General features: G+C 40.0%; 5 protein-coding genes and 1 long non-coding RNA gene across 9 annotated transcripts in view; 3 read left to right on the top strand and 3 right to left on the bottom strand.

The window, feature by feature from the left end:
• The window catches only part of LOC113019541 (class I histocompatibility antigen, F10 alpha chain-like), a 7,477-nt gene extending 6,612 nt beyond the window's left edge, over positions 1 to 865 (bottom strand). For 2 of the 3 annotated variants that reach the window (XR_013906379.1, XR_003272042.2), the window contains exon 1: positions 681 to 865. Coding sequence is in view for 1 of the 3 variants with exons in the window: in XM_026163295.2 (XP_026019080.2) it covers positions 681 to 735 (55 nt within the window). In the remaining 2 variants the exon portion in view is untranslated. The remainder of the gene's footprint in view (positions 1 to 680) is intronic. The other variant, XM_026163295.2, reaches the window with a different exon arrangement.
• Positions 866 to 7,289: 6,424 nt separating this feature from the next.
• Positions 7,290 to 11,921, top strand: LOC145422555 (Fc receptor-like protein 5). Its single transcript, XM_080294044.1, has 5 exons — positions 7,290 to 7,816; positions 8,856 to 8,891; positions 9,441 to 9,704; positions 9,784 to 10,029; positions 10,105 to 11,921. Exons 1-5 carry the CDS (start codon positions 7,786 to 7,788, stop codon positions 10,347 to 10,349), a joined length of 822 nt encoding a protein of 273 aa, XP_080150170.1. The 5' UTR covers positions 7,290 to 7,785; the 3' UTR covers positions 10,350 to 11,921.
• Positions 11,922 to 14,582: 2,661 nt separating this feature from the next.
• Positions 14,583 to 17,517, top strand: LOC113019543 (low affinity immunoglobulin gamma Fc region receptor II-like). Its single transcript, XM_080298893.1, has 4 exons — positions 14,583 to 14,868; positions 14,948 to 15,193; positions 15,269 to 15,433; positions 15,822 to 17,517. The coding sequence occupies exons 1-4, from the start codon at positions 14,589 to 14,591 to the stop codon at positions 15,929 to 15,931; spliced, it is 801 nt and encodes a 266-aa protein (XP_080155019.1). The 5' UTR covers positions 14,583 to 14,588; the 3' UTR covers positions 15,932 to 17,517.
• A 6,655-nt stretch (positions 17,518 to 24,172) lies between these two features.
• Positions 24,173 to 28,035, bottom strand: LOC113014808 (uncharacterized). The gene is made up of 2 exons (XR_013906380.1): positions 26,788 to 28,035; positions 24,173 to 25,080 (listed from the first exon to the last, which is right to left on the bottom strand). It is a non-coding gene; the product is annotated as an uncharacterized LOC113014808 (long non-coding RNA).
• A 6,101-nt stretch (positions 28,036 to 34,136) lies between these two features.
• Positions 34,137 to 37,868, bottom strand: LOC113019558 (chymotrypsin-like protease CTRL-1). Its single transcript, XM_026163315.2, has 6 exons — positions 37,711 to 37,868; positions 37,387 to 37,407; positions 36,889 to 37,042; positions 35,246 to 35,502; positions 35,040 to 35,161; positions 34,137 to 34,572 (listed from the first exon to the last, which is right to left on the bottom strand). The coding sequence occupies exons 1-6, from the start codon at positions 37,766 to 37,768 to the stop codon at positions 34,228 to 34,230; spliced, it is 957 nt and encodes a 318-aa protein (XP_026019100.2). The 5' UTR covers positions 37,769 to 37,868; the 3' UTR covers positions 34,137 to 34,227.
• A 7,977-nt stretch (positions 37,869 to 45,845) lies between these two features.
• LOC113014815 (uncharacterized) lies at positions 45,846 to 57,401 on the top strand. Of its 2 annotated transcripts, none has more exons than XM_080298894.1 (5): positions 45,846 to 45,923; positions 53,670 to 53,717; positions 56,484 to 56,539; positions 56,632 to 57,011; positions 57,115 to 57,401. In XM_080298894.1, the coding sequence occupies exons 2-5, from the start codon at positions 53,686 to 53,688 to the stop codon at positions 57,250 to 57,252; spliced, it is 606 nt and encodes a 201-aa protein (XP_080155020.1). In that variant the 5' UTR covers positions 45,846 to 45,923; positions 53,670 to 53,685; the 3' UTR covers positions 57,253 to 57,401. The 2 variants fall into 2 exon arrangements, with proteins under 2 accessions (XP_080155020.1, XP_080155021.1); XM_080298895.1 differs by lacking the exon at positions 45,846 to 45,923 and adding an exon at positions 47,254 to 47,264.
• Positions 57,402 to 59,955: the final 2,554 nt, after the last annotated feature.

The raw sequence follows: 59,955 nt of genomic DNA on the forward strand, positions 1-59,955 counted from the left end.
CCACCTTTAAAAAGCAGTCAGAGCTCTTCAGCAGCACAGATGTGATCTGTGTTCGTCATTTAGTGGGAAATCTTGAGGACAGAGCACGGTGCTGTCCTATAAACAGATCTCCTTAACCCTGCAGAGAGCTGTGATCAGGGATCCTGCATCATTTTAAAACATCCGCTATAAACTTCTTAAATCCTCTGTCTGACACATAACAGCCACATTAAACCGGTAGTAACACTGAAACTAATGAATAACCTGCAAAAGTTGATTCTGTTCATCTGGATAATTAAGATTAAGGAACTGACCTCCCAATTGCCAACAGCCCATTGTTCCATCGGTGGGCTGGTTTCAGTCATTATGCAAATGTGCTGTTTATAAGATCGGGGAAACCTGCCGTCAGCTGAGACTGAAGAAGTTACTTGGATGAGTGACGAAACGTTTCTCCCACAAAACGCTACGTCCAGATGAACAGAATCAACTTTTGGAGATTTACTTACCTGGATGACTGAACATGCATCAGAATGAATAACCTCAACATTTAAACAAAACATAACTAAAAGTAAGCTTAGCTGAAAATAAATACAATAAAACTTTATAAAAGTTAAACTCGTCTGACATGTTCTTAACGAGGCCACATGTTTCTTTCGGTTTGAACCCGTCTCATCAACGTGTGCAAAAACACTAAAACTCACCGCTGTTTACCGTCACTCCTGTCCCCACAAGGACCAAAACTGAGATCACGAACATTTTAATCCAAATATTGGATTAAAAGTTCTTATCCGGAATAAACTCCGATTTATTCCCCTCTGTTGGACCAGCTTCACCTCTCCATCTCTGCCCCTCGCTGCTTCCTTCCTCTGTGATCTGAGTGATGCATTCAGGAGCCGCGGGTAAACTACTGATGCATTCAGGCCCACCCGTCTCCGTTTTTTTGTTTTTTTAAAAATAGACTTTACTTTTACTATATATATATATATATATATATATATATATATATATATATATATATATATATATATGCAGCCTCCTCCCTCACACCTCTCACGTGGACTCTTTTTTCTCCTTCCATCTGGCAGACGCTATCGCAGCATCTGGGCCGATCCTCCAGACTGCAAAATGCCCCCCCAAAAAGACACATCAGAGCACTTGGGGAAATATTGTATGGGAGAAGAAATGCATCAGTGATCGTGTTTATAATCACGTGAATAAAGTCTGTTGTTAGTCTGAAAGAGCTCCAGGTCAGCATTGTATGTAGCAGAGGTGTGGACTCGAGTCACATGACTTGGACTCGAGTCAGACTCGAGTCATTAATTTTATGACTTTAGACTTGACTTGAAAAAATGTTCTAAGACTTGTGACTTGACTTGGACTTTTACACCAATGACTTGGGACTTGAATTGGACTTGAACCTGTTTACTTGAAAAGACTTGATATTTTACCCCAAATATAAAATTTAACATGCATATTATATAGAGATTGAAAATGTGACGTCATTCACGGGTAGAACCGCAAAGGATTCTGGGAACTCGTGGCAAGAGGTACTAGCGCACACAGACTTTCAATTGAAATCAGTTATACAGCGATAAAAAGAAACACAAAAATGTCAAGAAGCTGTTGTATTATTAACTGCAATAGCCGGTCGCATGACAGCCACGGGAAGCCGACGGGTAAAGAGATCGGTTGTTATCGGATTACGTCGTTGAAGAGAAATTGTTCGAGCCATGTTTCCGAAGTAACAAAGACGCGACGGATGGCCTGGATTGCAGCCATTCAAAGACCAAATATAACGTCCCAGAACCCTCCAGCTCACAGGTTAGTCTGCTCCAAGCATTTACACGAAGGTCAGTGTTTTTTAGTAGTTAATACGTCATTTTCATAACATAATTGGTGATATAGGTTACAAGCAAGTCTGGCACTGAACAGAAATTGTCGCGCTATGCTCCTTTGTTTATTGTGCATAAATAGTGAATTGTCCTGACACAATATTGCGTTTCGCTTCTGTTATTATGGTACATTGACAAAAACATACTTTTATTCACAGGATAAAACGGGTTTTTTTGTATCACTAATTGCCCAGTATGATTACAGCATACAATATTATTGTCACTGCTACATTTCTGTGATGGGTACCAGAAATTATTTCCACTACTAATTAATTATCGTTGAGCTCAAAGGTCCTATTAATAAACGGTTAAGGAATGTGTATTTATGACGACAGTTTGTGAGACTGGTAAACTTATGATACGTACGATGGTCTTTCGTTCTACACGGTGCATTTCAAGGTCCTGCACCCATCCGTCGGTAAACTGTACCTGGGCTTGTTGCAGTGACCTGAAGTTACTAAACTTCATGAGTGTATGCACTCACTCCAAGAACCGTATGATTATAAATATGCATATAAATATGCTAAGATGAGATAGCTGACTTCATCTAACTAGCAAATGTTTTCCAGGCTACGTTGGTGATGCAGTTTTTTTTAATGTGTATGATATTTTTGTCATGCGATTTTAAAGCCGGTCCTACAACCGCATCCAAGAATAACATGCAGCTTATCTCAGAACTGTCGGTGAAAATTATTCTTGGAGCTAGGTTTAATTGAGCTGCATTTTAAAGAGGTGCAATTTCACAATTTGTGTATATTTTCTACGTTCACTATTTTGTCATGTGTTGAGAAAAACACAGATTTAAAAATTACATGGTCTAATATTTACATTTAGCATATAACTGCAACATGCTTTTTTTCGTTTTTTTAAAGACTCGAAAGGACTTGAAATTCAAAGTTTCAGACTTGTGACTTGACTCGGACTTTTACACCAGTGACTTGAGACTCGACTCTGACTTGCCTGACATTACTTGAGACTTGACTTGAGACTTGAGGATAAAGACTTGAGACTTACTTGAGACTTGCAAAACAATGACTTGGTCCCACCTCTGGTATGTAGGTAAAGTCACCAGCTTGCAACGTTCTGTCTGCTGTGTCGACCATAGTCTCGTGCTGCCATCTACTGACACTTAAGTGCAACAACAGGCTCTCCAACTCCAATCTTCCACCACTGAATGTGGAGCAGCTGTTTTGTATCTGATATGGAGGGAAATTCACACAAACATACTTTAAAAAATGCCTGGCTTCACTGGAGCAGTACCCCATACCCAGAATGGGGGACTTGTTTGCCACACTGTCCGGGGGTAAGCAGTTCTCAAAATTAGACATGAGCCACGCTTACCAGCAAATCCTCTTGGATGACGAATCGAAAAAGTCCGTGACAGTAAACACATCTCGGGGGCTGTTCACGTATAATAGATTGCCTTTTGGAGTGGCCTCTGCTCCAGCAATATTCCAGAGGACCATGGAAAGTCTTTTGAAGGGGATACCTCATGTAGCAGTGTATTTAGATGACATCTTAGTGACTGGAGTGGATGAAGTAAGCCATCTACAGAACCTGGATGAGGTGTTGACCCGGTTGGAGGAAGCTGGGTTGAGGTTAAAGAGGTGCAAGTGTGCCTTCATGCAAGAGAAAATGGAGTACTTGGGGCACATAGTGGACGCCCAGGGGCTCCACCCAGTGGAAAACAAAGTTAAAGCAATCATGGACGCAGCTGCCCCCACAAATGTCACTGAACTGAAAGCATACTTAGGTTTGCTAAATTACTACAACAAATTCCTTCCAAACCTGGCAACCCTGTTGGCACCCTTACATGAACTTTTGAGACACGAGGTACAGTGGACATGGCAAAAGAGACAAGAGGAAGCATTCCAGAAATCTAAGAACCTGTTGAACTCAGCAGAGGTGTTAGTTCATTATTCTGCTGACCGTGAGTTGGTTCTCTCATGTGATGCATCCCCATACGGCGTAGGCGCCGTATTGTCACATAAGATGGAGGATGGAAGCGAGAGACCTTTGGGGTTCATGTCACGCACACTCTCTCCTGCTGAGAAAAAGTATTCTCAGCTTGACAAAGAAGGTCTAGCTGTGATATTTGGCATCACGAAATTTCACAAATACTTGAATGGCCGAGTTTTCATGATTTACACAGATCATAAACCCCTAATCTCACTGTTCAATGAAAAGAAGCCTATACCTCAGATGGGCTCACCAAGAGTACAAAGATGGGCCGTGACATTGAGTGCTTACGAGTACAACATCAGGTACAAGCCAGGAAAACATCATGAAAACGTGGATGCGCTCAGCCGGTTGCCGGTACCAGACTCAGCACCTGAGCAAGAGATGGCTGAGCAGGTTTTGATGATGGATGTACTGGATGACACATTAGTGGACACTGCACAGATCAAACGATGGACAGCTAAGGATGTCTTGTTGTCGCAAGTCCACGAGTACACCTTAAAAGGCTGGCCAACTGAGACCGATGCCTGTTTAAAGCCGTATCGACAGAGAAAGCTGGAACTGAGTGTGAGGGATGGTTGCGTGCTCTGGGGAGCCCGAGTAATTATTCCCACCAAAGGCCGAGACAAAATATTGAAACTCCTGCACCAGACTCATACAGGCATGTCGAAGATGAAAGGCTTGGCAAGGTCGTATGTATGGTGGCCAGGGATGGATGAGAACATTGAAAGAGAAGTGCAGGCATGTGAGGAGTGTCAGAAACACTCCAAGTCACCACCTACTGCACCATTACACCCTTGGGAGTGGCCGGAGTCACCATGGTCCAGAATCCATGTGGACTATGCAGGGCCTTTCCTCGGGGAGATGTTTCTAATCATTGTGGATGCTCATTCCAAGTGGATGGACATTTACCCTGTGAAATCCTCTACATCACAGGTAACTATAGAGAAACTGCGCCAGAGTTTCAGTGTGTTTGGACTACCTAAAATGTTAGTTTCAGACAACGGAACATGTTTCACAAGTGCTGAATTTGAGTCATTCATGAAGCAGAATGGAATTGACCATGTAAGATCAGCACCTTTCCACCCTTCTTCAAATGGGCTGGCTGAGAGGGCGGTCCAGACCTTTAAGGAGGGGATGAAGAAAGTCAAAGGTGATACCTTGCAAACCAGACTGTCCCGATTTCTGTTCAGTTATTGCATCACACCGCATGCCACTACTGGTTTATCACCTGCAGAGTTGATGATGTCACAGAGACTCAGATCAGTTTTGGACTTGCTCATGCCTGATGTGAAAACAAAAGTGCAGCACAAACAATTGAAACAGAAAGAAAATCATGACACCAAGAAAAGACTGAGAAGTTTCACACCAGGAGACAAGGTCTTCATCAGAAACTACTCCTATGGCCCGAAGTGGATTCCCGCAGTCATTGTGAGAGCATCGGGTCCAGTGTCTTACATTGTTACCATTGGATCAGGTCAAACTGTGAAGCGGCATGTGGATCAGGTGAGAGCAAGAGTGGCTGACACTGTTCCCAGTACACCAGACAGGGAGGTGGAGCCATTGCTTGACAAAGAATCAGTGCCTGAGTGCTGCTTGCCATTGGAGTTGGACACATCGCCACAACCTCCGGCAATGGAGTTGCCTTATGCTCCGGAGACTCCAGCTCCCGGAGACTCCTCAGTGACACCCGTGTTGCGACGTTCCCAGAGAGAGAGATGTCCACCAGAGACTTTAAAGGACTTTGTTAGGTAGTGTGAGATCTTCCAGAAATAGAGCAACAATGTGCTCTGATCTCACAGGAAGGACGTACCTTCCTAGTTAGAAAAAAAAAAAAGAGAAACATGGAAACCTATGTACAGTTGTATGGTTGTATGGTTACCTTAATTACATGTTGATTGCTTGTTAAGCATTCTTTAGATAAACAGTTATTTTGTAAGTCAAGGGAGTTGTTGACTTAAGGGGGGAGGAGATGTGGTATCGCAAGAAATAAGTGGTTATATAAATATATGAGTATACATAATAGTTATTATTCATAGATACCTACCTCCTAAGTTCCTGTTATTCTTCTGAAAGAAACAGAATGAGTGTGTTGTTACAATGGTAATGTCAGGAGAGGCAGTATTAGTTCTGTGTTACATTAATGTGTAAGGAAGTGGAAGAAGTGTGTGTCCTGTAGGAGGCAGTAGAAAATGGATGCTCATGTTCTGTACATGCCCTGAAAGAAAGGTTCAGTAAACCAGTGCAACGATACTCCGGTGTAAGGCTCAGTTATTGTATTTTTATTTTTTGAAGATGCAACAGGACCGTAAAAAAGGCGCAAATAGGACCCTGGAAACAAAGCTCCCCACAGGAGTTTCCGCACCGGAAGTAGCATATGCTAACGTGCACATAGTCATTTAAACGAACAGAAGAAGAAGAAAACCCCTGCACATGCGCGGTACGGATCGGGTAGACCCGATTTGGTCCGACTTTGCACATGCGCAGTAAGGATCGGGAGTCCTGATCCGTAACTGTCTTTTTATTTTTCGTTTTTGTATAAATTATATTGAAACATTTTAAGAGATACTTGTTATTCTTAACATCTTAACAGATACTCTGACCCGTAACTACCATAAAACGCTTCGACCGGAAGTAGACACCTTTCGCGCATGCGGGGTACCGATCGGGTTTCCGGTACGGATCAGGTAGTGACAGGCCGCTCTGACTCACATGAGCCCCATACCCTTTTAACGACGCTATTTATAGAGTCAATTATGAGCTTGTGTTTTAGAAAAGTCCCTTGTCCCAAACAAAGAAACAAAGACAATTTTTATTTTTTAGTCCAAAGGTTGAGAAGTTGCTTAGCTGAAAGAAGAAGAAACTGAACTTTATTTGGAGCCCGAGCAGCTGGATGCCATATTCTGATGTTTGACTTTGTAACATTAAGCTTCTGTTGTCCTGCTTATGAGAGAGCCTGTTTAAGTGCAGTGTCAGTGACAAAAGAAAGGGGGAGGGGTACGCGTTTGTCATGAGACTTGAATATCAGCTTGACTACCCCTTCAGTTGGTGTGTAGTGGTTAGAGGGAGGATAAAGACAATTAATGGGACCTGTTTATAAGCAGCTGTAAAACCTCCATGTTTACCAAAGCATCCAGTCATGAATGGAAATGCACCATCTAATGCAAAAAATATATGGAATGAGCCCCTTTGTAAGGGCCATGAAGATGTATATTGCATATTAAATGTTGTGAGGACGCCATCAACTAACTGCTGTCGAAACTGAAACTCAATTTTATTATTATTATTATTATTAATAATCATTACGTTATCCGACTTTTTAATGTTAAACAAAACAGAAAAGGAAACATTTCTCTGAAAATGATCAGGCAAAGGCCTGGATTGAAAATGAGAGAAAAACAGACAATACTGAAAGAAAAAAGAATTATATAACTTTCGAAAACCTGGAGATCTGGATACTTTCACTTTCTGATGACAAGACTCTCGCTAAAGCAGAGAGAAGGTGTCAGGCGAGCAGTAATAATGCCACCTGTAGCTCACTTCCTTTCAGTTGCTCAGCAAAACCACAGTCATCTACAGGAAGAAGCTGCTTTTTCCTCCCAGTGTTTAAGATAACTCAGCCATTTGGTTTCTTTTGTTTTTCACTTTTAAGATATTCTCTAATCAAAATTGTTGCTCCGAGTTTTGCCTCAGATCTCAGAGTCTTCAGAGTTAGTCTGATGATGAGGGACCTTTTCTTCCATGTAGGATCAACTGATTTTGTTCCAATTTAGTTTCCAGTTTAATTTATCATTTAGTTTGACCATTTTACAACTTTGTTTATCTGCTTTGGTGCCATCGAACAGAAAGCCCTTCTTTTTCAAAATGCAACATGTCATCCTGTGACAGAAGAAGAGGAGGAGGGTTTGACTTTGAGTGACTGTAAACTGCTGGTCTGATTTCACCAAGAGGCTCGATGGAGAAAACACCTCTGCTAACGCTGCTCTGTAAGTACATCGCAATGATTATAGCTGTAAAAAAGCTCTCTGATGTGTCTCCATCACAAACATACATTTTTGTGTAGAAACAAAGGAGTTTTATATAGATGAGGCGACACAGAGGAGGCCAAGTAAAAGGAAGAAGGTTAAAGAGGAAATCTGAAAAATTCATAATAAGTAAAGTCAGTGTAGATACTTGATTTATAGGTTAATGTGCAGTCTTCATACAGATGTGTGGCATGAAACTTTGTTGCATGAGAGTGGTGAAAACAAGACTCTTTAGGAACAGTTATAGAGTAAAAGCATACTTACAATAGTTAAAATGCAATATTCAGAACCACATCCATTACGTTAATGAGTCACACTTAATGATGTGTTAATGTGTCACTTTAATGTTATGTGAAAAACTAAGTACACCCCATCATTCACTAGCTACTGAAGCCCTCTTTAGTTTTTCTGTATGACGTCATCAGTCTCTAACATCATTATGGGGGAATATCGGCCAAATCTTCTTCACAGTGTCTTTTCACTTCATTGAGGTTTGTGAGCATCATAGCCAATCATCTCTCATCTCTTTGGTTCTTGCACTGTCATGATCTTTATTATCTAACATGCTAACTGAGGCCTGTGGAGTCTGACATGTAGCTCTTACAGTTTCTCTGAGCGCTGCAGAGTCTGACCTTGATGTAAATTTGCTGGGACATTCACTCCTGGAAAGATTGTGGCACTGTGTTAAAACACACCTGAATGCTCCGGACCAACAAACTTCCAAAATATCAGTTTGTCTGTCAAGTGCATTTGATCACCTGGCTGCTACCTTTGCTGTGTCCACACAGAAAATGATTCACAGTAACGTGGTAATCATAGCCTGCAGAAAGTTTAAAATCAATGGTGCAGAATATTAAGGGATTATTTGCATCCAAAAATAACGGAGTAGAAGTAGAAAGCATTATTTAAACCAAACTGATCATATCTGTGGAACGGCAGAGTTTTATTTATTGTTTTAAATAAATTTAAACTAACCTGAAGATTTCTCATTTCTCTTTAGTTCTGATCTCACTGCTGTTGCACACAACAAACCCAGGTCAGTAACCTCACAGTAAGAGCTTCACTTAAATAAAACTGACTGTGTTTTATGCCGTATTAGTGAATTATGTCCTGTGTATTTCTCAGAGATGTTTATATTTTTATTCATTTTAAATGTTGCTGTTAGGCTAATATGACACGTCAGTAATTACTTATCACCAAATTCTTGCGTCTCTTGATTTTAATCATAAACAAAGCTGAAGATGATCAGGCTCCTGCAGAGACATTATTCTAGCAGTCTATCTGATCTCATCAAAGCCTTCTAACTGCATCACAACCTTAGTTTAAATCGCGACCAGACTGAACATTTATCTTTTAAAGAACTGCTGGAAATGTTTTAGTTTGGTTTGGATTTTCTTGAAGATTCACCCCTAATGTTTGGCTGTGATTCACAAAATTGCTTGTGAAAGAATTAATGAATTAAAGAACTTATGTTTGAATATACTGTGTGCTGGGTTTTGTATGTCTCTTTAAGATTTTTTTATGAAACTTTGACACAAATAAAGTTATTACTAAAATAATAATTACATTTACTCTTCCTCACAAGCTCGTCTGACTGTGAGTCCCAGCAGCTCTCAGTTCTTTAAAGGAGACTTTGTGTCTCTGAGCTGTGAGGAGGACGACAGCTCTGCTGGATGGACTCTGAGGAGAAACACAAGCAGAGACACCAGGAGTCAGTGTGGAGCTGACTGGGGGAGCTCATCTGGTTCTTCCTGCACTATCAGTCACATCATCCCACTCGACAGTGGAGTTTACTGGTGTGAGTCCAGAGAGGGTCCCATCAGTAACATGGTTAACCTGACAGTCACTGGTAAGCTGAGTGTGTGGAGTTAGTGTTGATGAAGCTGTGTGTAAATGGATGAAATGCTGTAGTTTGTCTCTGTGTTGAGGTGGATCAGTGATCCTGCAGAGTCCTGTCCTCCCTGTGATGGAGGGAGATGACGTCACTCTGCTCTGTAAAACAAAGACCACTCCCTCCAACCTCCCAGCTGCTTTCTATAAAGATGGCTCCCTCATCAGGAAGCAGCCTACAGGTCACATGACCATCCAGCATGTTTCCAGGTCTGATGAAGGCCTCTACAAGTGTGACATCAGCGGTCATGGAGAGTCTCCATCCAGCTGGATCACTGTCACAGGTGAGGAGCTTCACTCTGATTTCACCTCTTATTTCATCCACATATTCACCTGAACATGTGAGATTCTCTATGCAGATAAACCTACAAACACAACCTCACCCACCACCTCTGTAACTCCATCCCCTACCTCTGCGCTGCCCCCTGACTCCACCTCCTTCCATCCTGTGATCAGACTGGTCTGTCACCTGATGGTGTTCATTCCATACTTCATCTCCACTTTCCTCATGGTGTCTTTATATCGACGCAGAGCCAAAGGTAACGCCACCAAAATGGATTGTTTATCAATTTTGATTGCTTTTGTGTTGTTAAAACCTGTCTGATCACCACATGTGACAGGAAATGACCTTCTCATCTCCAAGGTAATAACACCATCAGCCAGTGCTGAGCAGAGATTGGCTGAGGACTCTGATGACATTGTGGTGGTGACCGCTGAGCACCAGTTCTGAGCTGCACAGAGTTTCTGCTTCCTTAGTGGTTCTCATTGCATTGTGTGAAGTCATAAACCCTGCTTTGTTACTGTGAACCTGTGAAGTTTGCTTTGTTCTGTCGGCTCACAGCGTGAGGGTGTCACCAGTTACCGTAGCATGCGTGTTTTTCGACCATGAGAGGAAACCCACAAAGGCACAACTCTGCTGCTCTCTGTGCACATTTTTCTACAGACATCAAACTCATCACAGCCTGCCGACTTTCAGGTGCAGTGGAAACTTCTAGTGTGGCTTTACGTCAGCCATCTGTGGTGTGGTTGCTCTCAGCTTTGCCTGCAGCACCACCCTGGACTGTGAACTTCAAAAATTGCACTTCAGATTAACTGGACTTCCCATCTTTCCATCCCCTCTTAAAGAAGACAGCCCAGACAGAAATACTTTTGTATCTTTTTGCCTCTCTAACCTGTTATTCTGAGTCTCTTTTTCGTGGTTGCACAGGCTTGTTGTTTATCTTTTTGCCCTCATGCATCCAAATCTGAGAAAAAGCAGTTTTAGTAGGCCTAATTGAGGTTTTGGATCATCTAAGTTCTCACTCTCTTGGATAAGTTATTTATTTCATAAGAGCATTTATTTGATGATTGAGCAGCTGTACATCTTCTGGCTTCTTCTCAGGTCATATACCGCAGACACTGTGTTGTTTTATGTCACTGACTTTACAAGGACAAATATTTTTCTAAGTGAATGCAGTTTTGATATTCAGATGTGTTTTTATACCATGAAGAGAATTATAGATACTTATGTCTGTGTCTTGTTAAATAATAAAATGAATGTGACTGAAACTTTGAAACTTTGACATTAACTGAATCTGATCATTGATGAGACAAAAGTTCTGAAAGTTGACTCGCTGACCTTTGAACTCAGGGCTTTGTGGAGTGCAAACAGTTTCATATGAGCTGTATTCATGTTCAAAAAGGTCCTGAGATCATCGTGTTCATGTTACTGTCAGAACCTGATCACAGTAAAAGACTGATTGGTGTGTGATGTGACTGAGTGACTCTGCAAAGCACTTTGCATGACAGCACAACACCAGCAGGTGGCAGCACAGGAGGTTCAGCCTAGGCAGCCTAGTTTGACCTCTGACCTTTAATTAGAGAAAACTGTAAATATGTAAATACGATATATGTGTATATGCATATATGAATATATACTATAATATATATCCATATATATATATATATTAAATGATTATACAGTTAGATTTGTTATGGCGAGTAGAGCCATGACATACTTATGACCCCGAGCTTCTAATCAAAGGACAAGCAAGTTGTCTTATGTGCCAGAAATTTGGCTCCTATGCTTGTGATCGAGTTTTACATTTATTAAGCCACTGAAAAATTTGTTTGCTTGTGTTTAAGATTTCATCCTAAAGAGAATATTTTGATTTTATCTTGTCATCCATTTGTGCCATTAAAAATGAACTTAACTCAACTGAAGTGGTTTCATGTCTTATGAAATTTTAAAGAATTTTACATATTCGTCATTTTTATATTGCTAGTTATATTTTCAAATAGCTCTCATAGGCCCTGAATTCATGATATTCTTGACTGAGAGTAGTACAACGCTCCTGTTGCAATTAAATGTGCTATATAAATAATTAAACTATTAGTACAACATACAGGACGTCTACCAGTCCGTGCCCGGCCACTCTCAGTGTTCCTTCACTCTGCCTCTAGACAACCCCCCCTAAACACCATCCCAATCACAAGCACTATAAACTACAGCATCTCTAATATGAAATTTAACTCATGCTACTAAATAGGAACAGGATCAACTAAATCCAGAGGATTATTGACACGTCCTACCTGCAGAGGTAAACTCCAGGAGGAAGACAAACATTCCTACATTCCAGAGTAATACAGCTGTTACAGGAGGCATTCTCACATGAGCAATCTGACAATCCAGCTGTTTTTATGTCTCTATGTTCCAAATAACTGTGTTTATTAATTCTATATTCAGGTTTATAGTCAAAGGAGCTTGCAAAGAAAACAATGACCTGGATGACTGAGAACCTTCACAGACATATTCAGGTTTATAAAGAAACATGTTTTCTGAGCTAATGAATGACTGAATGGGGGGAAACCAGTGGCTGTCGTTTTATCACAGAAGGAGGTGTTTGAGCAAAGAATAACAAGACAAAGGGGCAGTACACAAATAATGTTTTAACGACTCCAAACTTTATGGCAGACTCTTAACAGCCCTCTAGTGGAGACAGACCAAAGAGGCCGTCAGCACATGAAGAAACAGAAGTACATATTTCCTGTGTTATGATCCTCACAGACTCCCCCCCTCCTTTCTTTTCTTTCCTTTCTTTAATGAAACTAATAAAACTGACTGGCCACTTTACTGGGTACAGGTTGCTGATATATGATAGCATCACACTGTTGCTGCAGATTTGTAGCCTGCACATCCATGACATAAATCTCCCGTTCTAAAAACACCCAGAGCTCCTCTTTTGGACTGAGATGTAGTGTTTGCAGAGGCCAGGTGAGTATAGTGAACATCCATCAGATGCTTTCCTATTCTTATCACATCCATTTATTCATGCGTGTGCACGGAAACATGTGCATGCATGGAAATGGATGTGGGAAATATGAGAGCCAGAGATAAAGGAACATGTCTGGACAAATCCATGACAAAGATAAAAAAAGGATGTGTCAGAAGAGTACACCGTCCTTCCACTAGTTTCCTGCAGATGAGTCGAGGAGAAAGATTGTGGCAGGTCACCTTTAATCCTAAAGCAAAGACTTTGGAAATGTGTGTCTCCCACACTGATGACAAGAACCAATCACAGTGTTGGTCTTTGTCTCAGCAGGAGAAGTTTTATCTGTTTCTGACAGTCAGTGGTTAAAGCAGCCTGATTACTGCAGTCACTCGTCAATAATCAAACCACCTGCAGATCACTTCCTCTCAGCTGAACCACAGTCATGTACAGAATAATGCAAGCTGTTTCCAAAAACATCATCGCTGTTTAAGATAAAAATATAAAATAAAATACAACATCATTGATAGTTACTGTTGAGATTATTTCAGATTACATAAGAAAAGTTTGTCCTCAAATCTCAATAAAGGGACTGTCAGTGAAGGCATCTCAGGTACTGATGTTTTCATGTATTTACTTCTGTCTGTGGTTTCCTGACTGACTTCAGCCGCTCACCCACAGTGTGTGTTTAATGGTACCAGTGTTCCCCTTTAGGTTGGATGTAGATTTCATTTCTCTCCATCCTGCTGTTTAGGTTTAACATGTTAAAACTTTATTCTTTGCTTTATTCCAGTAAAACAGAGAAACCTGTGCGTTAGCTGAAAACCACAACTCTGGCATCCTGTCACAGAGGAGGGTTTGACTTTAAGTGACTGTGAAGTGTCAAAGTGTTGATATCACCGAGAGTAGGATGAAGAACACATCTGTGCTGTGGCTGCTCTGTAAGTACACTGTAATGACTGTGTATGAAAATTTGTTGATTCTCCACCACAAACATCCAGGTTGGTGTAGAATCAGAGAGGTATTAGATCAGTTTTCACGGGGGGAACGAGAAGAGGAAAGAGGGTCAAGAGGAACTCAACAGTCTTCAAAACAACAACTAGCTAAAGTAAAAGATATGGAGTAAAAATGCTTAATATACATCGAAATTTCCTCATGAGTGTGCTTGTTCTGCATCAGTGTGTAACTCACCACAGTCTGGTGGTTACCTGTTTTCTGTAATCTGGTTAAATGTCAAACTCAAATCAACCTGAGTGTCATTTCTCTTTAGTTCTGATCTCACTGCTGAGCTGCTCAACAAACCAAGGTCAGTAACCTTCTTCTGTCACAGTTTAAACCTGACATAAACAACACCTAAAGTCCTTTTTTATGCTTTGCAGTAGCATGATGTGATAATCATTACAGTGATTTATCTCTGGGTAATGTTTGACCTTATTATATTATATATATATTATATATATATATATTATATATATATTATAGCTTCAGTTTTACTAAATCATCCAGTATTTGATGTTAACCAGAGACACAGATTATCTGACACTTATTGTGTGATTGTTATTGACAACAAGAGGATAATTTAGTTTGTGTACTTGATGTATATCCTCCTCACAGCTCGTCTGACTGTGAGTCCCAGCAGCTCTCAGTTCTTTGAAACAGACTTTGTGTCTCTGAGCTGTGAGGAGGACGACAGCTCTGCTGGATGGACTCTGAGGAGAAACACAAGCAACCAACAGAGGACTCAGTGTGGAGATGGGTGGGGAAAACCAGCTGGTTCTTCCTGTGACATCACTGTGTTCCCATTGGACAGTGGAGTTTACTGGTGTGAGTCCAGAGAGGGTCCCATCAGTAACATGGTTAACCTGACAGTCACTGGTAAGCTGAGTGTGTGGAGTTAGTGTTGATGAAGCTGTGTGTAAATGGATGAAATGCTGTAGTTTGTCTCTGTGTTGAGGTGGATCAGTGATCCTGCAGAGTCCTGTCCTCCCTGTGATGGAGGGAGATGACGTCACTCTGCTCTGTGAAACAAAGACCACTCCCTCCAACCTCCCAGCTGCTTTCTATAAAGATGGCTCCCTCATCAGGAAGCAGCCTACAGGTCACATGACCATCCAGCATGTTTCCAGGTCTGATGAAGGCCTCTACAAGTGTGACATCAGCGGTCATGGAGAGTCTCCATCCAGCTGGATCACTGTCACAGGTGAGGAGCTTCACTCTGATTTCACCTCTTATTTCATCCACATATTCACCTGAACATGTGAGATTCTCTCTGCAGGCAAACCTACAACCACAAGCTCACTCTTCACCTCTACAACCCCACCCCCATCTCCAGCCCTTCTAGCTGACCTTGTGTTGAGAGTTTTCTTCTACCTGGTCGTTTTCACTCCATACTTCATCTCCACTCTCCTCGTGGTGTCTTTGTATCAACACAGAGCCAAAGGTAACAATCTAAATTACCTTGATTACATACTGTGGTCAATTCAATGTAAAAAAGTTTAATTGCGTGCTTTTTCTTTTTGTGCCCCATTCTTGTGGAACAGCCTCCCTCAAAATATTAGGCAGGCATGCTCTGTGGAGGTTTTTAAAACTGAGTTGAAGACACATCTGTTCACCCTATCTTACATGTCTTAAATCTATGTCTTTTAGTTTTTAAATTCTTACTGTTTTTAACTACTATTGTGTTTTTACTTGTACTGCTAGTTATCCCTTTTATTTATTCATCTTTTTAGTTTCAAATAGCTGTTCAGCACTTTGTTTAAAAGCACTTTAAAAATAAAGTTATTATTATTATTATTATTATTATTATTATTAATTACCTCATCTAACAGGAAATGATGAGCTCATCTCTAAGGTAACAGCCACGCCCAATCAGGCTGGGCAGAGATCAGCTAAGGACTTGGATGACATCGTGGCGGTCACCACTGAGCATCACTTCTGAGCTTAAGAGACACGATATCAGATCACTATGATTGAATTATATGTGAAATCATTGCTTTAAGATGGAACTAAAATGTAAGATATACACACTCTTCATTTTAGTGCAATTTAAGAGTTGTTGTGTGTTGCAGAAGTCAATGAAACTGCTATCTTTGTGAACTGTTGGGTTATGTTTATATTTCTGGTATCCTCTTGAAACTTGGTATCACGACAAAATGTGTAACGTTTAACCAGATTTATTGAAAACCTGATGAATTGGCTTCATTATTTGGCAAAGTTAACATTTAAACAAGTGTGACAGCCAAAGAAAGACTAAAACTCCTGCCCTCCCACTTTCAGGCCACCTTATCAGACTTCACACAAGAAGAATCAAGGAGGCTTACTGAAAAAGTAAAAACGTGATTTAAATGTGTAATATAATATTACTATATTATATTATTATTATTATTTAAATCTATTGAAAGAGTTGTTAACCAGAGACTTGATTAACAATGTCTAAATTCAGAAACAGGTAAACAGCACACCTTAAAAACAAAACAAAACAAAAAAACATTTATTTTACAGCAAGTGTATTTAAAAAAAAGTATTAACCGGACAGAATTTTGAGTCCCGCGTGGTAGACTTGGTGTTTGTTCTTCCTGCCAAATGATGCATTTGTTCCCACCCATCGGGGACACTTGTTAGCACTCATCCTCCAGCTTCATTGTGCTAACGTGTTTATAATAACCTTCCCATAGCACTGAAGCTAGCTACCAGGCAGGACACAATTATTTCCCGACTTCTACAACGCTTCAAATACTGGCTGCTGTTTAGTTTTGTTCAATGGAACATTTCTAACTCTCAGTGATGGCACATTGTTCGCGTTTGTAAAACCAAAGAAGAATTTGTATCCATGACTAATGATGTACTTAAGTGGGGGGATACTTTGCTTTGTTCCTTTGTCCTTATGTACATTAGAACAACAACAATAACAATGACAATAAAAAGTAACACAGCACACACAGACACATCATCTATATCTGAAGGAGACCTGTCCTCGTCTCTCCACATCTGTTTATCCTCTTCATCCATGACACCTGCAGAGCAGACACAGTGTGAGGACAAATGTAACAATTGTGTACTTATTACATTAGTATTGTCACCCTTTGAAACATGTCAGCAGCTCATTCAGAGGCTTTGGGGCACATGAGAAGAAAATAAAAACCAACCAAGCTGATTTTTTTTGTATTTGTTGATATCTTTTTCCTGTCTCATCACACTGAACTGAATGTGCCTCAGCTCCACAGGAAAGGAGTTTGAAAGCACAAGAATCAGAGATGAGATCATCTGATGATGCTCTACTCGTTTATGACCTAATAACCTTTTGTGTTATTAAAGGTTATGTAGGACAGCAGGTGCAGGTTTCACTGGGGACTTTGTAGCACTGTGGTACAATTAGGCTGAGTGGCTGTTAGATAAATTCCACCTCTATCCTAACTTTATATTATTTAATGAACTGAGAGCAGACTCACCTGAAGCTGTGATGTTGAGCATGATGAAGCACTTAAGCTCATCAGTTCTTTTGGTGAATAAAATCTGACACTGGTATGTTCTTGCGTCACCGAATTTTTTAAATAATTTTTTTGTTTGACAGCTACGTTCTGTTGTTCCAGGCGGCAGCGTTACGGTTGCCATGGTTACAGGGCGACGCTCTCTCTCTCTGCGACTGTGTGTTTCCTGGGTGAGAGAGCGCCTTTTCGTTGTTGTTGTTGTTGTGCTAAGCTAACAGGCAGAATGCTACAAGCATAGCTCTAAAGAAAGTAGCATCATGGGCAGTGTAGTCCGTGTTGCAGGGAGAATGGACTGCCATACACGTTATGGGTCTGTGAGCGCGAGGAGGGAGAAAAAGGGGAGTGGAAAGGTACGAGCTGTCATCGAGGAAAAACGGGAGCTGGAAGCATGTAAATATAATAATAACCACTGCAGCCAAGAAGAGTGCCTGACGAGCCCAGTTGTAAGTAAGCTATTAAGACTCGACTGTAGACCTTGCAAGAAAAGTTGACCCACACAACAAAGTAAAGCTATTTTTCGGCTACGAGCTGACAGGGACCCCGCCGTATTAGTCAGAGGTCCCTTTACTACAGTTCGGAGTCGCGGACCTTCAGTAATAGTAATAAATCACACAGCAATAGTACATTCACGTTGTTGTAAAAAGCATGATAATATATTAAGTAATCCAAAGTATTCAGAATACGTTACTGTCATTGAGTAATGTAACGGAATATGTTACAGAATACATTTTGGGGCATGTATTCTGTATTCTGTAATGGAATACATTTTAAAAGTAACCTTCCCAACACTGCTCATTGCTCTACAGATCCCAGATCAGGCTGTTAAAAGAGAAGCTGAACAGGCTATAACACCCACAACACCCACTTCAAGTGTGTTTCCTTCAAGGAGATTTATGAGTGACGGACAGTCACATGACTTACAGGGATATTTCTTTTTTAAATAAGATTTTCAAGCTCACATCAAGCCCTCGTGCCACAACTAAGTTTGAACTAATTTGCCAATTAAAGTCTTTTGTTGAATGGATTCCTGAACTGACCGTTCATCACTGTTCATCGTTCATCACAGAAACATTAAAAAGAAGAAATCTGTAAAACTGAAACCACTAAAGGAGACCGCGTCACATGACTGTATCATGTGACGCGGTCTCGTTCACCACAGAGTAAAGCAAGGAGAGATATAGAAATAATCAAAGTACTTTAGGTATTTCAAATTTTGCTATCATTACTATTTAAATATTTAGCAACTTTAAATATTTAAATAGTGTAGATATAGAAATATTTTAATGAATGAGCACATTGTAGTTATTATGCTTTGTGGGATTTTTTGTGTTATTTTTAGTGCTTTTCCCCCACATGTAATTGTCAATAACAGCTCTGAGGTTTCCAGTTTCCTGTTTCTGATGAAAGTTTCCCTGCAGGGTTAATAAGACAAGTAAAGAAAGACTTAAGTTTTACATAAGTGTCTGTACAGACAGTAAATGTAATTCTTATTGTTCTGTTCACCTGTGTACTCTATTTGTAGTTTGATTAGGTTAATAATTTAGTAGTTTTGTAGCTGTAAACATCCTGGCATGTTGGCTTTATGTTTTCCATGACTGACGGCTCTGTGGTTAATCATGTGCATCTTCCTCTTCTGTCCTCAAGTCACTCGACAGCTCTGACAAACAGAAGCTGTCAAACTGTCACTGCGAGCCATATTTTAGACCTAGCTTTAGTCCAGACATCACTTTTCTTTTTCCATTATAGAGAAAGTAAACATGGTTCAGCACACAAATTAAGGAAAAGTTTGTTCAAAATCAATGAATTAAAAATAATTTAATAATATTTTATGATTGACCTGCAAAAGATATTTTAAACAACATTCTGTCTTTATCAATTATTTCATTTTTTTGTGGATTTATTTTTGTATGTTTGCTGCTGTGATTGAGTTTCCATCTTGTTCTCTTTCACTGTTTGACAAACATAAAACAATTATAAATATTATTTGACTACAGTATGGATGGAACGCAATGTTTTAATGATGCCAGTAAGTATAATGTTATGTATAGTTTATTGTGTGGCACTATACTGTTAACGCTACAACTGTGAGCTGGCACTTTTACGGGGTCAGTAACCTTTGGTCTCACTTTTTGTTCTTCTTTGTGCTCAGAGTTTGTGGTCAGAGAGAGAGAGAGAGAGACAGGGGAATCCACAAAGAGCAAAAATAGCTTGACCTCAGCCACAGACTGGAAGCAGCAGGAACGTCTTTCAGCGGTTTCAGAACAAACTGTGTAAGTGTGCCGTTTCAGGAAAGTTAAGGACCTGCGCCTCCTACGTACATGTGCTTTATCACAGCTGGTGGATATATTTAACCTCTTTCACAGAACAACCATGATAATTTCCTGTAATATTAGTGCCACAGAAGAGTAGTGCAGTTATATATATAAAAAATAGAGTCATTCCTGTGTGTGTTGCACCAACCTTGCTACCTTGCGGTGACTCACACACACACATCCCTCCATTGCTGAAGCAGTTACAAGACTCTTTGGCCACAAATGATTGGTGAGTGTCATGGTGGGAACCCCGAACCAGATGGTGGACACCGGAGGTGAAGGCAGCCGTCACGCTAAAGAAGAAGAAGAGTCTTACTGGGTTTGGTCAGCCTGTGGGTCTTTGGAGGCAACTGATGGGTACCAGCAGGCAAAAACTCACCATGCTGTAATCACGGTGTATAGTGGGCGTGGGTTGGGTTCATTTAATGATTACAGTGGACATAAAAATGAGCATGACTCAATATCCAAATATGAACACATTTCATGAGAAGCAGCAATAGAAGTAAGTATGTAAACACTGTAAAGAGGAATAATATTTACTGGTGTTACATGGATTAGTATTATATCCATTCATGCTTTAAGTTATGATCTTTTTCAATAGATGTTCAGATCCTGTAAAGTGAGGAAAACCTATTACTCCACTAATAATCCTCCTTTATACACAATGTGTTGGATTTTCTTATAGGAATAAATGGAAATGATCTCTAGGAGTAAATCAGTGATACATCTGTTTATAATCATGTGGTCATTTGAAAAAAGTCTGTTAGTCTGACAGAACTCCGGCTCATGTATGTAGGTAAAGTCACCAGCTTGCAACCTTCTGTCTGCTGTGCCCAGATTAAACCATGGTCTCGTGCTGCCATCTACTGACACTTAAATGCAACAACAGGCTGTCCAACTCTAATCTTCCACCACTGAAACTTTAATATCACTCGCGTTTTATGAATGCGGAGCACCGTTTTTGTATCTGATATGGAAGGAAATTCACACTCACACATATAAACATCACAAAATGTCTTTTCTAATTAGTTTTTTGCAGGCGTGTTCACACCTGGTGATCTCTGGTGGTCTTACATCCAAGTCCTAACTGGGTCCAACCTGCTCAGTGACATCACACAGGATCAGGAGAGCTCAGCTCTTTAAAAAACGCCCTGTCACACCTGTTTTAACTGACACAGAACACCACAAAAATCTAACGTCAAATATGTGTTCACATTTTTGATTTAATTAAAGTAATATACACTCACTGGCCACTTTATTAGGTACACCTTCCTAATATTGCGTTGGACCCTTTTTTGCCTTCATACTGTTTTAATTCTTCGTGGCAGAGATTCAACAAGGTGCTGGAAACATTTCTCTGCAATTTTTGGTCCATCACTCACTTCCACAATGGCCCAAAGCTGCTGTATTAGATTACGATTTGGTGACTCTGGAGTGTGGGATATTTGAGTGTAGTGAACTCATTATCATGTTAAAGAAACCATATCACACTCAGGTCGGCTGTGATGTATAACACTCAGTTTGTGTGTCAAGAAAATCCTCCACACGTCACACCACACCTGACGGACAGGAAGCAGCATGTGAGGCTGGGAAAGAATGTCTCGGACTCCCGGACCATCAGCACCGGCTCCCCTCAGGGCTGTGTTCTTTCTCCCCTGCTCTTCTCCCTGTACACCAACTGCTGCACCTCCACCCACCAGTCTGTCAAGCTAATCAAGTTTGCAGATGACACCACCGTTATTGGGCTCATCTCGGACGGGGATGAGTCTGCCTACAGGAGGGAGGTTGAAGGTCTGGTGTCCTGGTGCAGCCACAACAACCTGGTGCTGAATGCCCAGAAAACAGTGGAGATTATTGTGGACTTCAGGAAGCACACAGCCCCACTCCCCCCCATCATCCTGACTGACACCCCCATCATCTCTGTGGACTCATTCCGCTTCCTGGGTACCACCATCACCCAGGACCTGAAGTGGGAGCCCACCATCACCTCCGTCATCAAGAAAGCCCAGCAGAGGATGTACTTCCTGAGGCAGCTGAAGAAATTCAACCTGCCAACACGGACGATGATGCAGTTCTACACCGCAATCATCGAGTCCATCCTCACCTCCTTGTGACCAGGAGATATTTTATTTTGTATTCTTATGATCACAGTTATAATCAGAAGTATCAATCATTAATCATTTACCATTGTTGAACCAGTTGACAGAATAATCTTTGAACCATATCTATGTTAACATTAATCTACACAGATTATCAGTACTTTAATCAGTCTATTGTTGTTCGGTACTATTCATGTTATTTGCTTAAAGCTGTTTCACAGTTCTGTAATCACTCAGAAGCCTGTGGGTCTTGCTGGACCCTGCCTTGGTTCTATGTTCAGTTCTGCACGTACACAGGCCTTGAAAGTACATGCACGCTCTTATATAACACATGCATGTGTACACACACACTTAGTAAGAATAGGAGGGTTGTCTGAGGACAGTTTTCTGATAGATATACTTTCACAATAGACACGAATAGATATACACACCACACACTGGTTTTCTCTGAGTGCTGGGCTGAGTGGAAACATCTGGAGGCCTTATAAGGAGAACTTGTGGAGTGAGGGGAACTTCCTGAGATCTGAGAACTGACTGATACTTATCATGGGACTTGACGTCATCATTGTAATAAAAGCCTTGTGAGATGCTTGTTCGGGGGAGATCGGCTCTAAAAGGCTTGTGATGCTCATCTTCCCCATATGTACATATGTATAATAAAATCACTATTCTGACATCTACTGAGACCATGCAGTCGTTTGTCTCTTCCTCAAATTCGAACCCTGACAATCTGGTGCCGAAACCCGGGACCGAACCAGGGACCTTTACCATCACCGTGTGGTACGCTGGAGCCACTATCAGGGACAAACAGAGACTGCAGCGTGTTGTGCGCTCTGCTGAGAAGGTGATTGGCTGCAGACTCCCATCTCTGCAGGACCTGTACACCTCCAGGACACTGCGGCGTGCAGCTCGGATCTCAGCTGACCCTTCTCACCCTGGACACAGTCTGTTTGACCTGCTCCCCTCAGGCAGGAGGCTCCGGTCCATTCGCACCAGAACCTCTCGCCATAAGAACAGTTTCTTCCCCTCTGCTGTTGGACACATGAACAATAACCATATGACTGTTCCCACCACTAACACATGACCCTACGCTGTGTTCACTGCATCATTCCATGTTTGGCCCTGATCACCACCTGCACTCATGTATATATCTTTCTACGCAGCACTTTTAATTCTTATTCTCATGTATATATCTCATGTATATCTCATGCACATATCTTTCTACGTAGCACTTTTAATTCTTATTCCTACTTTTATTTTTTCATGTCTATTTAAGTGCTATTTATGACACTATGTTTGCACTTAAGCACCGCAGCAATTTCCTAATGTTGTAAACCTGCTCAACATTTGGCAATAAACCCCATTCTGATTCTGATTCTGATTCTGACCACAGGCTGAACTGGTGCAAAGCAGGATGGATTCATGCTTTCATCCTACATTTAGATCCTACTATCTAAACGTTGCAGCAGAAATTAAGATAAAAGAGCGTGTGTGGATGATTCAGCACCTACAACTCAGAAGAAGATGACAGTGGAAAAGAAGGCCAGGTCAACTGGAGACAGTTGAGTGTAACAAGTGTTTGTTTGAGGTCAAATGCAGTCTTGAGGAGAGGGGCGAAACAAAAGCAAATATGTGCCAAACATTAATGTAAATCTTGAAACCAGCACATTTAATCAAACTCTCGTTAGCTTTTAATAACTGACTTGGCAGCAACACACACACACACACACACACACACACACACACACACACACACACACACACACACACACACACACACACACACACACACAACCCCGTTCAGCTATCTTAGTAAGGACCTTCATTGACATAATGGTTTCCCTAGCCCCTTACCCTAACCCTAACCATAACCTAAATGTAACCCTGACACTAAAACCACATTTTGAGCCTCAAAAAGGCCTTCAAACTTGTGAGGACCGGTGAGTCCTCACAAGTGACTGTTGGTTCTCACAAGTATAGTAGAATGCAGATTTCGGTCCTCACAAAGATAGCTAGACAGGAACACACACACACGCACACACACAATGACATCTATTTTGAGGAAACCTGCTGTATTCACATGCAGGACATTTAATCAGTTCGAATCCATTAGTTACATTATTACAGTGCATGACATCATCAAAGCAGACAGTCAGAAAAAAAAGACGGAAAGAAAAAAGAAAAGACAATAAACAGACAGAGCTGAAGTAGAAAAGCTTCTAGATCGTCTTCTGCCTCCTCTGGGATGCCTCAGAACACTAAGTAATCCCTCGTGTTATGGTAAATGGCCTGTATTTATATAGCGCTTTACTAGTCCCTAAGGACCCCAAAGCGCTTTACACAACCAGTCATCCACCCATTCACACACTGGTGATGGCAGCTACATTGTAGCCACAGCCACCCTGAGGCACACTGACAGAGGCGAGGCTGCCGGACACTGGCACCACCGGGCCCTCTGACCACCACCAGTAGGCAACGGGTGAAGTGTCTTGCCCAAGGACACAACGACCAAGACTGTCCAAGCTGGGGCTCGAACCGGCAACTTTCCGGTTACAAAGCGAACTCCCAACTCTTGAGCCACGATCGCTCCAGGTCAAGTGTCTGGAGCTCAATATAAGCTTATTTAATTTTCTTCCAAGAGCCGGGTCATCCCCTCTGTGAATGTTTCCACCTGCTGCCGGCTGATTGAAATGTTTGTCATGAATGTCGCGCCACCATGTGTGATACTGCCAAGCTTCTCATCGATGTCTCACATGAATACAGCAGCATTTTTTCACCCTTTAGAAGTGCAAAATATTCCAGTTGCCTTCAAGGACATGGCTCAAATTACAAGTTGTGACTATTTTATGAAGTGGTAATATATTCATGTGCAAGAGTTTTTGTCTTGTTAGTCTAATCCTCAAACACACCAGATACTATCACCATTATCATTTAGTCAGTGGATTTTCTTTTTTTGCTCTGTCCCAGTGCAAAGACTTTCAGGGAAAGTTCTGGACATGTTTCACACTCATTGAATTTCTGTCCATCAGTTCACCTGTCGTTCAGCCCGATCACAGCCCAAGTTCCGACTCTTTTGCTGTTTTCTTTACACCAAATATCCAACAGCAGCAACAATGAGAAGCAGGCTGGAAACTGATAGACTGGATACAAGTCCAACAGATCCGTCCTTCTTCGCTCCTTGTCTTTGAACTGCAGGAGAGAAACAGGTGTCAGGTCTGTTGGGTAGGTGATGAGTGAAGAACAGAACAGGAACCAGCTTCACTGTGAATCATGACTCCTGATTCTCTATGAAAACCTTTTCAACCCTCAGCTAAATCTATCTACTGTGGCCTGAACTGGTTTAATGTTGCCACAGGGATTTTCAGAGTGGCCACAAAATGACTTTCACTCTCGCTTTCATTACTTTCAGTGTAACACTTGTTTTAAAGCACTCAGGGTAACACAGTGGTGGCCAGTCGGCTGGGGCCGTAGGTTCTTGACAGCTTCCTCCCACAGTTGAAAAACATCCACACGTTAGGTAAACTGGTGAGTCTAAACTGGTGTTGATGGTTTTCTGTCCGAAAGGCAACCTGTCCAACTAGTCCAGGGTGTACCTGTCTGTAGCCTTCTGGCACCTGGGATAAACTCAACCCCAACCTTGACCTCGATTTTGATAAGTGGAAGTGGGCTGGGTTAAATCTCACCAGCAGGTGGCGCTATTGCTTTGTCTGTTCATAGGTTGCATTGCGATAATCAGTCAGGGCTAGGCAGAGTCAGAAGCAGGAAATACTTCTCAATGTCCGCTCTTGGAGCTCCTCACATGTCTCTAGCCCAAATCCTTCAAAGAGTAGCAGTCCTTGTAGCCTTTTTATTGACATGACAGTTCAAAATCAAATCAAATCACTTTTATTGTCACATCACATGTGCAGGTACATTGGTACAGTACATGTGAGTGAAATTCTTGTGTGCGAGCTTCACAGCAACAGAGATGTGCAAAATACAATAACGTAAACAAGCAAAATACAAGAATGGCTACATCTGAAACTAATAAATATATGTACAATATATAATAGTATATGCATTTCTGGATGTGTATACTAAATGTTTTTCTACGTGTGTGTGTATGTGTGTGTGTGTGTGTGTGTGTGTGTGTGTGTGTGTGTGTGTGTATACACATTTTTACAAATTAAATAGTAAAAATAATAAAATAAAATATATAAAAATATACAGAGTTGAATATGTGCAAAACAGCGGCATTACTGTACAGTATGTAGTGCATAATGTTGAAGTTCCAGTAGTGAAGCTGAGGTGTCTATGAAGTGTTCAGCAGTCTGATGGCCTGATGGAAGAAGCTGTCTCTCAGTCTGCTGGTACGGGACCGTTACAGTTACAGTACACATCACAGCACAAGCACCTCCCCTCATAAAACCCCCTTGGTTACAAAGGCAAGGCACTGTGTGTGTGTGTGTGTGTGTGTCATGGGGGTGCGTTTGTGTGACCTCCTGATCACAACTGTTTCTAACAACATCCTGGTCATAAAGGGGGTAATCTCCTGATCACACCCAATATATGGTTCAATTCCTGTATTTGTTCGCCATACACAACACAGTGAAACCATAAAAAGGTCAGGAAGTTTACCAAACATCAAACAAACCTTCACATGGGATGTGCTTGTGATAAAACACTACAGCCTCCCCCCAGAACCTCGAGAGGCTGGGGAGAGGGACAAAGGAATGCCTTTGAACACAGAGTTTGAAACAATGTAGAGGTGGTAAGCATAAAAATGACAACATTTGACAATTCACTTTAACATGGATGAAAACAGGACGGGTGAATTCCTACTCTTGATTTAACCTGCTTGTCTTGCTCATCGACGGACAAACAGTTACAGAGGACACACTCGAGGCTTCAACTCACCTGCAGGTGTAACTTTCAGCTTGGTTTCCTGCTTCATCTCAGATCTCTGGCTGTGATCTGTTTCATATGAGATGTGGCACTCATATGTTCCAGTGTCATTAACGGTGACGTTGTGCAGAATGATGGACATTTTTCCACTTTTCATGTTTGGGTCTTCCAGCTCCACTCGACCTTTGAAAGACTCATGCTGGTATGTTTTGTAAAGACGATCTTCCCGGAAGAAACAGACGTAATCGTCTGCTTTCAGGTCACTCTTGGTCCATGCTACCCGTAAGATGTTCCCTTCATGGGGACCCTGACAATCGAGAGTTGCATCCTCTCCAACCTCCACTTCTTTCTCATCTTGGACTAAAAGAAAAGAATCCAGAAATACTGCACACCTCAAATTATAGTTGGATTAGTGTTGTTGCTTAGTGCATTACAATCATTCTGGACAGGCTCATATTTACAAGCAGCACACTGTCACAGCCCCATTTTTCAATAATCCTGAACCTCATTTAAGTAAAACTTTGGAAAATTTTGGAAATCTGCCAGTAGAAATGTTTAAAGGATGTACAAGGAGGTACACCTTTAATGTCCGCACATCCTCTACGGAGAAAAAAACAGTGATTAAGAGGGACAGCCTAATTGAAAGTGTATTTATATTTCAGTTTGGTGTGATATATATTGGGACATTTATATATAAGAACTATTTCGTGATATTTTGTATTATTAAAAATTGCAATTTACCTTGTTAGTTACTGTTCTTATTTATTGGAGCACCTGTCATTACATACTTTCCTCTGGGATTAATAAACTATTCTGATTTCTCTGAATCTCATTTATGCTCCAGATCAGTTTGCAGACGGTGAATGGACAGTAAGGTGGTTTAAACGATTACTTAAGTCTTTAAAATGTTCACATTTTACACTCAAGCTCACACAAAACATGTGCTAGTTATGGAAACCAGCTTGGTTAAACTTCACCGTCTGGTGCGATCCACGTTCACAACCAGCAGCAAAGAGAGACACTGACTGTTGCATCTCGCCTGCTAAACCCTGGGTTGTTCCCTCTTGTCTGTGTGTTTTATATGTGTAAAGCAACCGATATAACCTTTGTTTGTACTCACTTGTTTGTATGGAATATTTTATGTGTTGTAACTTTTGCTGCCATGATGACAGGTCTCTCTTGGAAATGTGATCTTAACCTCAGCGAGACTTTCACCTGGATAAATAAAAGATAAATAATCCCAGAGGGGAAGAAAAAGAATGAAATGGCTTTAGTGGACGTGGAATTCTGTGGAAACTTTGTAACAGAGCTGTGAACGCTCCCGCCTCAAACACACCTCAGCTTCCAGCAGGGCCGTTCAGGGACATTTACAGGAAACTCGATCATATTTGCTTTGCAATAACTTTACTATCAAAAGGTAAACAAAGACGAAGTGGGCCACTACAAGAAGTCGAGTCACTCGGTTTGTGTGTTAGTTTTGCTTTATTTATTTTATCTGCTGATTTATTCTTATTTATCTTCACGTTTATTTATTGCCATGTTAGTAGAAGTTGTTGGTCTCTGGTTGCCTGAGCACTGTAAGTGTGGACGCAGCTTTAAGCTGGAGATAACAGACCTTTCACTATGTTGTAAATTTCAATAAGATTACGTTACCATTCGTGCCAAATTGGCATCAGTATCACCTTCAGACAACAACACGTCCGGCCCATGCCTAGAAATGGGCATCTTGCGATATGTGTGTTTGGATTTTCGTTTTGTAATTAACTACGTTGTGTTTTTCACTGAAGATTGAGATGACTGTCTCCTCAGTCGGTCCACGCTCTTGTAGGCGATTGGAAAAATATCTGTGAGTGCATCTTGTGAGGGCAGATAACTTTATTTATTTACTTATAATTTTTGACACTTCCCTTTCTCAGACTGCTGAAGAGGATTTCTACCTCAGATTCTTAGTAGGACAGAGAGGTGGAGGGGAAGGATAGGGACAGGATGTGTTTACAAAACTGTTGGAGTCTTTTTTTTTTTACTCATTGTACTCCAGTACAATGGCAATAAAGGGCTATTCTATTCAATTCCATGAGATGAAGCAAAAAGATCCACACACGTGGATCATTGTTATTACTGTAGAGTCTTTACCTTACAATTCAAAGTGCTTTGAGGCCACTTTGTTGTGGTTTTGTGATATATAAATGAAACTGACTTTAATTGTTTGGCTTCTATGTTTCTGTGAGTCGCTGCAGTCTTATCTTATCTCATCCTCTGGAATGTTGGTCTGTCGCTCTGCAGAGTCAGTTTTGTTTCTCCACATCTCAGTCCTGAACCATACTTTGTTGTAATCGAAGAGAGACCTACTGCACATTTACCCCCCATGAGCATCATTGCCATCACCAGTGTGTGAATGTGTGTGTGAATGGGTGGATGACTGGTTGTGTAAAGCGCTTTGGGGTCCTTAGGGACTAGAAAAGCACTATACAAATACAGGACATTTACCATTTAGAGATTAAAAGGTGCTAAAAAAAATGTCATTTTTGTGATTTCTACTTAAATTACAGAATTTTGATTTTTCAGATTTTAAATTGACAAGAGTGATACAAACCTATGAGGCAGGTAATACATCACATTTTACCAGATGGACAACCTAACTGGGGGAATCAGGTGCGTGTTCCACTTCCTTTTGAATTCATTCAGATCCCTCTGAAGCACAGCCATGAAAACGAAGCGCACCAAGCACATGTGTTCATGACTACCATTAAAGAGGTGCATTTCCTTCATGTCACTCAAAAGGTCCATCCAGAACTGTGTTCTAAAAGAGACAAAAACATACCATCAGTTCAAAAATCACTAGCCTTCAAAGCCTCACTATTTCTTACGTTTATGAAACTGTATTGTATTTTGCATGTGTTTTGTATTTTGTAAGTGTTTTGTATTTCTTTTTGTTTTTCCTTTCTAATCTGATGTTAAAGACTTTACTCTGCATCCTCTAAGTCTCACATTTTGACAGCCAGGAGTTTAAGATGCAAGTCAGCATTCCCAGTTTGATATGGTTCGTCCTTGAATTGTCAGTGGATGCCTGGATGTGTGAACTTTTGCAATAAAAAAAAATCCTGTTGGCTGTGGTAGACTCTTGCATCTATAGATCTGATGCTTAGGTCCTGTTCTTCTCTGCCGTGATCAGAGCCTCTGTGCTGTCCCTTTAATCTGGCCTTTTTCTAACCACTAGTAGGATTTCTCAATGTTTTGTCCTCTGTCTGTCTGTCTGTGGTACATTACATGATTTTGGATCCTCCTGTTTGGTCCCAGCATCTGTCTTCAGCTGTCAGAGGAACTCTGTCAGCTCATCTTGGAGTATCCGATGGATGCGTCACCAAATTGCAAAATCTGAATGAATTTTTATGACTTTTAAGTGTTTTGTGGGGATTTTTCCTATGGATTATAAACTGGCTAAAACCCAGGACAGAAATAATATACCAGCTTCCATCGTCAGACGAAACTCCAAATACGTATCAGAGGATGACTCACGTCCAACTCAGGCCACAAAAACTGAACCCTCGACAGGGGAACACACCACCACGCCGAACCTCCTCTGGGAATCCCAGCACAGAGAGCAGAAACTGACAGGTGGAACTGTGAAGCAGTGAGCTGGGTTTTTAAAAATGCGTTGCTGCTGCCTGATGTTGGGCCCACAGAGGAAGACGACTCATTCACTCTTCTTAACTTCCTTCCTAAAAATGTGGAAAGAGAGCAAAGTGCTACCAGACTCTTATTTATGACAGGAACAGAATAAACCACAGCAAACTGTTCCAGTTCTTCTTCTCTCTGGCTCTTGACGAAGGCGGTCGCATTTTCTCCCTCTCCCTTCCCTTATCCTTCCTGCTTGGCTTTCTCATGTCTCTGTCTAGTCTTGTCTACTTTTCTCCCTCTACCCTGGAAGAGTCTCACATGGATTTGATCAACTGGTCCCTGAATGCAATTGACACCCTCTTCTCGACGAGACACCTGGGTTTGGGAGACCCCATTGAAGACATCTATCTTTTTGGAACCATGATAACAGGGTTCTTGCTGATTGTCGCTGGCTTGGCCCTGGCTTATCGAAGAATAAAGAAAGCGGAAACAGCTGTTCAAATCCCCACAAGGCTGCCTGCTATGTTGATTGGAACGATGGAGCGAGCCGTGGCTTCTCAGAATGGGCTCATTAGAAGCAGCACGGATGACATCTTGGAGAAGCTTGCCGCTGCTGTGAGTGCTGAGACTCTGACAACATCTGACAACATCTTGGAGAGGCTCACGGCTGTCGTGAACACTCGTGCTCTATGAGCAAACTGGATGACATCTCGGTGTAGCTGGATAACATCGTGGAGAGGCTCATGGCTCTCCAAAAGGAATGGTGAGGAACCAGTGATGGACATTAGATCGACTGTAAAATTGACATGTAGTGCTTCACACTAAAGCAAGAACACCACCATGTGGCTACCATATCGGCGCCAGCTGCGGTCTCAAGGCTGGAGCTGAACATAACAAACAATTTCTCCCCTGATAACAAACTGTGTTTAGACTCTTCTTTCCAAACACCCTTGTACGCTTATCTCCAAGGCTTTATATATTATGTTTAACCCCAGTGACCACCCGGTCAGCTGGTGGGTAACGGGCATCTTTTGTGTGTGTGTGGATAATAGCAAACACGTAAATACATTTTTTGCACACAGCAATGAATTTTGTTCACTCAAATTCAGCTTTTCTTTGCTCAAAATAAATTTCTCCTCAAAATACAACACTTGCACTTGCAAACTTTTTTTACTTGCACTCAATTTTTTTTTACGTGCGCTCAGAATAGCTCAGAATCAGCCCCCCTCTGTGAACAACAGCACAGTGTCAGTGTGACTGTTTCACACTCAAGGAGAAAACACCAGAAGAACACGATGTGTGCTACGTTTCCCAAGACAGACTACAAACTGCACAAATACAGAGCAGCACGTGGAAGGACCTGGAGCTGCATTTAAAGAGAAAAGACAGGGTGATGTCCTTTATCGACAGGTGGAAGTAACCAAGTCCTTAGCTGAAACACTCGTGTTTGTCCACAGACAGGAAACACACCAGGAAACTGCAGCTTTCTCAAAGACGTGCAGCTCATGGATAACACACTTCCTGTCAGTCAGAATGAGGCTGGACCCAAACACAGAAAGGTGTTTTTGTCCAGATGAGCCCAGAGAACAAACACGAGTGTTCACAGACATCAGAACCTCAGAGAAGTGAAACATGAGGTTGGAGTCCTCCTCAGCATTCAGAAGAGCTGCTGTGAAACCCTGAGTACTCATGACAGACTCTGATGGCACAAACACATCATGATTCAAAAATAAAGACTATGACAAACATGGCGCTCCTGATCCTCCTGCATGAGAACAAGCTGACATGACCGGAGTGTCTGAGTGTCTCCCTGTCACAGTGAGAATAACAGAGCTGCTCATCTGAGCTCAGAGTCATTAAACTGACCTGAGGTCAGCTGCTAGGACGTCTCTCTGCTCCTTACATATGAACATAAACCATGTGACCTCACATCAGTGGTGTGGATGACTGTATTTATAGAACAGTAGAGCTGTAGCAGGTGGTGTGAGGCGAAGGAGGAGGTGGTGTATTCTAGTTAAAATCATACGTGTAAACAGTGTCAGTAAATGATTGATTCCTATTTATTCTTTGCTGAATTTCCTGGAGGAACCCACCCGAGGGATTAATAGAGTTCTATCTAATCTCTAATCTTCTACTTCCTGTTGACTTGTTTTATTAAAATGAAACATTACATCCAGTCGCACCATCAGCTTTAAACTAGTGCTGGAGTTCACCTCCATGTAACAGGTTCACACCTGAATCTGGGCCCAGGGTGCCAGAGGTAAGATGGTCACATGCTTCAGGTGCACGAGTGCTTCAGGAGCTCAGCACAGCGTGGAACATCCCATCACTGCTGCTCTGGAGTCAGCCTGGATGAAACACCTGTGAGGCTCCACAGTGAGTGAGCACACCTGCACTTTACAGCTTCTCATCATGTCACTGTTGTTAAGTTATCTTATCTCTCTGAGCTGCTACAGCCTTATACACCCACCCGCTCTCTCAGGTCAGCTGATCAGCTGCGCCTGAATGTACCCAGGACTGGGCGTAAACTTAGAGGAGATTGTACTTTTGCTGTAGCAGCTCCAAAACTGTGGAACGAGCTTCCTTTAGAGATTAGACAGGCCACCTATTTAATTTTTTTTTTTTAACTTTTATTTAACTTTTTTCCCCAACAAATATAAGACTGGTTCACATCCAAAATAATAACACTACACAGCACTAGAGTATTACAACATTATGTCCATAACTGTTGTCCACTAGGATCCAGTTTACAGGTTACTCCCAGTGCTTCCAGTGGTTTCTTCCATTTGTCCACAAAAATTCAGGAGCTCCCATCAACATAGTGTCCGAGCCTGATCAGAGTCATAACTTCAATGATGAGCGACTTCCATAGAGAAATGGAGGGAGGCTCAGCCCCCACCCGTCTCAACATAATGCTTTTCCTGGCCAACATTAACAGTGACTGAATTACATGCTCATGTTGTACCAGTGAGACGGGAATATATCCCAATATACACATTAATGGGTTTTCTGTCACCTGATGACCAATGGCTGTACTAATATTGGCGCAGACCTCTTTCCAAAATGACTGGATAACAGCACATTCCCACAAGCAGTGGAATCTAGTGCCCACTCTGACCTTACACTTGAGACAGTTTGGAGATGTTCCCATATTATACTTCCTATAAATATATGGAGAAATATACACATTGTGCAAATTTAGTACTGCAGTTCTTTAAATCGGTTACAAACCGAAGGAGCAGGATTTTGTCCCATGCCTGTATATCTATTTCACATTTAAGCAGCGTCCCCCAAGATTTTCTCAACCATGCCAATTTATCCACAATTAGGGCATAAATCTCGGAATAAAACTTTGATACAAAATGTTTATGCTTCCTGTTATCCAGAAAGAATTTCTCCAACCAAATTATTTAAATGTTTTTAAGTCACTCTTGAAAACCCACCTCTTTACCCTGGCCTTTGACACCACGTGAAATGTTGCTTTTTATTTTTATTTTTAATTTTTATTTTAGTTATTTTTAGTTGATTCAATGCTGTTTTATCTTGTTTTTCTTTTAATATATGACTGTTTTAATTTCATGCATTATGTGTTTTATTTATTTATTTTTGCTGTTTTCTGTTATTCTATTGTTTTTAACTTATTTTCTGTACAGCACTTTGGACCTGTGCTGGGTATTTTAAAGTTCTTTATAAATAAAATTGGATTGGAAGTTAGTTACAATTAGAAGCTGTGCAGACTGTTATCAATGAATAATAAAAGGTTATTTTATTTATAAAGTAACATGTCAGGTAAAGTTCTTCATGTTTGTATTGAACTTGAGTAAATGTGTTGATCTAGTTTCCAACAGTTCCAGCAAACACATGGAGCAACACAACGAGAACACACAGAGAGGAGAAGTGAGTGAAGTGGATCAGGTTTTCACCACTGCAAAACACACCCACACATGTCGGGGAAGTGGGAGGGGCAGTAGGAGGAGCAGTGGTTTGTAATGAACTGTGTGGGGAGGTGAAGGTAACAAAGCCTGGTGGTGTCCCTGTAACTGTGTCGCTGATCCATTTCTGGTACTGGGACACAGGAGTGTAGACTGAAGGAGATGCTGTACATCCAGGCACACTGAAAACTCCACTCTGGAGCCAGACTGATTTACTCTGAGTCATGAGTGGCGCTCCAAGTTTATCCTGTGGAAAGACAGTGATGAAAGTTATTAGGACAGATACAGATGTGTAACTCTTAGAAGTTGACCTTTTTCACCTGAGAAAGTTTTAACTTTGTTGGTAGTTTTGCTACAAACTGCTCAAATAAATTAAGGGAGTAGCTGATCATCACAGTATATCACAGTCCGTAAAACTTAATGGATGTCAGTCTGTCCAGTTAGGAAACATGAACCACTGTGAATCCACTTCAGCTGCTTTGGTGCAAATGAAAGTGACGATTCCACAGACAGAAAGTTTCAGACAGCTCTTTTAAAGGAATCAGTTTCATTAAATAAATTAGGTTTTTTTAAAGAAAAAAAGACCTTTGATTAAATATGAATATTAATATTTATAGACAACGACAGTAAAACAAGTAAACCAAAGTGTGAGTAAAGATGAGATTATCTCAGTGACAGTCAACAACAGATTATAGTAAATAAAGTTGTGGTCACCCAACATGAATTCGTCTTTGTAGCACAGATGATGCTGTCTGGGATCCATGGAAATCTGGCTTTGCACACATCGTTTCCCACTACTGATACTTTTTCCTCCTGCAGGTTATACCTGAATGCCTCTGTTTGGAGAGAATTTAAACATCAAGCTTTTCTAAAGACTCCAACATAATGCTGTAAAATCAAATAAATATTTTATGATTTACCAATGTCACCAAAGCCGATGGCCCAGCTGCTGGTCTCGTTGTTGAAAGTGCTGTTTTCTGAGGCCAAGCAGATCGGCTGAATGTAGTCTGTGAAATTCACAGGAGCCGACAGCTTCAGAAGACAAATGTTGTTCTCACGAGTCGACGAGTTGAATCCAGGATGGCAGGTGGCGTTTATCACGTTCAGCCTCACTTTATTTGGGTCTGGATCTAACGGGCTGTTGCTGCCCAGCAAGACCACCATGCTACTGTAATCCCTTCACACACAACAGATATTTTTATTGTGCCTCATGTTGATCATTGTCACAGAGCAAAGCAGTCAATGTCACGAGTTTCCTTTTTCCTTTCAGCCCTTTGTCATGTGTGTGTGTGTGTGTGTGTGTGTGTGTGTGTGTGTGTGTGTGTGTGTGTGTGTGTGTGTGTGCGCTCAGGTGGTTGAACCTGCTGGCGCACTACATAAATGAGTAATTAACTCTGATGGTCAGATTCATCCATAACACTGAGTAAGTTTATATTTCAGGTGCTGCATGGAGATCTAGTGTTTGTAGAGGAGCAAGCTCAACAAACATCAGCAAACACACAAACTGTGTGTGATACTTTTTTAAAGCAGGAACTTTTTCCAACATGTCCGGATATGTAACTTACATCTTTATGATTCATTCATGAGTTTCTAAAATCAGATCTTGGATCAGTGATTGTGCTGCTGATAATTCTGTGTTTTCCAAAGGTTGCATGAAAGCATCAGATTAGTTCAGGTTAAACTGGTTAGTTTGCAGGACTATGGTGAAGGTTACAGAGCTGCTCTGTGTTGGGCTGGTGCAGAGCGTGGTCAGTGTTAGAGTGCAGACACCAAAGTCAATTTATGCCAATCCTTAAGTTCTCTTTTGAATGCTGACATTAGAGAGTGCAGGGTTTGGCTATCAGCCGCAGAGCTCATGTAGCTCATGTAAATCTGTTTATATTTTTTTGAAGTGAGCAGCGACTGTGACGTGAGGTCAGCTGATCACAGCCTGCACACAAAGAAAACTCACAAAACAATTGACTGTGTGACTGAGTTTTTCCCAGCATGTGTTCGTTAATGAGCCTTACAGAGGTGCGTAGTTGTATTTATTATCTGCAGGTTCCCCGTTTAAAAACTTTATGCTAAGCTAACCATCTTCTGACATGAACGGACAGAATCATCAATATTTTCATGTGACAGCATATCTTTGACAAATCAATGCTCCGAAAAAACAATGACTTGGATGTGTGGTGTAATTGCATTGTACAGTAGATGTTAATGCAGCCGGTCAGTGTAGTTAGGCTGATGGCAGCTAGAGGGCGAGACCAGTGTGTTTTTGTATAGAATGTTATGTTATATGTGGGCAGAGCAAGAACAAGAAAATAAAGTGTGGTTATGAATCGTACAGCGTATAATTGAATAACACGACAGGATTAAATTAAATTAATGTGACATCTGGTTTGATTGTTGTGCAGACAACTCTGTACTTTGCAGTTCAGCAATTTGTGCAACAGCTGTTGTTTTTAAATGTTAAAAGAAGTGAGGAAATATTTTTAAAAAACCCATCTCTAGTGCATATAAATATTGCACTTCACCTTCATATTACTCCTCAACAAAGTGTAAACTTGCAGCAGTGACTCACGTTGGTACGGAGGATGCAGCTGTCAGCACCCACTGGTCGGTGATCAGAGACCCTATAGAATAAGTGTTTACAGCAGCGAACCAGGGCCAACTTCCTGGTGCAGCGTCACGAACTCCTGTGATGCTGCTGCTGTTCACAGCACTTCTGCCACATGCTGACAAGAGAAGAGAGAGCACAGCTAAACAGATCAGCCACCATATTAAAACCACTCAGAGAGATAACACTGATCAATGCTCTGCTGGGAGATCCTGAGCAGTGACATTTATGTGGATGTTATTTTAACATTAGACTGTGGTTTACATGTGATCCACAAATGTTCCTCCTCTGTGTCAGAAAACTGGAAGATTTTACTGAACAAAATCACATCACAGTTTATAGAAAAACCAAAGTCAGCACACTCTGTCACTGAAACAAATGTGGACCTCACAGTTTTATATGTGCTCATTACTGTACAGCTGACAGAAGGAAGACAAGGTTCAAATGTCTTTGGATGCTTACTGGGCTGCTGTGAGTGACAACCTGGAAATGAGAACACACAGACAAACCTGTTAAACCTGTGAAAGTAAGCACTGACTGCTTTCTTCGAACTTGAAGAACTGATCACACTAAACACAACACTTTTTAGGGGAGGGGATTGTAGATCTTTAGGTCTAGTTTCTATATTTAAAACAGCTTTTAAGAAAATCTGCATCTTTGCTGAAACAAACTTCAACTTTTCATTGATGATGTTGATAATTTTGACATAAAACCTTTAAACATTAACCCACCAGTTCATGTCTTTGCTTTGAAGAAAGAGAACAACCAATCAAATCATTTTCTCACCTTTGCAGAAGAAAATGATCACCACAGTGAAGCAGCACACAAACTGTTGGAGAGCCATGGTTAACTGCACCTCTTTCAGGTCATCTTAGACTTTAAATATGTCAAATTTATGTCCAGCTCCGCCTGTTCCTAGCAGTCATCAGGGCCCCACCAAAGAATCCAGTCAGACTCGTTGGTCTTTGTGCTTTTTGACCGCAGTTAAGCATGATTCACTGAAATTTGGGGCAGGTTCAGTTTTCAGTTCAGTTTTATTTATACAGCCCCAAATCAACAACAGTCACCTGCTACTGTAAGGTAGACCCTACAGTAGCAGGTGAAAGTCCCCACACAGCAGACTGCAATCAGACCTGATCAGTTTGTTACTGTCACTGACGGTGTCATAGTTTTGGGATATGTCACGCACATTTTAAGGCACAGATGACACTTTTTAGGTTACAAAAAATCTGGTTATTTGTCGGGCCTTTGGTACTCTTGGGGCCCGGTTGTCCCGGTTTCACCTCTGTCTACCTTCAGGCTTCTGGGGGGGGGCGTCGCTGCAGCTTCAACACCCTCATTATCACATATATTTGTGACACTCTCTCACTCACACACACAATAAGAAGATTGTTGATTTATGTATTTCTCATTTTTGTATCCCGCATGTCGTATCTTTGTTTTGGTTTTCGGTCTGTTACAGGTGCAGCAGTTGGCGATACATTTTATTTGCTTGTATCAGCGAGCCGTCAGACAGGTTTCTTTTTTGTCTTTCCTCTGATTTGGTTTAGTGACCAGCCCACTCTGCTCACAGGATTTCTGCTCTTAGTGGGTTTAAGAACAGCAGGCTGGCTCTCACAACTGGATCTTCAGCACAGCAGGTGGGTGTCTGTGACTAACAGGCAGGTCAACAGCTAAAAGTGAACCGAGAGAAAGTTTAAACAGTGAAGCAGCCACCGCACTGACTGAGTAACATAACAATTTGATGAAGTATGACGAGGAGAGGTGCAGGTTACATACCACTCAAGAACAGCCACTTCTAGAGGAGGGAGGCCTTGGGCTTTGAATGCTTAGATAGAGTAGGAAAGCATTATACAAGAACCAGTTTACTGTTTACTGATTAATGTCGTCTCTGTTGCTTCTGACACAAAGATCAGAGGCAAACAAACCCGTGAGGATCTCCTGCAGAGCGATGAAGCTGGAAACGAGCTGCACTGAAATGTCACCTGATTCTTGAGTCTGCTGTTACTGTTACAGTTTGAGTTGATGGTTCAATCCCCAAAGAAAAATGAAAACAGGAGAAAATGTAACTACAACGAAGCTAAAGTGCAATTATTTTTATTAAACTGTAACTGAGTTATTTTATTAACTAATGTGGTTTGGAATACAGTTTGAGGTGCTGGAAAATGTCTGTTTGGTGCCAAATAGCTGATGTGGCTAATGTTTTCTTGTTCCTTTATATTAATAATGGCACAAACAGTATGTGCTGTATTTGTCACTGAACACTTAACAACTCCATGAGATATAATATTTTATAAGAAGTTAATATATTTTCAAGTGTTTTATACTGAGCAGCATGAACAGGGACTCGAATTATTCTGTATTTACTTCCTGTTATGATAAAAAAAAAGTACACAACTGTCAGAATCTGAACTCCAAACTGAAAAAATCTTGACTTGAACTGGTTCTGCTCACTGATGAAGATTTATGCATTTATGCATCTCTCTATATATTGTCTGCTTGCTGTTTTGTCCTGATGTCTTTGCAAAGTTTTTTTTTACCCCTGCACAGTTGGAATGCTGAACCAAAATTTAGTTTTACATGTACAATCACAATAAAGGTTTATTATATTTGATTATATAAGATGAGCAGAAAGCTCTTAAAGCACAAATGTGGATCATTGTTATTACTGTAGAGTCTTTACCTCACAATATAAAGTGCTTTGAGGCCCCTGTTGTTGTTTTGTGATATATAAATAAAACTGAATTTGAGTTTGGCTTCTATGTTTCTGTGAGTCGCTGCAGCCTCGTTTATCTTATTGCGTCCTCTGAAATGTTGGTCAGTCGCTCTGCAGTGTCAGTTTTGTTTCTCCACATCTCAGTCCAGAACCATACTTTGTTGGTACTGAAGAGAGGCCTACTGCACCTTTATCACTCATGAGCAACACTGATGAGACGATGAAAAACATGAACCCTTTTCAACAGAAATACCATTAAAGAATAAAAATGTAAGAATGCTCTTTCACTCACCTGTAGACCCAAGAACTAGAGACAAAAACAGGACTTGAAGAGTGTTCATCTGTAGACAGTGGAGGGAATATAGGCAGCATAATGCTAAAGGAGCGTTAAAGAGAACGTGAGATCACACTCATATTTAATGCTCTATAAGACAAAACACAAAGACAAAGCTGCTCACAGTGATAAACATGATATGATATAATGAAAAACATTAGGAATATGACATACAGTTTAAATGATGTGTTTAAGTGATTTTTGTAAACTTTGTAGTGTATCCACCAGGTGTCAGCAGAAGCCCAGAATCACCCACAGTCAGAGGAATGTAACTGCACTGAGTTGAATTTAGGATGGCTGTTTGCTATTGTTGTTATTCATTGTGAGGCTTTTACAGTGAAATGTAATTGTTTCACAAAGCAGTGATTGTGTTTTCATGTTGATTCCAAATGTAAGATTCACTAAAGAAAGATTTCACATCATCCTTCCCAGATGGATTTTTGGGCATTAGGAGTTCAGACGTTCCTGTAATCTCTCCCAGCCACTTGGTCGTACGCTGTCCTAGCTTGCATCTTATGTGCTGGATAGTCTCTGTGACACCTTTACACAGCCTGCAGGGTCGTGTTGGCTTCTTTAGATCTGGTGCTCAGATGGACATTTTCTAGGCACTGATAGGATTTCTTCATGTTTTGTCCTCTGTGTGGGTGTCAGTGATTTTGGATCCTCCTTACCTTCTGACCTGCTGTCAGCTCATCTTGGAGTATCATCTTTCTGATTTATTCATTGACGCTGTGCTGATGGCTCCGATCTTATTCTTAGTGTTTGGTTTGCTGTATTTACAAAAATGGCACAAAATATGAAAAATAGAAATTCGTCAGGAGGTTGATGGCTATTGTTGTGTTTAGTTTTTTTATTCCGTCCGTAGCTTTATCTAAAAATGAGGAAGAACAGTGCCAATGCTTTCTGTAACTGATGGGGCCTTCTCCATTTAGCTGTGACATCACTGAGAGGGTCGTGTCCCTAACAGGCCTGAGGTGTTCACACAGTTTCACTTGTCTGTTGTTAACGGTTGTGATGGGCCCATGTGGGTTAAATGAGTCATTCCTGTCACACCAAAGACGTTGGTACTAACCATCAAGGACTCTTTGAAATCAGCTGGGTGTCCCATCAGTAGTCCAAGCTGGCACATTTATATTTCAGCTTCATTCATCGTTTGTTTGCAGACCTTTCAAAGCCTTGTAGTGAAACTAAGATGTGCCCACTGTGTTTTTCTCCTGTGTGTTTGCTGCTTCAGGGCAGAGTCTACATGTGCCTCCTGAAGACTCTCTGAAACTGGGGAATTGTACAGGCTCCAGCCACAACTCTATCACCCTCCGCTAACTTGAACTGGACAACTGTATGAAAATGAATGTCTAATCAACTACAGACTGTTAACATTTGTTCACTTGTTCATGTATGACTGTGCCTTATATCAGTGTTGATAATTCCTTGTGGTATTTCTACTGAAATTCATTTTCATTTTTCATCCCATTAGACATTTAAAACTGAAATGTATTTGGATTTCTGTTCGCCAAAGAAAATCAGCAGTGTTGGCACGTTAGAGGGGGATGGTAGAGATGGGGTCAGATGGAGGCAGATGATCTGCTGTGGCGATCCCTAATGAGAGAAGAAGGAAGAAGTAGACGGGTTGTACTGATGCGTGCTCAGTCTTATTTATATACAAAGTTAGATCTCTTCTCCACTCTCTTGTTAACCAGCTGAAAAGCAGCTTTATACATCACAGCTTTATTTAACCTCCACTTCATGGGCCTGGTTAGCTGGTGTGATGCTGTTTAGCAAAAAGGAGACAAATACAAATATTTCAAAACAACAGAAACACAACTGATCAAGTCGTTGGTTTTATAGCAACAAAAGACCTCAGCTGAAACAGAAATCACAAAAGTAAAGAATAGACCTGCACATCTTGTTTTTATTTGTATCCAGTGCTGTGGGTGGTTAAGATTCCTGATTGTCTTAAACACTGACATGAAGACAAACGGCTTCTTAAGTAGATGTTTGCTGTGCTTGCATTACTTTCATTTCTGCAAGTGGTGAACATGAGTTCATGTTAATGAACAACTGGGTCACTCTCCAGGGACAGAATGGAAACAAAGACATGTGGACACAGTTCATTTTCAGGAGTCGGCTTGTTTCCGCAGCATTCATGAAAGATAACCACAGTCCTGTTCCGCTCTTTGTTTCGCATCAGGAAATGGTTGTTGCATCTCTGAAACATTAATACACAAGCAGAAGAAAGCAAAGTACAACCAAGTCTGGAAGTAGGGATGTTGGCACTGTTGGAGCTATTTGTTCTTTATTTTTATTATTTTGAAATTAGTTAAAGTTTGTTGTTAGTTTACTTATAATTTGGGTTTATTTACAAGTTTTATTTGCAGGTTAATATTTGTTTCAATGTTTTTTTTGTTTTTTTGGTGTTTACCTTGTTAAGTCAGTCAGTAATACCTGTAGGGCCATTTTTCTATAAATAAAGAGACTGGTATAGGACCAGCATGCACTGGGGTGGGCCTGCGTACGAAATATTATCTCAGTGCAGCAGTGGTTTGTGGATTTTTAATTGTGGGATGTTTGGTTGGTCGAACAAAAGGAATTGCCACTACAGGCACTTTACCTTGTTTGTTACTGTTCTAATTTATTGGAGCAACTGTGCTCACATACTTTCCTCTGGGATTAATAAACTATCCTTTATTAATCGTGTAGGGACATTCCTCTCTGCATTTAACCCATTCACTCAGTGAAGCAGTGCGCAGCCACCAATCCAGCGCTCAGGGCGCAGTGTCTAGAGACAGTACCTTGCTCAGGGGTACCTCTGGGCAGCTCAGTGGATTCAAACCCCGGACCTTTACGATCATAAAATTAATGAAGTATTCTGATTCGGATTTCTCTAGAGAGATGGCAGGTCTCTCTTGGAAATGTGATCTTAACCCCAGTGACACTTTCACCTGGATAAATAAAAGATAAATAATCCCAGTGGAATAATAATAATAATAATAATAATAACGATAATAATAAATAATTTAATAATCATATTAAATTAAATTAATCATATTAAATCATAATTTAATAAGAACACATCAAAGTGCACTGCACAAGCTTGCTCACAAAAAATAGCCTGCCCATACACTGCTTGTGTACAGCTTCTGTTTTGATCTTCCAGTTCAGCAAATGTATTTATGTGGGTGTCCAGGTATTTGTGCTCCTCCACCACATCATATCAGTGGGTTCAGTATCTTATACTTTTGTCAAGATAATGCACACTGCAGCCGACAGTTATCAGAAAGAAGCCATTACCAAGTTACATGGATTATTTTTTTTTTATAACTTCATGTCATATAAACTAGTTATGTTATGTGCAACACTGTCATGTGCCACTCTGGTTTTATGTTTCAAATTCGTGTAAGACATCCACAGTACTCTGATGACATTGACAAGGACATCTCCAGTTTACATGGGAAACTATTATTTCAGGTTCTTGAGATTACTTATTTACGTCACTTTTGAGAAAACGTACATACAGGTCTGATTCAAAACTGTATATCTATTTTTTAATGCATGTTGAAAGGGCAAAAATATTCCTGAGATACTGTTAACATTATTAAATTTGAAGGCTATTATACAGTGGTATTACTTTAAACTGAGTAAAACGGTATTTTGATAAAAGTTAAGGTCTCCGTTTGTTTCAGAAAGAGCATACTGTCATTTACTTGCTTTTATTATTTATTTATATGCCCTCCGCGGACCATCTCTGCACTGCGTGGGTGATTAGTGGCTCCCTGCACAGTAAGGGCTGCACACAGGGACAAGACGCACTCGGTTACGATCGGATCTTCCCTGGGCAGGGGGAGGTGATGAACTGTATGCCACTTTTTCATTGGCATACATTAAGTACAATGTTTTATTGCCTACGGTGGGGCAGGTCACATACTGGGTGAAGGTGGGCAGTGTGGAGTCCAGCGAGACATGATTAAAGTCCCCTGAAGAAGAAGACGAGCTCTCGGAGATTGCGTTTGCAGTCTGCGGACCACAGAGAGTCACAGGCTACCTCCACGGATGCTAACGGCTAACGCTAATGCTAACGGCAATGTCTGTGTTGCAGAGTTGTTCTTTCACAGCGATGTGCCCAGAGATACCTCAACCGTCTTTAACAAACACCGCCAGTCCCCCTCCTTTCCTCTCACCGCTGTCTCTCGTCTTGTCCGCCCGCAGCAGCTGGAAGCCGGGCAGCCTACTCACAGAGGGAGTACCGGGCAGTGCCGGGATACTGCCACTGTGACCGGGTTAGCGTCATTAGCTCCTCAATCATATCAGGGAGCGATCTCACATTTAAAGTGATTACAGGAAGGAGAGATGGTGTGTGAGGTGTCCTCGGGAGACATCACCCCCGTTTCTTCCCTCACTGGGGATGTAGGGTCTGAGTGGCAGTAAAAACAAATACGTGAGACGGAAGTGTTATTTTCCATGAAGACGGCACAGAGTGCAGTCGTTCGGCTGTGTCACTACCCGATCCGTACCGGAAACCCGATCGGTACCCCGCATGCGCGAAAGGTGTCTACTTCCGGTCGAAGCATTTTACGATAGTTACAGGTCAGAGTATCTGTTAAGATGTTAAGAATAACAAGTATCTCTTAACATGTTTCCGATAATGAAACATTTAATATAATGTAGACAAAAATAAAAAAATTAAAAGATAGTGACGGATCGGGACTCCCGATCCTTACTGCGCATGTGCAAAGTCAGACCGTACAAATCGGGTCTACCCGATCCGTACCGCGCATGTGCAGGGGTTTTCTTCTTCTTCTGTTCGTTTAATGGCAGTGTACTCCCCAGTGTACGAGGATACCGCCACCTGCTGACTGAGCGAATGAACCCTATTATAAACTGAATTAGCGTCATTACAAACGTGTGTTAAATTTGATTTAGTGATAATCGAGTGTGTTTATGCTTGTCTGTGTGGAGAGGATTGTTGGAAAAGTGATGATAATGTCCGCTATCACTGTCAATTGCCAGTAAACACTTCATCTGGCTGCTGAATCTTCACGTGACATATTATAAAGTCTGTATTATTAACTCTGTCATTAGGCACCATTCTTCTTATTTTACGGCGCTGTTGTTCAATAGGGGAACGCTTTCTGTTGAGGAGAAAAGCAAAAATTTGTTGCGGATACGGATTATTCATTGTTTAAATGTCCTGGTAGTCGAAAAGGAGGCAGAGCTGCTGAGAAATGCTAGGAGCTAACTGGGCGCTAACCGTATCATTCAAATATATTGAATGTCGCAATGTTGGCAAAGAGCCGACAAATAGACTCCTTAGTGATAGATTCAAAATAGAAACGGGTAATTGTGTATTTTGTGAAACAGAAGAGGAGGATTTGGACCATCTATTCTTTTTGTGCAATTTTATACAAATATTTTGGTTGGATTTTCATACCTGGCTTTATTCCAGTGGGATTCAAATTACCCCATTTACCTTAAATATGATAATGTTTGGAGTGTTTTTGAAAGAAAAGAAAGCTAATTATGGTGTTAATGTGTTATTAATCTTGTGTAAGTATTTTATACATAAATGTCGCTTTTTTAAGATTAAACCAACACTGGCTCACTGGAAAAACGACCTAAACCTGTTGGTTAAATCTTTGACTTTAGTTAAAAAGAAAAAGGCTGCTTTTTTTGTTTCCTTTGTAGAAGATTTTGATTTAGTGAGTTAATAATCTGTTAATTTATGTGACCCCATCTTTATATTTTATTTTCACTATATTTGAAAGTTGCTAATATGTAAGAAATGTTTATTCTCTGAATCTGTAATATATGGTGCATTTTGTTTGTATGTTTATATTACTAATAAAAAAAAAAAAAAAAAAAAAAAATGTTGGCAAAGAGAGGAAGTGACGTAAGATTTGCGCATGCGGGGTACCGATCGGGTTTCCGGTACGGATCGGGTAGTGACAGGCTGTGGTAAGTACCATACATTGAAGGCGGTGGAAACGCAATTGATTTTGACATAATGAATGGTGTTTTGAAACTTAAATGGTTAAAATCCTTCCTAAATAATCCACACTCCATTTGGTTTTTTATACCAAGTAAGGTCTTTAACACACTAGGGGGTATCGACTTTCTCCTAAAGTGTGACTTTGAAATTACTAAGCTACCTGCTAAACTCTCTGAATTCCATAAACAGGTCCTTCTTTATTGGAAAATGTTATTTAAACATAATTTCACTCCACATAATAGCCCAATTTGGAACAATAGATATATACTGATGAACAGAAAATCTATTTTTATTCAAGATTGGTTATCAAAAGGTGTTTGGGCAATTGCCCATTTTGTAGATGAGGAAGGACATGTTCTAGGACATCAAGATTTTTGCCAAAAGTTTAATATCCAATGTTCTAAAAGTAAATTTAATCGGGTTATAAAATCCATTCCATTGTCACTTAAAAACATAGTTGTAAATGATATAATATATTCTGACATCTCCCCCAAGTTAAGGCAATTATATATAGATGGTATTCGATTTTGTGATGTTAAATGCAACAATAAGTTTCTTAGATCTTTATTAAGGAGTCTTTATTCTCCAAATTTACTTAGACGTAATTACATATTAAAAGATTTCCAAAGGGAAGAAATTGAAAAAATAAGAACTGATTATATCACCTTCCCTATCCCTCCTAAAGGGAAAGAAGTCCAATTTAAAATCTTGAATAAAATTTATCCGACAAATAGACTCCTTAGTGATAGATTCAAAATAGAAACGGGTAATTGTGTATTTTGTGAAACAGAAGAGGAGGATTTGGACCATCTATTCTTTTTGTGCAATTTTATACAAATATTTTGGTTGGATTTTCATACCTGGCTTTATTCCAGTGGGATTCAAATTACCCCATTTACCTTAAATATGATAATGTTTGGAGTGTTTTTGAAAGAAAAGAAAGCTAATTATGGTGTTAATGTGTTATTAATCTTGTGTAAGTATTTTATACATAAATGTCGCTTTTTTAAGATTAAACCAACACTGGCTCACTGGAAAAACGACCTAAACCTGTTGGTTAAATCTTTGACTTTAGTTAAAAAGAAAAAGGCTGCTTTTTTTGTTTCCTTTGTAGAAGATTTTGATTTAGTGAGTTAATAATCTGTTAATTTATGTGACCCCATCTTTATATTTTATTTTCACTATATTTGAAAGTTGCTAATATGTAAGAAATGTTTATTCTCTGAATCTGTAATATATGGTGCATTTTGTTTGTATGTTTATATTACTAATAAAAAAAAAAAAAAAAAAAAAAAAGACAGGCTGTGGTAAGTATTCGTCTTTGTTTTGTTAAACATTGGGGAACAGGGGTTTTATGCGAATGTATATTTATTTCAGGTTGACGGTGTCCGTGTGAAAAATGTTTAAAAGAAGAAGAGAGCTGGTTAAAACTCCGAATTTTAACCATCCCCAGCTGCCGACGTTTTACGCCTTTTTGGTGGCTTCATAATCTGTTTAAGCCGTGATGATCCTCAGAATCACCTCAGACCCAGTTAACACAAAAACAAAGTACTACAGTCGAGCCACATAACGAGTCAGTGACGTCATTTCACAGAAACTGGTCCTCGTTTATCACGTTTGGTCACGAGGGGGGTGGCCAAGATGGCGACCTGTGTGGACGCTTCTCTGTAAGCTCGTGAATTTCTGATGAGTACCTAACGTTTTAAATGATCTAAACGGACTCAGATAATTCCTTTATTAGAAGTGACTCATTGCACTTGTGTTTTGCACACGTACAGGACATCTTTATAACATCAGGCCGAACTGAGTTTCTTTTTTTTCCCTGCCGAATTCTGACACGGTGAAGTGTTAGCTTGTATAGAAACATTTAGCTAATAGCCACGGGATAAGCATGGCCAAAAAAGAGGCAAAAAGAAAGGAAGGACTGATAATGGACTTGGAGCCAGATAAAACCTTTGCAAGCTTATGCAAACCTCTCCCTCAGACCCCTCTAAAGAGCCCCAACCCAAAGAAGAGCCGCATCGAAGTGCACGAGGTAAGAGAGGAAGCTGTATCCAATGCTGACATCTTGAAAGCTATTAATGGGCTGAATGACAGATTCTCCAAATTCGAACAAATGGTGAACAAAAACACGGCGGAGATTATTGCCGTGCGGGATCAAGTGAAAGGTCTTGAAATACAGAGCAAAGAGACAGAGGTTACTGTGAAGAAGCTGAAAGATCGCATTGCTGCACTTCAAGAGAAACAAGAGGAGACGGAGAGATATAGTCGGCGGTGGAACCTACGTTTGCTGAATCTTCCAGAGCATAGTAACGAAGATATAAGAAAAGAGGTGATGGATATAATCGCCCTGATCATCCCAGAGGAAAAAAACAAATTCGAGTTCATGATAGATACTGTTCACAGAGTTGGTCGAACAAGAGATGAAAACCGCTCACGCCCCATCATCATACAGTTCACCATGCGCACCTTCCGACACAAAGTGTGGAGAGCTTCCCTCAACTCTGATGTGATGAAGAAGAAGAATCTCAGGTTGGCTGAAGATCTCACCTACATGGAGAGACAGTGCAGAAATAAACTGTGGCCAACTGTCAAACAAGCCCGTGACGAGGGAAAGAAGACCAAATGGATTGGTCCTGTGGCCATCATTGATGGTGTAAGACACACTGCATAAATAAGAGGTTATTAAAAGATCAGCAAGATGACTGAAATACTTTAAGTTCACTCTGTAAGTTACGTAACATTAACAGGTATTTCAACTACCTCAGGCTCCCAATGTTACTGTTCAATATTTAATAATTTTGAGGCACTTGTATATTGTATATTTTTGTTTGTTTTGTTTTGCTTGAAATACCTCAGGTTCATTAGGTAATATCTTTACAACCAATAATATCCTCTTTAAGTTTTCTATAAAACTTTCATACCTCCAAGTTAGCTGTTCCAATACTTGGCAATCATTATTTTGGTTTTGTTTGGACTTGCCTATGTTTTACAGTGTGAGTAGTTAAACATCCTACTTTTATTGGTGTATAAATGTTAATTTGCTTAAGTATTTGGGTCACTTCAATGGGGAAAAGAAAAACAAATTGAGTCTGAAGACTTTTACTTAGGTACTCAACATTTAGTTTTCCCGTTTGAGAGTATCTTCTTTAGGTGTTTATACCTTAGCACCTTATAAATTTCTAGTTAATTTTACAGACATCCAGTTCACTTTATTCATTCCCTTCTTCTCTTATGACAGACTTACATTTCAGTTCCTTAAAAATACTATCCCTTAATGTTAGAGGTATTCGTGACAGTACCAAAAGAAAGTCAATTTTCATTTTCTGTAGACGAAAAAATGCTGATTTGATTTTTCTACAAGAAACTCATTCGAGTGATAATGATGTAAAATTCTGGAAAGCACAGTGGAGTGATCAGTGTTATTTTTGCCACGCCTCTCAACATTCGGCAGGCGTAGCCATTCTCCTTAACAACTTTAAAGGTAATATTATTGAATCATTGTCTTCAGATGAAGGCAGATGGATTATTCTGGTTTTCAAATTGGACAACACCTTCTTTATAGCCTGTAATTTATACAGTCACAATAACACAACTCAGGCCAAATCTATGTGCATACAATTATCTGAGAAACTTGATTTTTTAAAATCAAAATATAAGGGAGCCCACATGATTCTTGGAGGAGATTATAATGATGCTCCAGACGATCTTATAGATAGAGTACCAATAAGAACATCTCAACACTCAAAATTTAAAAGCACTGCATTTTTCTGTGAACAACTTGCAGTTATAGATGTATGGAGATTCTTCAACTCTGATACAAAAGAGTTTACCTGGAGCAATGCAAATAGATCTCTACAATCCAGAATCGATTTGTGGTTAATATCTTCTTCGTGTTTACATTTTGTTTCAGAATCTTCTCATGATTTTGCTCCATTAACCGATCACAAATTAATCACAATTCACTTAGTTGGCAATAAACAAGGTCAAAGTAAACTACGTGGTTTTTGGAAGCTAAATAATAATTTATTGAATGATGATACATTTTGTAGTACAGTGGAAAAAACGGCAGAACAGATATTCGGGGATACCAATATGAATCACACACTAAAATGGGAATTTTTCAAATTCAAGGTAAGGGAAGCGGCAATAAGGCGAAGCAAAGAAATTAAAAAAAGAAATGACACTAAAGAAATCTGTATTATGAATGAATTAAACATATTAATGAAGAAAGATGCTCTATCAGATGATGAAGAAATTAAATTGAAAAGACTAAAGGAAGAAATAGATAATGCATATATTAACATGGCTAAAGGGCTTTTATAAGGTCCAAAGCAAAATGGCTAGAACTAGGTGAAAGAAATTCTAGTTACTTTTTTGCTCTTGAGAAACGAAACCAAAGAAGAAACAATATATCTGCTCTTAAGATTGATAATAACATAACCACTAATTATTTAGATATCTCAAAACATGTTGGTTCATTCTACAAAGATATATACAAATCAAATTGTAATATCAATGATTGTGATAGATTTATCGAGTCAGTTAAAAATTTTGCACCAACTATCTCGGAAAACTTTAAAACTAATTGTGAACGCCCCTTAACAAAATCAGAAATTTCAGAGGCAATTCGATCAATGAAAAAGGGCAAATCTCCAGGCAATGATGGTTTGTCAGTGGAATTTTATTTACAGTTCTGGGATATCATTGTTGATCCTTTATTAGAATTGTTTAAGGAATGCCTTGATGGAAAAGAAATGTCCACAAGCATGAAACAGGGTATTATAACTTTAATTCCTAAACCTGATAAAGATCTTCTTGTTATAGAAAATTGGAGACCTATCACACTTTTGAACATAGATTATAAGATTATCTCATTGGTCTATGCCAAAAGATTAAAGAAAAATCTGGATGAGATCATAGCTGAAACGCAAACCGGATTTATGACCAACCGCCATATCAGTTCAAACATAAGGCTTATTTTTGACCTATTAGACTACTCTGACAATATAGATGATGATTCCCTTATTGTGTTTCTTGATTTTTATAAAGCTTTCGATACGGTAGAACATTATTTCTTATTTAAAGCCCTCAAAACCTTTGGTTTTGGTCCAAACTTTGTGTCAACTATCGAAATGTTTTATAAAAATATTGACAGTTGTGTTATACTATATCCAAATACTACTAAAAGATTTCCAGTCATGAGATCTGTTCGCCAGGGTTGCCCAATTTCACCCTTTTTATTTTTAATTGTAGCTGAACTACTTTCATTACACATTTTAAATAGCCCAGTCATTAAAGGTTTATCTATTTTTGGTAAAGAAATCAGAGTGACTCAACTAGCAGATGACACTGTTTTATTCTTAAAAAACAAAGATCAGATTGAAAATGCTATTTCATTAATAAATGATTTCTCAATTGCCTCTGGATTAAAACTAAATAAATCTAAATGTGAAATTTTATGTTTGTACCAATCAAATGTCAAATCCTTATACAATATTCCTGTCAAAGACTGTGTTAGATACTTTGGTATTCATGTCTGTAAGAATGACACGGAGCGTCAACAACTCAACTTTTCTCCCAGGATGGAAAAAACTAAAACTATACTGAACTTATGGCTCCAAAGAGACCTATCAATTTTTGGTAGAATCCTTTTGACTAAAGCTGAAGGTGTTTCCAGATTTGTGTATCCAGCCCTCTCCCTTAATGTGTATGATTCCACATGTAAAAATGTTAATAATTTATTTATTAACTTTGTATGGAAGAATAAGCACCATCATCTAAAAAAATCATTGCTTTGTGGACCTAAAGATAAAGGTGGTTTTGGCCTTCTGGACTTCATGGACCTGAACTATACATTTAAGGTGAAATGGCTAAAAGAATGCTTAAAATCTCCTGGATCATTATGGCATTTCATTCCACATAACATTTTTAGAAATGTTGGAGGATTACGCTTCCTATTGTCTTGTAGTTACAGTATATCAAAGTTACCAGTTAAAATGTCTGCATTTTATCAACAGGCATTGTTGGCTTGGAAATTATGTTACTCACATAACTTTTCTCCACATAGATCTATTATCTGGAATAACGAATGTATTACTAAGAGGAACAAATCACTATATTTGCAGAATTGGATTGATAAAAATATAATCTATTTAAAAGACTTATTTGACTCTGAAGGCCAGCTACTTAGTTACAATGACTTTATTACAGAAAAAATATTCCCTATCAAATTTAAAGATTTTAGCTCTGTAGTAAAGTCCATTCCCAGTGGACTGACTGAGTTGATGAAAAGCTACAAAAAACAGAACACACCACATGCATCCGTTAACACTCTTTATATAAATGGTATTGATTTCTTAAGCAAGAAATGCACCAATAAACATATTAGAGAATTACATTTGAAAATATTACATAACATATATCCATCCAACATGTACATTTCAAGATTCTGTGACATTGATAGAAAATGTACCTTTTGTAAAACTGAACTTGAAAGTGTTACTCATTTGTTTTATGACTGTTCATATAGTGCTACATTTTGGAGAGAGCTTGAAAATTATATACTGTGCAAGACAACATACGAAATCAAAATTGAAGGGAAGAACATTATCACTTATTTTGAAACTAAAGGGAAAAAAAAATGTGCCATTGTCAATCTTTATATCTTATTAGGGAAATTCCATATACATAAATGTAAATTTCAAAACTCAACCCCATCGTTTAATTTGTTTTTGATTGAAATTGAATATTATTTAAACTCTCTTAAATTAACTTATAATAAGAAAGGTTTATCACTGCTTGAAATTCATTCAGAAATGTTTAACAAATGAGCTGTCACAAGTACTAAATTATGAAGTCTGTCACATCCCCCCCCCCCTTTTTTTTTTTTTTTTTTTTCCTTTATTTATTTGTCCTTCTTGTTTCATTGCACTGTATATTGTTGCTTTTGTTTGCCTTGTATGTCTACTATTCAGGCTGAACTGGAATGACTGGCTGTTCATTTTGTAATTTCAATAAAGTTTGAAAAAAAAAATCACGTTTGGTCACGCGGTATTCTGAAGAACGACACGAGCTTCGTTTGGATACGCCCCCTTTGCTCAACGCATGCTTCGTTGCTCATTGTTGCACAGCATGCGTGACCTACGTGATGTGAACATGGGACAGAAAAAGAAAGACAACAAAGATCCAGGTTCATCAAAGTCTTATTATTAAAAGATAGAACATTTAAAGGGTTCCCACCCTTCTCAAATATTCTCAGAAAAGATTTAAAAAAAAAGGGTAACAATAAATAAAACTTGTTCAGGGGTAACCGACCTCCAACATGAAATTTTACAGAGACAAACTCCAGGCTTGAGTGTTACATTTCAATAATGAGGAACGCCTACGTAAAGATTATATTTAAATACAGCTTTATGTCAAAAGTTAAATATTTCTTACAAAATTTTAAACGTACTTTCTAAAAAGGGATCTAGATTATTATTAATGTAGGATTATTTTCAAATGGTTTGTTCTTTTTGCTGTTTCTATGGTTAAACTCAGATTACCATTTGTTTTTCTCTTTTAAAAGTAGTTTTTTTAATTTGAAAGCTTTGAAGTTAAACATTAAAAAATAATTTTATGTTATGGCTGTATAAATGTGTCAGTGCATCAGTAAAGGTTTGAAATATTAATCAAAAGCTGCTTCTAATGATTCAAATTTCATTTTGCAGGTGACAGAGAACTAAAATGGCAACAACAACTGTAATGCTCGACAGCGGGTAAGAACCAGTTTCCCCACTCTGTAATCTCACTAAGTTTTGTTCTAGTGAGTCATGTAAATAGTTTTAGATCTCAGGTTGGAACCTGCTCAGCACCAGTAGCGGTTTTTGATAGGGCGACATGGGGGGTTGCCCAGGGAAGCATCATGGTAGGGGTGGCATCACGGGCATCTCCAAAAAAAAGTTGCTCATGCATACATTAGCCAGCGCAATTTGGAGATGTCATAGGCACTGATCGGTCTTCTGCCGCCCGTTTGCTGGGAGTAAGGGCGCCCTCCGTTTGCAAGGTGCGCCTGCTGCTTGCGGCAGAGTAAGGAGAGCGCGGGGCGGTGGGGGATTCTCTGGCTGGCTGGAGCAGCATCTAATATCCAACCCGCAAAATGAAACAAAATAAAAACAAACCAACAAACATGAAAACACTGGACATTATGATACAGACTTATAATTTGTACCTATGTTTTTTCGAAATTCTATAAAGTGAGCGCGAGAGCCCTCGGTGAGCCTGCTTGCTGCTGTGCTAAAGTCAAAGTAAACTTTATTGTCATCTCCGCTGCATACACTACATTATATAGAGAGACGAGACGACGAGGCTCCAGTCACAGCAGTGCAAGTAAACAAACAATAAATATAAGAAGAATAGGAAAATAAATATACACTTTAGGACTAGGGGTAAGAGGGATCAATAACTATTTAAAATTTACAGTTTGATGATTTAATATCTCACACACAACCTGTCGACAGGGGAGGGGGGTGCCGGCTTTGGGTTGGGGGATGGGTGTTCTGGAGCGCAAAATTAAAAACAATGGAACATGGTCAAGAACAGTTCAAAGCCATCAGGTGCTCAATTTAGAAAAAAGAGAAAAGAAGAGGAGGAAAAACGAGCAAAAGATACCGGAAAGCAGATGTGTCATTGGATAATGGCAGGTCATGTATCCTGAAACAATCAGAATCATATTCAGAATACTTTATTAATCCCTAAGGAAAGTATGTGTGTTACCGTTGGTACAGGAAGAAATTCTAAAAAAAGTAACAGTGACAGAGTAAACTCCAAACAATACATTGCGTTACAGATTTTGCACATTTAAGAAATAGCACTAATATATACAGATCACTCAGTTATAAATATCAAGGATTAACAGAGGTGATGATAAATAAATATCAAGATTTTGGGGCAATCAATTGTATGATATTGTGAGAACGAAGGCTGCATTGGTTGTGGTTTTTACACATATAAACACATAAATAAGTTGGAACCAGCCCAAGGAGATAAATAGATAAAGATCAACCAATAGGAGAGTCTGCGGATATGTAAAGATGGACATTTAGCAGCAGCATACAAAGAACAATGATGTACACGATTTCCATAGCCAGTGATAAAATGTAAAGCAAAATGGTACACAGTATCCAACCTCTTTAGGTAGTGAGCAGGTGCATTCATAAAAAGCAGGTCACCATAATCCAATAAAGGTAAAAAAGTTGCACGAATCAAGTGTTTTCTCATTTGGAGGGAGAAACAGGACTGATTTCTAAAAAAGTAACTTAGTTTTAGTTTTAACTTCGACACAAGCCTTTGAATGTGAGTATTTCCGATATCAGTACCAATAATTTTAAGTTTTTCAGGTCTAAAACCAGTCCTCGCTGTTTCAGAGACCCATCCGTGTAAACAAAGCAAAACCACAGATCTTTTATCTTTAACTTGTCACAAGAGAAGCCCGGCCAGGATCTTGCAGAGAGTTATTCACTCGTCACCTGAGCTCAGCCAACTCCGAACCTGATTCCCCTTGCAGCTCCTTTTATTTGAGTGAAAACAGTCATACATTCAAGGCAAGCGTGTGTGTGTGTGTGTGTGTGTGTGTGTGTGTGTGTGTGTGTGTGTGTCATTTCCTGACACCATATATGGCTTGGCCCTTCACAACATCTCCAGTCGGTCCATATAGGGCATGACCTTTTAACGAATCAACATGTGTACTAAGCATGTAAAAAGCAGAAGTGAGCAGCCCAGTTAAACTTATAAAAACAGGAACTTGTTGAAATGACAATCTTAAAATAATCAACTCTATCAGGAAGAGTTTCTGTTTCCAGCTGTGTCCAGAAATCCAGCTGTGGATGCTCAGTATCTGAGCTACGTGAGCTGCAGCACAAGAAAAGTGGAGTTTGTGCTGCTCAAACATAAACAAAAATTACATTAAATATTCTTGATGGAAAATTAAAGGTCCAAATGTCAAAGAAAGGTGACATTTCTGAGTGCACCAGAGAGCATGTAGCACACTTTCCAGGGGCTGCCATGTATTGGCTGGACGTGGACACAACGCCTCTTATTAAATGCCGCCTTTAGCTCAGAGGGAGAAGAGACGAGAAGGAACGGGATAAAACGAGTCATTCTCGACATTATATCTGTATAACGCAATAACATTTACTCACAGTAACAAACATGGGGTGGCTGAGGATAAGAACCTAACTCACTCTGAGATGTGAAAATGAATACAGAGTGAAGCCTCAAACCAAACTGCCACACAGCACAGGATGTATGGACCCAGGATGGTTGATGGTTCAGTGCAGAGACAGCAGCTTGTAACCCCAAGCTCAAAGCTGTTGAACACACACACCAAACTACTGTGGTGCCATGACTTCAGGAGGACAGACATGAAATGTCATGATTTTGGCATTAAGCTCTATACAGTGAGGCTCACAGGCTGACTGAGCACTTGGGTAAAGGGAAGGCTGTTGTCACAAACTCTGTTAACATCATTATGTTTTCTGTCTTAGTTTGGGACATAAGGAGTCTAATGTGTCTCTTGACTCTCTGTCCAAAGGAAGGAAAGGTATGCTACAATCATCTTTGGCTCATTTAAAACAAGTCATAATGTGTTTTCCATCTTTCAAACACCTTTCAAATGTCTGCCTTGTGTTGCAGATGAGGACTTACCAGCAGCTGTTTCACAGTTTGAATCTGCAAACAAAGGCAAGTGTTTCCCCTTAGAGAAGCCAGCTGGTGCAATTTTGAGGAAAGCAGAGCTTGAGGACACCGTTTACAAAGATTATCCTGCTGATGTGAATGGCTGGGGAAAATTCTACCTTCCAACGACTGTAACCATGCAAATTATTGGCGTGGTGGAGGGCATCTCATGTCTGTGCGACCAGCTCGTTCTGATGACCTGCAAGGACAAACAGGTGTATGGCTATGATGGAGAGGAGCTTCATCTGGTGGCTTCAAGCATCAAGCAGCTACTTGATGAAGGAATGGAGTATCCAGCATCCAAGACCTACTACAAGGGGGAGGCCTTCAAAGACATGGTGAGAAATTACATTTGTTTGCTGGGAATAACTAAGCTTTCATGGTTGATTATCCTTATTAGTCTGTTAACTTTCTGTGCTTTTCTTGTTTGTTTGTGTTTAGACCAAGAAGGACTGGGAACAGGTGTGGAAGAACCCTGTGGGGAGGAGGTTGGATGAAGAGCATAAAAAACTTGTGGCAACAAGAAAGCCCAGCTTACTGGACTTCATGAAACGCAATCAGATACTTAAAGGCTGTTGATTGCTTCCCTAACCCTGTGATGATTAGGGCTCCCTACACTGAAAAAATGGGAATTGGGAGGCTTTTGAATTTGCACAAATGTTTCATGTTTCATGTTTCTCTTATTTACATGATTAAATAAAGTACTATTTACTTGATTATAAACAATACTGAGACTACTCATTTTTCTTGCATTGATTTAAAGTGACTAAATTACACTCAACAAAAATATAAACGCAACACCTTTGTTACTGCTCCCATTCCCCATGGGATGGACGTAGAGACCTAAAATTCATTCCAGATACACAATATAACCATCCCTCCCAAACAGTGGTCACAAATCAGTCCAAATGTGTGGTAGTGGGTACATCTGCTATATTGAGATGATCCATCCCACCTCACAGGTGTGCCACATCAGGATGCTGATCTGACATCATGAGTAGTGCACAGGTGTACCTCAGACTGCCCACAACAATAAACCAATAAATGACTGACGTTTGGTCCGTTTACTAGATGCTGTAAACGGACCAAACGTCAGTCAGGAGAACAACTGACATAATCCATCCACAATACGAGGTTAGTCATTAATATACTGCTGCATGGGCTGTGCTGTAGTTACATCGTAAGGGTTTAAAAACTGAACTTTAAAATGATTAATGGTGATAAAAACTGAGAGAGGCCGACACTGACTGTTTTTAGGGGCTTGTTGAGATTAAATAGAACAAGATACAAAACAATAAAACATGTTAAAAACACAACAGCTTCATTAAATGCAGACTACTTTGGGCCCGGAAGCAGGATTCATCACGTCATCACTTAAAGACCAGTGTTCTGACAAACCATCCTATTTTGGCAAAACTTAAGTACGACTGTTTGCCACGTAACTTTGCCCATCAGAGTATGCGAGTAACATTTGGTGTATTTTAATACCACATATATATTATTGAAAGCATATTAACATATTTTAGCGCAAACATGTCTCGATAGCCGGGGTTTCTTTTAAGTAACTCCACCTCAAAATAACATACAAAAAAAACCTTAAAGGTGCCCTCTAGAGGCCCAAATGGGGAAGTGAGTGAGAGCTGGCAGCAGATGGGTGCAAAGCGCCCTCCTCTAACATGTCGAACAAATGTTGTTTGTAAGTGTGATAGTGGCTTTGCCACTGGGTTGCTTAACTAAAATTGTGATAAAAATTGTAATGTGACTGTTGGAGCTGTGTGACCTCTGTGAGCTTCCTGATTCAGATTGTGGTGGAGATGTAAAAAACTACAGGACAGCTTCAGATCATAAACTTCTTTAAGAAGTCGTCCTTGGCACAGCTGGAGCTTATGTCACCACAGGTGATCAGGGCACTGAGATGAAACACTCTGCTCTATGAGGTTTCCTACTTACTCTTTTCTGGATTTCACACAACTGAATTCACCATCATACACACAGATGTTTACAGATGCTGTCAATGCTGATTTTTCACAAGTGTAAAGTAGCCTCTGAGGAGTGAAACTAAACAGCATCACACAGTTAATATAAATGGACAGCAGCTACATTTGAATAGAACACAGTGGTTTCAAACCTTTATGTCTCACATAAGAAGCCAAAAAAATAATTTTAACCTAAAGTTATTCATCACTGGGAACTTCACCACAGCTCTGCACTAAACTGTAGAAAGCTGCTGTAATGACACATAAAGATTATAACTCAGTTTGTTTTTCCAGATGTTCAACAACATGAAATGTGTGAATAAAGCCATTGTAAGAAAGCACTTTAAAGGCTGAACTATAAATAGGCAACATAAGTAGTGGTCCATGTGGTCCATGTAATATAGGAAAGTGCGTCTTTCTGTTCGGATGATATTTATTTTGGACAAGGGACATTTTCCCCACACTAAACTCTGCAGTGTGAAAATGACACTTCTTTAACCTGTTAAATTTAATTCAGCTTTCACTCTTTATCTGTAAACTTTGACAAAATTATTCTCCACACAGGTCTCTCAGTTTTTAGTCTCTGAGCAGTTGTAGATGTGGTGTTTGTATGATTTAAATTCTTTTAAAAACAGGAGCAAATTCTTGATCCTGTTCTCTGCTCTCTCCACTTCCATCATCATATAAACCCATTAATCCTTTCTAAAGACATCACAAAGTGCTTCACTGAGAATACGAGCTCATGAGAAGCAGATTTAAATAAAGCAGAGTAATGTTCAGAGTTCATCTGTTAGATGTTAAAAGTTTAAAATATATCAGTGAACATGTTCTACTATAAGACAAACACACAGCAGTTATTTACATGATATCAGTCATGCTGATTGTTTGGTCTGACGGTGAGTCTCTGTGGAGCAGCTGTTGACAGTTGTTTGCACAGTAAACTGAAAGAACAGCAGCCAGTGCTGAACAGGTGACACCTTATACACACGTTTGCTAAATAACTGAATGAATGGGGGAAAAATAGTTGTGCAAATTCTTCTGTCAAAGCGTGGAGATGATTCAGATAACCGTTGTGAAGGAATGTCATTAGCAGAACTTAATTACAGACAAATATGTGACTCTCACACCGAGGAGGGAAAATGTTCACACCTCCCCGACACTAAACACTGTTTCACAATAAAAAGAAACAACCTGCAAGCAGGTCGTGTAGAAGAAAATTTGTATTGTTCATGAACATAAAGCTGATCTTATTTTCATTTAATGCCAATAAATCTTCCTGCTCAGATTATCACTGCTGTCATGTGTT

This window comes from Astatotilapia calliptera, chromosome 3, assembly GCF_964374335.1.
Source record: "Astatotilapia calliptera chromosome 3, fAstCal68.1, whole genome shotgun sequence".
Classification (NCBI taxonomy): Eukaryota; Metazoa; Chordata; class Actinopteri; order Cichliformes; family Cichlidae; genus Astatotilapia; species Astatotilapia calliptera.

Excerpts from the sequence above, each read along its gene's own strand:
- LOC145422555 (XM_080294044.1), top strand. The coding sequence starts at position 7,786 with ATGGAGAAAACACCTCTGCTAACGCTGCTCT. Across the intron at positions 8,892-9,440 it reads GTTGCACACAACAAACCCAG|CTCGTCTGACTGTGAGTCCC; the intron begins GTCAGTAACCTC and ends CTTCCTCACAAG. Across the intron at positions 10,030-10,104 it reads CAGCTGGATCACTGTCACAG|ATAAACCTACAAACACAACC; the intron begins GTGAGGAGCTTC and ends TTCTCTATGCAG.
- LOC113019543 (XM_080298893.1), top strand. The coding sequence starts at position 14,589 with ATGTATATCCTCCTCACAGCTCGTCTGACTGTGAGTCCCAGCAGCTCT. Across the intron at positions 14,869-14,947 it reads GGTTAACCTGACAGTCACTG|GTGGATCAGTGATCCTGCAG; the intron begins GTAAGCTGAGTG and ends CTCTGTGTTGAG. Across the intron at positions 15,194-15,268 it reads CAGCTGGATCACTGTCACAG|GCAAACCTACAACCACAAGC; the intron begins GTGAGGAGCTTC and ends TTCTCTCTGCAG.
- LOC113019558 (XM_026163315.2), bottom strand. The coding sequence starts at position 37,768 with ATGGCTCTCCAACAGTTTGTGTGCTGCTTCACTGTGGTGATCATTTTC. Across the intron at positions 37,408-37,710 it reads GATCATTTTCTTCTGCAAAG|GTTGTCACTCACAGCAGCCC; the intron begins GTGAGAAAATGA and ends TCTCATTTCCAG. Across the intron at positions 35,503-36,888 it reads GCTGCATCCTCCGTACCAAC|GGATTACAGTAGCATGGTGG; the intron begins GTGAGTCACTGC and ends TTGTGTGTGAAG.
- LOC113014815 (XM_080298894.1), top strand. The coding sequence starts at position 53,686 with ATGGCAACAACAACTGTAATGCTCGACAGCGG. Across the intron at positions 56,540-56,631 it reads TCTGTCCAAAGGAAGGAAAG|ATGAGGACTTACCAGCAGCT; the intron begins GTATGCTACAAT and ends CTTGTGTTGCAG. Across the intron at positions 57,012-57,114 it reads GGGAGGCCTTCAAAGACATG|ACCAAGAAGGACTGGGAACA; the intron begins GTGAGAAATTAC and ends GTTTGTGTTTAG.